General features: G+C 49.7%; 1 protein-coding gene and 2 long non-coding RNA genes across 3 annotated transcripts; 2 read left to right on the forward strand and 1 right to left on the reverse strand.

The window, feature by feature from the left end:
- The first annotated feature begins 12,961 nt into the window (after nucleotides 1-12,961).
- On the forward strand, nucleotides 12,962-41,199 carry Gclc (glutamate-cysteine ligase catalytic subunit). Its single transcript, XM_070017287.1, has 16 exons — nucleotides 12,962-13,420; nucleotides 28,104-28,216; nucleotides 29,015-29,197; nucleotides 30,758-30,871; nucleotides 31,825-31,883; nucleotides 32,002-32,132; nucleotides 35,561-35,635; nucleotides 35,975-36,091; nucleotides 36,700-36,838; nucleotides 37,215-37,327; nucleotides 37,772-37,864; nucleotides 38,083-38,187; nucleotides 38,590-38,671; nucleotides 38,743-38,846; nucleotides 38,928-39,048; nucleotides 39,748-41,199. The coding sequence occupies exons 1-16, from the start codon at nucleotides 13,271-13,273 to the stop codon at nucleotides 39,966-39,968; spliced, it is 1,920 nt and encodes a 639-aa protein (XP_069873388.1). The 5' UTR covers nucleotides 12,962-13,270; the 3' UTR covers nucleotides 39,969-41,199.
- Nucleotides 41,200-42,357: 1,158 nt separating this feature from the next.
- Nucleotides 42,358-56,882, forward strand: LOC138823738 (uncharacterized). The gene is made up of 5 exons (XR_011370895.1): nucleotides 42,358-42,558; nucleotides 51,456-51,564; nucleotides 53,673-54,325; nucleotides 54,635-55,033; nucleotides 56,635-56,882. It is a non-coding gene; the product is annotated as an uncharacterized lncRNA (long non-coding RNA).
- A 4,879-nt stretch (nucleotides 56,883-61,761) lies between these two features.
- LOC138823707 (uncharacterized) lies at nucleotides 61,762-65,697 on the reverse strand. The gene is made up of 4 exons (XR_011370885.1): nucleotides 65,496-65,697; nucleotides 64,665-64,857; nucleotides 63,699-63,935; nucleotides 61,762-62,239 (listed from the first exon to the last, which is right to left on the reverse strand). It is a non-coding gene; the product is annotated as an uncharacterized lncRNA (long non-coding RNA).
- Between the last annotated feature and the right edge of the window lie 5,129 nt (nucleotides 65,698-70,826).

Genomic DNA, 70,826 nt, shown 5'->3' on the forward strand with positions numbered 1-70,826 from the left:
GCCTGGATGGTATTGTATGAGGACTGGAGTCTCCTGTCGTTCCTGTGCATGGATGGTATCATGTGGTGTCTCCTGTCATTCCTAGGCCTGGATGGTATTGTATGAGGACTGGAGTCTCCTGTCATTCCTGTGCACAGATGGTAACATGTGAGGACTGGAGTCTCCTGTCATTCCTGTGCACAGATGGTAACATGTGGCATCTCCTGTCATTCCTATGCACAGATGGTATCATTTGAGCACTGGAGTCTCTTGTCATTCCTGTGCATGGATGGTATCATGTGGGAGGTGAGGGCAGTACCACTCACTAACCATGACTTCTGGACTAGAAAAGAACTGAAGAAATCAAGCACTCTGTCTGCTGTTGTCAGTGCTCTCAGACTCCATTCAGAGGTTAACCTCCCTGGGAAGGGAGGAGGACAGGGAAATATGATCTGTGGGACCAGGTCTAAGCTCTCAAGACCACCAGGTAACAACCCAATAGGGATGATGGATGGAGGGCAAGCATTCCTTTAGGGTAAAATGAAAATATGAAAATGAAAAATGAAAATTGTCCAGTGCAGAGGTAAGCACACTGAACAATGACAAAGGTATGATCAATGTTACACCCCGCCTGTCTTATCAAAAATCAGAGTAATGATATTTTAGTTAGCAATATTCCAATAATATGAACTTATATAATGACATTTGATTTACTCATAGATGTATTTGTGATAAAAGACAGAGATCCACTCTAAAACATAAAGAATAAAAAATTATGAAGAGGAAGTTTCTCAAACTTAAGCTTAAATACTAGCAATGCTGCAGTTAAACAGAGAAACAGGGTATCTATTTCCTGAAAACCTTGTCTGTTAATGGAAGGGATAGTGTTTGTATATTTTCTTCAATAGAACTTGGCATATTCAAAGTGGTCCATAAGTTTTAAATAATAACAATTTGCTCTCCAATCTGGACTTGTTTAGCTTCCTTTTTACTGTAAGATCTGAACTTGTCCCAGTGCTTAGTTTGTAATACAGTCCAAACAAAAATAAACAAAAGAAACACATTTAGAGATAAGTAAAATATAACAGCATCTTGAACACCACTAAAAAATAATTTATACAGCAAAACTATCTTCTCTGTTCAACAAAGTAGCTGGCCGTCCTCCTCCTCTCAACAGGTGGTACCTGGGCTCCCTCCTCCTCTCACCCAGGCCGGTACCTGGCCTTCCTCCTCCTCCTCTCACCCAGGCCAGTACCTGGGCTCCCTCCTCCTCTCACCCAGGCCAGTACCTGGGCTCCCTCCTCCTCTCACCCAAGCTGGTACCTGGCCTTCCTCCTCCTCCTCTCACCCAGGCCAGTACCTGGGCTCCCTCCTCCTCTCACCCAAGCTGGTACCTGGCCTTCCTCCTCCTCCTCTCACCCAGGCCAGTACCTGGGCTCCCTCCTCCTCTCACCCAGGCCAGTACCTGGGCTCCCTCCTCTCACCCAAGCTGGTACCTGGCCTTCCTCTCCTCCTCTCACCCAGGCCGGTACCTGGGCTCCCTCCTGCTCTCACCCAGGCCAGTACCTGGGCTTCTCCCCTTTGTTCTGCATTCTGCTGCAACACTCATTTTGTCACAGCTCAAGTCAAAGCATTCAGTCACTACCCCACCAACATCCACCACCCAGAATTCAGACAAGATTTTGACTGAATGTCTAGTATGCATGTGCTCCCATGCATGGCCTAGCTTTCTTTTAAGTAACATGGTGACTGATTAGCACTCAGAAAAAAATGGACTTTTCTTGGTGAGAGGTTAGTGGACTGTGATTCTGCAGACTGGCGTCTGGCCAGAAGCTAGAGAAAATGGAGTGGAGATCTTGGGGAGGCAACAGAGAGGCAGACTCTTCCTTAATGGATCTAGAGACCAGATCCAGCCTTGCTCAAAGCTGCTCTCTGACCAAGGGGAGGAAACATTGATTCCCCTTGCTTCTAGCCACCAAGGTCTATACACAGGAAGCACCAGCCCAGATGCCAGACGTTGCTCTGCACCTCCTCCAGTCACTGCGGGGCAGTGGGCTTGGCTGGGGACCACAGCAGAGTAGGACCCGCAATATGTTTGGTATGAGGAGCTGCACCTGGGACTTCAGAAATGCCTAACAGGACCCCTGGAAGAGGAGAGGTCAGGAGGCAAGGCTGGGGTCAAGTAACCATGTCCTGGAAAAGAACCCTAGGAAGTTATTAATATTAAACTTACTGGAAGGCCTGCATGGGGGGAAGCTCCTGGTATTACAGCACTGGGGAGGCAAACTCATAGCATTCAAAGCCAGCCTGGGCTCTGACACTCACCTCAACTAAAGAGAACTGGGTGAAAGCCAGCCTGGGCTCTGACACTCGCCTCAACTAAAGAGAACTGGGTGTGGAGACACACTTCTGCAGGAGGCATAAATTAGACTATGGTCCAGGTAGCCAGGGCATAAATGCAAGACCCTAACTTAAATAAATAAATAAATAAATAAATACCAAAGCAAATAGGCTGAGGAGTGGCACAAGTGATAGAATTCCTACCAAGCAAGTATAATGCCCAGTATGACTGAAAAAGAAAACGAAACTGGGACAGGGGCAGGTGGCTGGGTCAGAGAGAGCAGAGTCTACAGCTGGCTTCACAGGAAAACCCTACCTCAGGGCCAAGGCTGGGATAAGCTGTGAGCAGGGGACACCTGCAGACCTGAAGGGCAGATATACAGGGAGCTTCTAACACCTACCACACAGGCACACTTTCACAGCCATGTTTCAATCTTCAAGGCCATTTTTCAACTGCAAAAATGGAGAAATTGCTGCCAGCTTCATATGATTGCTGTGAGAATGAAATGAGAAGATGAGAGTTGGAACACAGTAAGGATCATACAGGTTTTGATAGTGCACAAGGACCATGCTGATCTGCCTCATACCCATAAACATTCAGAGGCTTTGCAGTGAAAAGTGGTGAGCAAGATGAATCGGTGTCCTTGATCTTTTCCTGTCTTGTAGAGCGAGCCATCTATCTTTTCCTAATTGGAACTTGTATTTAAATATGAAAAGTACTAGCTGCAGTTATAGTCCCATAGGCATTAGTCAAAGGGATGCTGCGGGGCTCCTATTCTGCTCACCTGAGCCCCCCCTGAGCAGCACCGGTACACAGAGGGTAAAGATGCTGTGTAGCTTGCTCTCTGTGCCATGGCCCTGGCCCCACTCGGCAACTGCAGGAGATGACCTGAACGGGGTTCCAGAAGACAGGAAACGGGCCTTGCCTTTTATTAGTAGCATCTGCAGATTATTTCATTCTATAGAGAATTTTCCCAGCCATGTTGTTTAAGCCTCACAGTACCTATGTAACAGAGCTAGAATTATCCTTTCCAGTTCCAGTTCTGATTTTTTGGGGTTTTGTTGTTGTTTTAGCATTTTTCCCCAGAGCTTGGCTAAGAGGTAAACTTTTTGCCACACTCTTACCAAGAACGTACTAATAGTTTGAAGTGTCAATGAGCTAGTAAGCATCTCTCCCTTTCCATTCCCTTTTCCTCTTCCTTCCACTCTTTCTCCGTGTATTGTTTTTGGTACCTTTTTCATAACCATAACACCAGATTTTTTTCACTGCTCTGCAATGCTGGAATGCAATGCTAACAAGATAGCTAAAACTAAGCCCCAGAAAAAGCAGAGCATAATAACCATTGTTTTTTTTTTTTATTACTTCAACAGGATTCTAAGCAGTTTAAAGAAACCCAGCTCTCATTAATCATGCGACAACATGTTACCTGAATTGAGCTATAAACAGACTATCAATCTTGAGATAGTATTTGCAGACCTATGTAGACATTCCTTTTTGCCTTTTAAGTAAATTACCTTATAATCATCTCAATATAAAACAGCTCTGAGCTGGATAAACTGGCTATAACTTGAAAATCAAAACTTAGAAACCTCAAAACATATTACTATAATTAAAATACAATGACACCAAATCTCCTTTTCCATCTAGAAAATACAAGAACAGATAAAAAGGAAACCAGTTTGAGGATTCCATTTTCAAGCAGAATTTATATTATTTTATGAGGAAACATATCCCCCCTATTGACAAATGTAATGCAATTAATATGTATTATTTCTTTATTAAATTTTACAGCATCAAAATTTCAAGTTAATGAAAAACAGAACTATTTGTACTACATTTTTTTAATATTCTGTACATCACATGACATGTATTCCCATCATCTTTTGCAGCATATTATAATATTGTCTACAAGATGGGGCTGGGAAGGTGGCTCAGTGGTAGAGCGCTTGCCTTGCATGCCTGAGGCCCTGGGTTCGATTCCCCAGCACCACATTAAAGAAAAAAAGCCGGAAGTGGCGCTGTGGCTCAAGTGGTAGAATGGTAGCCTTGAGCTGAAAAGTTGAGGGACAGTGCCCATGCCCTGAGTTCAGGCCCCACAACTGGACCCAAAAACAAAAACAAAAACAAAATATTGTCTACAAGATTACTACTGTTTTCATACTAAGTAATTTTTAATTTGTCATGTCAATATATCAAATATTCTTTGACATTTTGACATTATTTTGGCTTACTGAATAAATCTATACTTCTCATAATACCTTAACAATTCAGAAATTTATTAAATATACAATGTCTTAGGGACCTACAGTAACAGAATGTAGGACTACAATTTATACTGATTATCTCACTTTGCATTTAAAAATGATGGAAAATGTAAGAAAATTCCACTTCAGCTCTCATTTTCCATCCCCCTTCAAAGCAATGGAAAACATTTGAAAAACTGACACATATCTCCTATACAAAATCAGAGCTAAGCCATTATCAAAACTAATTAAAAAGACAACCCTAGCAGAACAAATTCTCACAAGAACAAACGCAAGAGCTCTCTATAATCTTCAAAATGCAATCTAAAATAACCAAACTTTGCTTATTCTAGATGGAAACCTCCACGAGAACAGAAATGTTGTCCTTCTCATTCATCTACTGTTCCAGGACTAAGAACAGGACCCAAAGAGCTAAGGACTACTGCTGGTTAAATAAACTGGGACAAATTTAATCTGGCTGGTAGAAAATTACTTTGCCTATATTAACATGATACTTCACACACTGACCAAACTTCCAAACTAAGTTTTTTGTGGACCACATCAACATAGATACTGCTTTCACATTTAATAAGGATTATTCACATTTAATGAGGATAATTTATGAGTCCAAATTGTTAAATATTTCTAAAAGCTTGCAAAAGTTTTCTTTAGGGGAACTGTTAGGGTGGGGACCAGTGAAAGGGAGGAGAGGGAATGGAAAGGGTGAGGAAGGAAGTGAAATATGAGCAAAATATATTTTAGATAGAGGAAAGCAGCAAAATGAAACCCACTAACACTGTCTAAACAGTGAAGAGGAGGGAAAAAGAAGTAGAGTGAATTTGATAGAAATACATTGGATACATGCAAACACCAAATGAAACTCCTTTGCACTGTTAATTTACACAGGAAAAATTAAATGTAAAAAAAGACAACTTCTATCTTGGGACTCTCTTATTCTATCCTGGATTGCTCACTATGGGGAAGTCAGCTGCTTTCCTGTGTCATATGTCAGCCCATAACACACAGTGCTGAGATCTGCCCCATGCATTCAGGTGTGCTGAGATCTGCCCCATGCATTCAGGTGTGCTGAGATCTGCCCCATGCACGCAGGTGTGCTGAGATCTGCCCCATGCACGCAGGTGTGCTGAGATCTGCCCCATGCACGCAGGTGTGCTGAGATCTGCCCCATGCATGCAGGTGTGCTGTGACTGGCCCCATGTACACAGGTATGTGAGATCTGCCCCATGCACGCAGGTGTGCTGAGATCTGCCCCATGCATGCAGGTGTGCTGAGATCTGCCCCATGCACGCAGGTGTGCTGTGACCGGCCCCATGCACACAGGTATGTGAGATCAGCCCCATGCATGCAGGTGTGCTGTGACTGGCCCCATGTACACAGGTATGTGAGATCAGCCCCATGCACACAGGTGTGTGAGCTCTTGTGGAGCACATGGGCAGCAAAGATGGCGCTGGGAGGGAGTTGAGTGGGCAGAGCCTAATTTACTGTAGAGCACATGGCCAGCCAAGATGGCTCTGGGAGAGAGTAGAGTGGGCAGACCCCAATTGATCTTCCGATCAGTACCTAACCAGCCCGTGAAGGCTCAGGTGAATGATAGGGTGTGACCTTGACAGTGATTGGTTCCTCTTCCTCCCTTACCATACCACCCACCCTTTTTGTCTTTAAAAGGGGCTGCTCTCTGTTAATAAACGAGTTTTTCTACCTGCTGGATTTGGCTCCCCGCTGTGTCTGATTGTCTCCTGGGCTGAGGGAGGCTAGGGAATGGGCGAGCGCGCACTTACCTTTCCTCGGACTCCGTCCGTCTTTCGTGGGATGGACGAAGACCCAACAAGCTCTGACCAATGCAGAGGTGTGCTGAGATCTGTCCCATGCACACAGGTATGCTGAGATCTGCCCCATGCATGCAGGTGTGCTGAGATCTGCCCCATGCATGCAGGTGTGCTGAGAGCTGCCCCATGCACGCAGGTATGCTGAGATCTGCCCCAGGCATGCAGGTATGTGAGCTCTGACCAATGCAAAGAGGTGTGCTGAGATCTGCCCCCATACATGCAGGTGTGCGGACATCTGTCTCATGCACGCAGGTGGGCTGAGATCTGCCCCGTGCACGCAGGTGTGCTGAGATTTGCCCCATGCATACAGGTGTGCTGAGATCTGCACAATGCACAGAGTTGTGCTGAGAGTTTCACAATACACACAGGTGTTCTAAGATTGGTACAATATACAGGCATGATGAGATCAGCCCAATATACACAGATGTAATGAGGTCTGCCCACAGCCAAGAAAAAGATTTTGAAAGCAGCGTGGTCATAGATCAGAGCCAAAGTAGACCAGTCTTGGATCCCTGGCCAATGGAAACTACAGTATCATCTATGTGGATTGTTTTTGTTTTGTTTGGTGCTATCGAGTGCACCCAAGGTCTTGTTGCGTGGAGTCACCACTCTCCTGCTGAGCTAGCATCTCCAGCCCTGTGAACAACCTGTTTGTTCTCCATAATAAAAACAAAATTATAACGGCAAATGTAGCCTCTGTCATAATGTACTTTCAAAGACAGATTCTCACATCCAAGGTTTTAGTACTGCTGGCAGCACTGCAATCCAATCATGACGCAGAAAAACTGAATTTCCTCCTGCTACATGCCTGCAATTTCAGGACTAGTACTTGCCCTGACCTTTCTAAGGAGGGTAAACAGTCTTTTCCATACTCGTTCCGAATGTGGAAATGGCTCATGAGCTCCCAGAAAACCTACATTTGCTTTTTCTAGACAGGAAACTGTGTCCTTGAAAGAGAATTTTCATGTGGCCGCCATGAAGTAGAGTGGACAGGATTATAAAAGGAGTGGTTTGTTATTCATGGAACACAACTCTTTCAGGTCATACTTAAAATTCTGATTCCCCATTAAAAGAGATTGTGACTTGCAGGTTTTTCCAGCGTGTTAACTCCCATGTTCCTTTCACCTCTCAATCCTGTACTTTGTGATTGTGATTCAGCCTTCTTTCCCTTTATCTCCCTCTATCAGCATATGCTTCAGATATCCAAAATTATAGACAAAGGGTATAGAGGGAGGTAAGAACATAAAAACAAAAAGTATCAAAGAGGTTTTCTTTTATGCCCTTTTGGCCCAGGAAACATGATTGTCTTATTTTGAAAGTTGATATTGAGTGAATTATTCCACCACCCAGTCAAAAGACAGGAGATAAAGTACAGTTTTTATCCACATTTTCTAATGAACTGAGTTTTCTACATTCTCTTCAAATTTCTCTAAAATTCTGTTCTCTTTTTTTTTGGGGGGGGGGTCCTGTCATGGTACCTGAACTCTGGGCCTGGGCACTGTCCCTCAGCAATTCAGCTCAAGGCTAACGCTCTACCACTTGAGCCACAGCGCCACTTCCAGCTTTTTTTCTTTTTTGCTTATGTGGTGCTGAGGAATCAAACCCAGGGCCTCATGCATGCAAGGCAAGCACTCTACCACTGAGCCACCTTCCCAGCCCTAAACTTCTGTTCTCTTAAGAACAGAGTAAGCTCTGAAAAGTAGTGAGGAAATTTTAAAAAAGTAAGTTAAAATAATTTTTCATTTCTTTGTTGCTTTGTATGTCCCTCCCCCACGGTATAACCCCTGCTTTCACTGTATTTGATATCGGTATAATTTGTGGAGGGGAAGGGAAAAAACAAATGGTTTAAATAGGGATACAGGTGGACCTATTGCAACAATGAGATGTACAAGTCATGTCAAAAATGAACTTTACAACTTTGGTGGGGGGGAGGGTTGGATGGGGGAATGGGGGGAGGATGGGAAGGGATGGGAAAGGGAAACAAAGGAGGCTACAATGCTTGATAAGAAATGTACTCATTATCTTGCCCATGTAATTGTAACCCCTCTGTACAGTATTTTCACAATAAAAATAAATTAATTAAAATTAAAAAAATAAAAATAATTTTCAAAGCCAAGACTTACTTTATGCCTAAAAAACTAAAACTGGTAAGGTTGGATACGTTTTTTACAAGACACATTGTAGGTATACAAGAAACGCTCATTCCTTCCCTGATTTCTCTTCTTCTAAGCAATCTGTAAGCCATGACAACATTCAAATTTCTGGTGTCACTCTTAGTATGGTTAGATTGTGCTTTTACACAATGTGAGGAAAGTGGAATGAACTTGGACTTTGAAGACAAACAGACCTCAATCAAAACCTGTTTCTGTTTACAAGGATAACCTCTTGGGCTGCCTACTACAGAGCTCCTCCTCTAAAATGAGGTCATCCCACGGCCCCTTTCCCAGCCTAATTCACAACACTGTACACCTTGAAAGAGGGAGCTCTCTCCCTCCCCTCCTCATCTCTCTGTTTTGTTTTTGTTTGTTTGGGATCCATCCTCAGTTCCTCCCTCTGGTCCCTCTCCCTTTTCTCCCTTCCTTTTGAGATCAAATTGAAGACCATCCTGGCTTAGTCCCCCTGTGCTGGGGTTATAGGCATGTGCCACCATACCCTGTGAGATCTTTTTCCTTGCAAAGCTTGGGACCAGAGGGAAGTGGGCCCAGTATGGCCCAAATCAGCAATCTTGCCAGCACATTGTTGGAGGAGGAACAGCGTTTTGGACTAGTAAGGGTTCAGAGTTCTGGGCTGCTCTTTGGGAAGCTGCTACCCCTTACTCAGGTTGTAGGAAGGAATACATAGAAAACTAAACTATCAGTAATAATTAAAGTGTAAATTGTGTATTTTATAAAATTATATAAATTATAGATTGTATAAAAGTATCAGTATACAAATTATATAAATATATTTTAATTGAGTATAATTAAACAACGAATACTTTCTTAGTCCCACCTCCTTGTCCAGATCAAAGACAAACAGAGCAGCCTGCTCACCTGGTGCCCACCCCTCACACATACACACACATACCCCAGCCACTTCCCTGAAGGCTGAGTGAAGTCACTGCCAATAAAATAGTGCTAACCAGTCTATGTTCAGCTCTCCTCAACTCATCATCTGATTACCTAAGAAATCTCTGCAAATATGGAAGGAAACACACCTATGGAGTATGAGTACATTTTCACACACACAGACCAAACATTCTCAATTTGGCACTAGCTACTGATTTTCTTACTGGCTAGATAATTGTTGTGGGGCTCTTCGATAAATCACTTTTAGTGAATTGAACTTTCTTTCTAAGGTGCCCACTACATTTAAGTCTGAACACTAAAATAAGTGACAGGAGTTATGGTGTACAAAGAAATCACTTAAGGAAGTACAATTATGCAATGGCAGTGATTTTTGCTTGCGCAATAGCTCTCATTCAGTCAAAATTGCTCAATATTCACACTTGCCACAGACATAATGATGATTCAGCTTTTTGGCCATTACTGCCTAGGTCAGATATTTGGTGTTATCTATTATAATACAACATTTACTTGTATTTATGAATATAAGTATGTAAAATGGCTTGATTAGCATGCAGATGCCCTTAGGTACAGGAGAAAGAGAGGAGAGAGTTGGGAGGGAAGGAGAAAAGGGAATAAATGAGAATGAGAATGAAGAAGATAAAAGAAAGCAATGGGGGTAGAGGGAGATAAGGAATCTTGCAAAAGGGCAAATACCTGGCTTAAAGACCTTACTTATTCATGCTTGACTCTTAGCTTACCCTTAGCTTATACAATAGTATAAACTATTGTGCAATAGTTTCATTTTTTTGTTTTGGGTTTTATTTTTAAATGCAAAGCCTCGCAACTTAGAATGGCTAGATAATTTGGAACAAATTCTAAAAATTGGATAAAAGAAACCCATTAAGATTCCCATTAAGAGATTTATCTACTCTCCAGTTCATTTCTTCCCATCTTTTTGGCCCCATAGCTATTATTAAAACCATCTTTTACCCTCCTGTCTCTTCAACCCTCAGTGCTAGGCAGGATCCTACTGCAGTAAGACCTGCTTTGTTTAAACAGGAGACAACTAAAACAAGATCAGCCACATGGTGACCCCAGAGCTGGACAATGTTCACATGAAGTGTCATTCCACTGTTCCACTGTGTTCTCTACTTTTGCTACTGAAAAATGTCCATGAAAACCATACTTGAGAGAGAATAGCGGTCTACTGTGCTCAGCCTTCACTCCCAACAACCATCCTGCCCTCAAGCTCTTCCTTACTGTCACTAGGGAAGCAGTGATGCCCTTCTGGGAGATCATCACTTACCCATCCCCATGTCCCCCGAGATAGCTTGCTTCTAAAACATCCATTTTTGCTCCTAATTCTTGCCAGGCATCCTTTAACCCCTCAAGCTTCTACTTCTTAAAAAAGAAAAAAGGTACCCTGTATTCATAAACTGCTTTGTTACATGGAAACTCCTTCAGACAACTACTTCAAAGTAATTCTTTTTTTTTTGGGGGGGGGGGGTTCAGTCATGGGGCCTGAACTCTGGGCCTGGGCGCTGTCCCTCAGTTCTTCAACTCAAAGCTAGCACTCTACCACTTGAGCCACAGCGTCACTTCCGGCTTTTTTCTTTTTGCTTATGTGGTGCTGAGGAATCGAACCTAGGGCCTCAGGCATGCAAGGCAAGCGCTCTACCACTGAGCCACCTTCCCAGCCCCTCAATGTAATTCTTCTAAGGGAAAAAAGTGGAGGGAAGGAGAGAGACTGTGTGTGTCCCCATAGCGAGGCCTGAACTCAGACCCTTGAGCTCTCCCGTGGCTTTTTCACCCGAAGCTGGCAAACTCTGCCGTCTGAGCCATAGCTCCACTTCCAGTTTTTTCCTGATTAAGTGGAGAGTCCTTCAGACTTAACTGCCCAAGCTGGCTTTGAACCTCAATCCTCAGACCGCAGAGGGATCCAGGCGTATGAACCACTGGCACCCGGATGTGGACCTTTGTCACTACGTGCAAAGAAGTGCATTCGTGGTTTTCACAACTCCATATAAATAAGCCCTGAGTGTGACGGCACAGGCTCGTCAGCTCAAGAACTCGGAACGCCGAAGCAGGTCCAGAAAAACCACCGCCAGAACTTCCTGCAAACCCAGACTCGGTTTCAGAAACACGTGCTTTTCTGGAAGCGGCAACTGCGCTTCTCGGCGTCGGAGTCACGACACCGGCGGATCTGCAGTTCCCCGCTCGCTCGGGGCAGGGCCCGAGGCGCCCGGCCAGCCCGGCGGGTGCGGGGCACGCCCCGGTGCAGGCCCCCTCCGCCTCCGCCCGGGCCCGGTCCGCGCGCGTCGGGTCCGGCGGGGCCGAGGGCGCCGGGGGCCCCGGCCGGCTGCCGCCCGCTGGACCGGGCCTCCCGGGCAGGGGCTCGGCCACCGAGCCCGGCGACTGGGCCGACGATGGTCCCGGGGAGCCCCGCGCCCGGCGTTACCAGAGGGGCCAGACGGGCTGGGCCGCCCGGGCAGGGCGCACGCGGCGCGGGCGGCCCGGGAGGGCGAGGGCCCGGCGGGGGCGCGGGACCGACGGACGCACCGAGGGCGGAGGGCGGAGGGCGGAGGGCGGAGGACGGCCCCGCGCCCCGCCCGCCGGCGCGCACGTCGTGCCGAGTCACGCTGAAACGGCACGGCGGGGCCCGGGAGCGGCTGCGCTGGCGCGGGCACCCGCCGCCCCGGTGGACCCCGGCGCACGCCGTGCTGAGTCACGGTGAGGCGGCGCGGCGGCGGGAGGCGGCACCGCCCGTCACGTGACGGGGGCTGGACCACAACAACGGCGCGGCGAGCGGCGCCCGGCTCGCGCCGCTCCCTCCCGCCAGCCCCTCGGAGCATGCGCAGCTCGGCCGCGCCGCGCGCGCGCGCGCGCGCCCCCCGCCCCGCTCCGACGCCGGGTTTTCCGGGCGGCTTGGGGGCGGGACTCGCGCGGCCTGGGCGCGGCCGGCGCGGACCGAGCCGCTGGGTCCGGCGGGCGCAGGTGCCGCGCGAGCGAGGGGAGCGCCCGCCCTGCTCTTTGGACTGGGACGAGGCGGGTCGACGTTCAACGCGCATCCTAGGAAGCTAGCAAAACCTGAGCGGAGCGGCGGGGCTGGGGAAGACGGAGGGGCGGCCTCGACCGAGGTGCGTGGCACTCATGCACGGCCGTGTCGTACCGTAACCCCCCGCACAACCCACAAAGGTAGAAGGGCGCCGCGACTGAGAGCTTCCGGCAGCACCTTGGCTCCCCGGGAGGCCGGCCCCGCCGGCCCCGCCCACCGCCGCCGCGCCCCGCCCACCGCCGCCGCGCCCCGCCCACCGCCGCCCCGCCCCGCCCACCGCCCGCCACGCCTACCTCCTCTCCCCCCCTGCCTCGCCGCCTCCAGCCTGGCCCCAATTGCACGTGCGCGCGCTCCTGCGCCGCCCTTTTCCAGCTGTCGGCCACGCCCCCATCGCCACGCCCCCTCCGCGGTCTATAAAACCCGGAGCGCGGTCTGTCCCTCCGGAGCGGCGAGCGGCGGACGCGGGTACTGGGCATGCTCCGTGGCGGCGCAGGTCTCGGTCCCAAGTAGGAAACCCGTGCACGACACCGGCGCCGAGGAGGAGCGGGAGCCGCCGCTTGGCTTCGGGGCGAGAGCCGCACCCACTTCTCCCTCGCCTCGTCCCCGGGGCGGCGGGGACCACTCACTGGGAGCCGGAACGGCCGGACGGGGCCCCCTCCTCCGCCGCCGCCGGCCGCGGCCCGAGGGCGTCCCCGGGGAGGAGCGGCCCGCGTCCGGCCCGCGCCCGCCCGCGGCCCCGAGCGGAGGGCCGGGCGGCCATGGGGCTGCTGGCCCAGGGGTCGCCGCTCAGCTGGGAGGACACCAAGCGGCACGCCGACCACGTGCGGCGGCACGGGATCCTGCAGTTCCTGCACATCTACCACGCCGTGAAGGACCGGCACAAGGACGTGCTCAAGTGGGGCGACGAGGTGAGCGCGGGCCGCCCGGCCCCCGGCCCCGGCCTGCCACCGCCGCCCCGGCCCGGGGGCTGGCTCCGTGCCCGGGACTCTCATCTTGCGGGGCGGGTGGGCCCGGGGAGGGCGTGAGCCCGGCGCCCCCGGCACCAGTGCAGTTAGAGCCTCTGCTGATCGGGGGGCCCGGACCCCGAGACCTGCCGGCTCCGCGGCGCCTTCCCGATCATCTCCAACTTCTCCCCCACGCTTCCCGCACGGAGCGGGTGGCTGACCGGGGTTCTCACCGCGAGCAGGTTTCCCTGGAGCGGGCAGGAGCCTGGCTCCGTCCTGAAGCTCTGGTTTACTGGAATCACCCCCTTTCTGCCAAAAGTTTTTGTCCACCTTCCTGTTTTGTTTTGTTTTTTAATTCATATGCAGTACGTAAAAATTAATGGCTTCTCGAGATGGCCGGTCTGGGTTGAGGGTGAGGGCATTTGTCCGAGGTGGTTCACCTCCTCTGATTGTCCCTGGGACCAACTTCTCCCTCTTGGCCTAAGTTTCAACCGTAGATGTGCTACCAGCTCAGCAATACCTTCCCACAGAACAGACTGGCTGGATAGTCCGGCCTCCTGCAGCTGGTGGAAGGAACTTTTCCACATCCAAGAAGTGTAGTAATAGTAACTTGATGTGTCTGCAGAAATAGTCTTATCATATTTTGGACCGAAAAGGAACGGACAGCAGCTGTGTATGGTGAGAGTTCTTCAGTTTTAAGTTCATTGCCCTTTACACCTTCTTTGGTGTATTACGGGTCACTCACAGGAGAGTGTCAACCCAAGAGGAGCAGGGTTGATTATTTCTTGCCCTGGGGCCTAAGCCTTGTGCTAGGTACGGCTGGCATCAGGTAATTGTGGAATTACAGTAAGAAGACTAGCCATTTTTGAGTAACTAAAGTTAAAGTTTCCTTTGTGCCACTTTCCACACTTAAGGAGAACTAAGTGGTCAATCATCATGCCAGATAGAATATCATGAACGTAAAACTTTTGAACACCCCTTCTACTTAGTCTCCCTGCTTTAAAAATCATTCCTTCCATAGGCAAGAAAATTTTCAGTGACTTGAAAGTGTTGAGTTAAAGTAAGATGAGCTGAAATAGGGCCTTGAAACATAGTATGGAGGATTTCACTTTGACAGCTTTAGTCTAGAGAAGGCTTGCTTCTCCTCCCCAAATTTAAGGGGAGTAGAAAAGAGTGGCAAATACAGTGTTTGTATTCTGCTTCTGTAAGGGGGAGAAAACTGAGCCTAGCCTTCTAGCCATCTTAAAAAGATAATGTCCTGAAATGAGATGTCAGGTATCAATGATACCATTGGGAAGTTGGACTTGTAATACTCTAGTAAGGTTTCCTGCCATTACACTAAAACATGCCAAAGCTGTTCTCTAAAAGCATGGTGACTGTTTAAATTGCATCTCCAGGTTTCTTGCTCCAAGTATTCTGTCATAAGTGAAATATGAAACTATCAGTTGATGTTTTGCTGCCTTCCAGTGATGGGAGTCCAGCTGGAAGTCGGCCGCCTGGCGGAGGATGAATTAAGATTGTGGAATTTTCAGATGGATGGGGAAATGGCACTTTGGCTGTGCCTTGGTCTCCCCCTTCATTCTCCCCCCTGGACTTACACCACAGTGGTACTTGGTATGTGCCAAGCCTCTATTCCTCAGTGTGACTCAAGTTGTCATCCCACAAAGAGGCACCATTTTCCAATCTGCAAGCCATGACACATTAGTAAGTTGATAAACAGATTCAGAAAACTCCAACCCACATCTCTGGGCTTTTGTTGTTGATGTTGTTGTTCTTAAAAAGATTGCCTACAGAGGGGTTACAGTTACATAAGTGAGGTAAAGAGTGCATTGCTTTTTGGACAATGCCACCCCTTCCCTTGCTCTCTCCAAGTTTTTCCCTCCTATCCTCACCCTCAAGTTGTCTAGTTCATTTTCAGCATGGTGTCTAGTGAGTACCACTGCTCAGTTTGTTTACCCTTTGTCCTTGTATTTCTGTGCGCCCTCCCCTTAGACATATAAAAACCCCATAGACAGATAAAGGGACAAGATGAAAGCAAAAACAAGGAAGGAAAAAAACTTAATTTTTCTTTGGCAGTACTGAATTCTCTTTTGTCTGTTCTATGAGTGGACACGCAGGGTGCTTCCACGCCGTGGCTGTTGCCAGTAGTGCCACAGTGAACAGTGGCATGCTATGTCTATTAAATACAGAATGAAACATGCATGATAAATTGGTCTTCGGTGCACACAGTAAGACGGTTGCAATAGGATTTTGCATTGAGTATGTGTGAAAAGGGATGTGTGGCAAGTCATTTGTTTCCTCCTGTGGTTCACAGTTACAGTTGTGCATGAAAGCCAGGCTTAGCTTTGTCATAGAAGGCTTCCTTGAGGGGAGCCCGGGGTCCGTCTAGGTCTTGCGCATTGTTGGGACTCGCTGTTGCACACACCCAGTGCTGGTGCAGAGGCAGAGGCATCAGCCAGCAGTGCAGGTGTCTGTGGGGAGCCCGGGAAATAGGAGGAAGTGCTGGGTAGATAAAAGCAGGGAAGGCGTGGTAAGTGGTATGCTCCCGGGAGATGATGGCCCTGCCACACGCAGTGGTGTCTGACACGCGATACGAAGCGGAGCGGGTTTCAGACCAAATTCTGCTTCTCCTGATTCGACAATGCACCCCTAGATCTGTGGTTTAAAAACACGCACCCAGTGGTCATTGGTATGGTTGGAAGGAAGTCTGTCACTGAGGAAATAGTTAGACCTGTCTACTAGGGACCACAAAGAACCATGTGTTTGGGTTCTAGTCCAAAGTCAAACTGCCTAGTGACCTTGAACTTGCATTTCCTCATTTGGAAAACTAAAGGGCTGGACTCAACTTGAGTTGCATTTGGGTAAAATTTTTAATAAAGGTATATGTCTCAAAACAGAATATACTGACCTTTCTAAGTTGATGTGGAGATGTAAGCGAGTTCTTGGGAACTCAACAGTATCTTCCTGTAAGCACCTTATAAATGAGTTGGTTCCCAGATCTACCTAGATGCCTGGTTGGCTGCTAGCATGGCAGGTTTGGACGCCATGGTGGCAGAAATGAGGGAATGTTCTTGGACACCATGTGGTGCGTACAGCCCACCAAATGGTAAGGAAAAGCATACTTCTGCATAGCACATACACCTTTCAGATAAAGGTCTTGTTTACTGGAACAACGCTGAGTGGTGTTTTGGGATGTCCTTTCAGGAGCTGCTTCCACAGTATACTAGCGTAGAATACTAGGTCCATAGACGTGCATTCAGTGTATTACCCCACATTATGCTTTGTTCTGTCTCATTAGTGAGGACACACTTGGCCTGGCCTCAAATGTTGATGGACTGCTGAGGAGGTACCTCACAGATCTTGGGGTCTTTGTTTTGCATTTGAGGCTGAGTCTCACTAGATAGATAGCCCGGGCTGGCCTCAAACTCAAGATCCTCTTGCCTCAGCCTCCTGCATTAGCCAAGTTTTCTAGATTATGTTCTTTGCCCCTATGTTATTAATGTTTTCACTAGTGTCACTTTCTGTTCTGTGACTTGAGTATGTTGAAAGTTTGCTTATATTTTATGAAAGCCCTTCTCTCAGAAGTTCTGTGATCTGAGACACAAAGCTTTGGACTACATTCTCATGTATAAGACTAATTTTTAAAAAGAAGTGGGTGAGGGGGGAGGAAAGGGGAACATAATTTGCCAGGCGTTGGTGACTCCCACCTGTAACTCTAGCTGCTCTGTAGGCTGAGATCTGGGATCTGTTTGAGGCCAGTCCCAGGCAGAAAAGTTCCCATGGCCAGAAGAATGGCTCAGGTGGTGGGATGCAGCCTTCTACGCGCGCAGTATCCTGAGTTCAAACCCCAATGCTGCAAAGACAAACAAAAGCCCCTAATTTGGCTTCCAATTATGTGCTTGCAGATACATTATCTAGAGAATTTTATAGTTTTGTTCTTTAACTGTTTTTTTGAGTACTAGATATTACACTCAAGGCCTTATTGCTAGGCAAGCGCTTTTCACAGTTTTAGCTGTTTCAGAGTGCTCTAAATTCCATTCAGTTTAGGAACATCAGGATATGCATATGAGAAATGTTAGGATTTGTTTCTCTACCCTGTTACCTGTGGAGTTTCAGCATTCTCCTGAAACAGCATGCTCCAGTGGCTTCTGGAAAGGTAATCCCACTGTACAGCCGTACGTGGTAGATTTCAGAAATGTTGTCTTTGAGCTTTACAGCTTCTCTATAACAAGATAAGATTCCTAATTGTTTACTTCAGAAAAACTGAAACTTAAGTTTCACTTGCATGTGGCAAAACATGAAAAGCTTTATTTTCATAGTGGAGTATAGCACTTTGCCATTAGGAGGCCTCTACTGCGTGCCACCTGTATATGGCAATATGAAACTGATGAGAGAGGGAGGAGAAAGGAAAGAAGCTCTCTGTTCTTGAAGAATTCAGTGGGTAGAGAAAGTGAGACCCCAGAGTGGTAAGAAGAGTCCACTTCCTGAAGCAGGTGGGACTCTGGTAAGATCTTAAGGGAAGGTAGAGAAGGCAAGGGCTTGTACACAGGAGACACTGCAGGTGCCTGAAGCTGGTGACTGTGGCTTTGGCATTTGGGAAAGCAAGAATCGGACTGGCTAGAGAATAAGGCTTGGAAGGCTAACAGAGTCCAGTGTTTAAGGAACTTTCTAGTAGGCCTGTGAGAGGTGGTGTTGGGACAAGGGTCTTTATGGAACAGGTGGGGTCACTACGGACAGATTCCGCACTGCAGGATATAGTTTAGGCTTGGAGAATAAAATAGGGTCAGCCAAGCCCCAGGACGTAGGACTGTGGGATTGCGGGTATTTGGTAGTAGATATGCTCTATCTTCCCCAGGTTCTAGCACAGAGGACTGTGTGAGTAAGCACCCTGTCAGGGGATGGCCCTTGGGGACTGGCTTGAGAGTTGAAAGCCTCTAGTTTAAGGAGTTGGGCACTCGTGAAGGAGCAGCAGCAGCCAGCAGTGGGGCGCGTGGGAGCCGCTGTGTGGTGTCTGGAAGGTGAGATCATCAGAGCAGGGAAGAGCAGGTGTGCCTCGGGGCCTGGAGACACACACTTGAGGGACAGGAGTGCAACACAACTCTGTGCAGGAGCAGGGGGGAAGTGAGGCCTGGAATGAAGCCATCCCTGGGGTCTCCCCCAGGTGGAGGGGCGGCCAGGAGCAGAGTGATGTGTGGGCTCAGTGGGGGCCACGTGGGCAGGCCTGGGAACCCTGGAGACATCTTGGATGTATAGGAATTTGGGAAAGAGCAAAACCAGTTTCGGTACATGCTTGTGACTGACTGATAGAGCCTTTGAAATCTAACCCAGCCTGAGGTCTTGCACATGCTAGGCAAAGACTCGGTCAGCCCTAAGAGCTTGTTTTTGGTACATGTTTATGGGTAACTGAAAACTTGATATATGAATTGATCTTTCCTCAGCAAGTTGGTACGGCCATAGTCCTACTCTAGTTAGAGAGCTTCCAGTATTGTGTTTTCTTGATTGTTCTGTCAGGATTTGGTGGTTGAACTAATTTTCCACAGTGAGATTGCAAAAGAACTCCCAAAACAGATGTTCCCAGTTGCATAACTGTTCATGCAGATACAGAACCATGGTTGTTTTCAGCAGAATTAAACTCCATGACCATTTCCCTGGAAACTTAAGAATCTGGAATATGGCTTAGCCATGTTTAAATCGACCACAGAGTCATGAACTGGAGTTTCCAGAGTTTCCCAAAGGTGGGACACAGCTTGAAGAACCTGTGAACGCTGGCTGTGCCTCTCTGAAGTGTTGTAGAAGAGTCTAGATTACAGCAGTGACCTTAAAGTTGAGAAAGTGAACATGGAAGGAATTCCTTGTAGACTTTATTCTCTGAGCGCTCTTTGAGTCTCAGACACAGCCCGAGAGGGTCAGTGGATGCACTTCTTCATTTCCCCTTCTGAACAGTCTTGGACTCTACCAAACCAGTGTGCGTGCCGGGGCCCTGGCCTATTATATCTAGGGCTTGTTACCTATTGACTCCGCAGCTCAATACAGCAAGAACTAGGAAGTCAACAAAAGTTCTCTGAGCACAAAGTTCATACACTTCACTCCCTGGAGCATAGCTCAAGCCCTTCCCCAGAGACGGCTTACCTTACACACAGTTCCCTCGTCCCAGCGGAGGGTACGCTGCAGGAAGTCAGGTGATTCAGAAATAGAAGGACCTGTGAAAAGCCAGCGCGGGCATCTTTAAGAGTATTAGAATTTTGTTGTAACTCCTGCTAAACAAAATGACTGATAAAGTCCAAAGCCCTGATAAGAAGTGCAAGTATGTTTGCTGTCTTTAACTACTTTTAGATTCCCACTTCCATTCATAAAAATTTGTAAGACAGCATATGTTCTAAAGGGGCACCAGTCAGTACTCTCGCAAAGAGTGAGGAGGGCAGAGGTCAGGGTGTTGTATCTGGTGCTGGGGTCCATACCAGCCAGAGGAAGAGCTCCCACCAGAGAGGAGGTGGCAGTGGGAGGAAAAGAAGGGAGAGCACACGAGGAGATGGGGTCGGCGTGGAAGCGCATCTCAGACCATCTCCTGGCGGCCTGCAGCCCCTCCGGGCGCCAGAGCTCTCGGCAGCAGGAGGCACCACCATGGGCCTGGTAAAAGTCTCAGTCCACAGGTTGAGTGCCTTCCCTTCTACGCTGCAACAGCTGCTGCTGCTGCTGCTGCTGCGGGCAGGCCAGCCTGTGGAGGAAGTCAGGACCAGCCTTTATAAGAAAGCCAGGCTGAACTCACTCGATACTTAGCGGCTAGGACCGGTGAGCCCCAAGCCAGGCATTTGACCAAGCTATTTGAGACCTTTGTCCTTCAGTATGACTTCAGACATGCAGGGACCGAGTTTAATTAGCCAGTCAGAATCTTCCACACCTTACTGAGCAGCTTAGAACGACTCTGTTGATTGGGTCCCGTGTAACATTCAGAACCGGTTCCTGCCTGATTGGGGCCCTGTACTGCCTCGCTGAGCTGAGATTAAGGAAGGCTCTGCGCTCAGATCCTCATGGTGTTGGGGTGATGGTAAATGGGGCCCTGGACCAGTGCCATCCGGTCTGTGAACACAAGCGGGCCCCGTGAGCACAGATGGCCTTGTGGGGTTACAGTCCCTTTTTTAGTGTTGGCTCAGAGGCTGTGTAGCAAGGACTTTCCATCACCATCTTTGTTGAGTGATTTCTTCCTAGGAACTAAGGCCTTGACTTTCTTCTGTTTCCCCTAGAAGTCTCTGGCACTAGGAGAACCTGATGTGTAGACATGGTACCAGAGAACCATGATTGTCTGGCTGTAGCATCCAGGTGGAGAGCCCGGGCTAAGGTGCTCTTACACTTGGTGACTGCAGAGGCTCTGATGGTTCTGACCCTTCAGGCCCAGCTCCGACTTTTTTTTTTTTTGGTCGGTCATGGGGCTTGAACCCTGGGCCTGGGTGCTGTCCCTCAGCTCTTCAGCTCAAGGCTAGCACTCTTATCACTTGATCCACTGCACCACTTCCAGTTTTCTGGTGGTTTATTAGAGATAAGACTCTCACAGACTTTCCTGCTCCGGCTGGCTTTGAACCATGATCCTCAGATCTCAGCCACCTGAGTAGCTAGGATTACAGGCGTGAGCCACCAGCACCCAGCTCCAGCTCCAACTTTTGCAGCTGGTGTCCTGGAACCAGCGCACCTTCTACCCTGTCCTCCATTTGGACAGAGGCAGGGAGGACGCCCTGGAAAAAGCCAGGGAATTCGCTGTCCTGGGAGCCCAGGGTGGTATTCAAGTGCAGGTGTTCTGTGGTAAGAACTACTTCTGTTTATAATATTGTTTTGTTTTTTTTGAAGGAAATGCTTTGTGGCTCAGGTTTCTCTGTTGCGCAGCGTCTGAATTATGCTGATGGCCAAAACAAACATCACACTGGTGACCCACGTGCTTCTCAGCTAAGTGGGGCAAGGTAGGAGAGCCTTCATGAGTGCCAGAAAATCAGAAGAACATAGGTTAGAAAAGTTAGCCAGCACAATTCAGAGGAATGCGTTGTGTGCAAAGCACGGCACGCACATCTGCAGATGTGGCACTTCGTACCTAAATGGCCACGTGTCCAGGTGCTCCACATCATGACTTCTTTGTGCCCCATCTCCCCTACACGAGAGTCAGCGGGGCTTTCCTGTGGCATCCATTTTTGTAGCCTCTCTCGTGAAGTCTCGGTTTCTCACCTGCCTCCTGGCAGTCACCAAGGCCTGGGAGAATGTCCCCCTGGGGCAGCATGATTGGAGGAAGCACCAAGTCCTGTGGGAAATCCATGAGGACCAGCAGGAGGCCAGGTCAGGGCAAGGCCCTGTTGACTTTGCTTCTAAAACTCTAGACTTACTCCGGAGTGTACCCTGTAGTTCCTGTGGTGTGAATCCATGTTGGGAGTGGAGATTGTAAGGCTCTTTTCACAAAATACGTTGAATGTTTTAGGAATTTGCTACCACTTTAAACGGCTAGAATATTTCCTTTTCGTGATATAGGGCAGTTTAATGTCACATTTTAACCGTTACCAATTTAAATTATCACTGTACAGATAAAACAACACAAAGGAAAATCACGGTCAATTTTTTACTTGGTACTTTTACTGATGCCCCAGAACTGCCCAGACATGAGCCCAAAACAATGCTGCTCTTGTTTATGATGCCGTGACCAGGTAAGTAACCAAATTCAAAGCCACGTCACGTTTTATTGCATCTGTGTTAGGCGCACACAGCTGCTCTTAGGATCTGGATGTCTCGACGCTCGCTGCCTGGCTATGGGGCACCATGGCTGGCACTGTGGGTTCTCCGAGGTTGGGCGTCTTGACGGGGTAGGAATGTGAGAGTCCTCAGAACCATTAGCCGTTCATGTTTTTCCAGGTGAGGAAACTAGGCTGGAGCAGCGTGCATCATGGCTCAGCGGCCTCTGGTGGGATAGCTGGGTAGGGTATCCTGTATTTGTGTCCAAGGGTCTGTAGGCAATCTCTAGACAGCTCCTAGTCCCCTTCCGAGAGCTTACATTAATGCACTTCCTCTGGGAAGCCCACCTGAGTTTCTAGACCAAATTAGACTACTGTGTGCGCGAATAGTGGTTTGGCCATTTTGAATATTCACCCAGATAATTTACATATCCCCTGTTTTGCCTTTCTAGTTAATACATAGCCCTGAGGACATGCCACGCTTGCCTAGCTCCTGCTTGTTGAGTGGTAGAGCCTGGGCCCCGGGGCTGTGGGCTGGTTCAGCACTTGGTATAAAGAGAAAACTGGTCTCTGAAGAGCAACGAGTGGTTCTGAGAAGTGATCAAAACTGCTGGGTAGCCGGGAGCTTGTGGCTCATGCCTGTAATCCTAGCTACTCACGAGGCTGAGATCTGAGAATCACAGTTCAAAGCCAATCCGGGAAGGAGTCTTATCTCCAATAAACCACTAGAAAACCGTAAGTGGCGCTGTGGCTCAAGCGGTAGAGTGCGTTCCTTGAGCTGAAGTGCTGAGGGACAGCGCCCAGGCCCAGAGTTCAAGCCCCACGACCAACAAAAAAAAAAAAAAAAAAAAAAACTGCTGGGTAGGCCAGCGGAAAGAGCCAGCAGTGGAATGGAGGATCAGCCCTGAACTGAGCGTGAGACCTGCCCTGCCTAACCCTTCTCCCACGCACTGCCTTGGCTTCTTCTATCTGACCCTTCCCATCCCATCGTTCATCGACCTTTCTCCATCCAGATTCTGGTGACCCAGCCAGGCACAGGACAGATGGACAAAGGACTTTCTCATAAGTGCTGAGTCTTATGTTTCAGAATTTTTTTTTTTTTTGTGAAAATACTGTATAGAGGGGTTACAATTACATGGGCAAGATAATGAGTACATTCCTTATCAAGCATTGCAGCCTCCTCCTTTGTTTCCCCTTCCCATCCTCCCTCCGCCCCCCCCACCCAACCCTCCCCCCCCCACCAAAGTTGTAAAGTTCGTTTTCAACATAACGACTTGTACATCTCATTGTTGCAATGGGTCCACCTATATCCCTATTTAAACGATTGTTTCAGAATTTTCTTGTAACCCATTTTCACCTCTAGGGGAGAGAATTAAGCAATGTTTCATAGAAATGCCTAACCATACTCCAAACTCCAAGCTCCCAGAAGCTCTTACCCTCAAGAAGGAATAGTAAGTCGCTCTCAACTTCTGGTGAATACCACTTAAATGCTTAACATGACTTAAAAAGTTTGAATGCCAGGGGCTGGGAAGGTGGCTCAGTGGTAGAGTGCTTGCCTTGCATGCCTGAGGCCCTGGGTTCGATTCCTCAGTACCAAATAAAAAGAAAAAAACCTGGAAGTGGCACTGTGGCTCAAGTGGTAGAGCACTAGCCTTGAGCTGAAGAGCTGAGGGACAGCGCCCAGGCCCAGAGTTCAGGCCCCACGATCGGACCAAAAAAAAAAAAAAAAAGTTTGAATGCCGATAGGTGCAGGTGTCTCACACCTGTGGTCACGTCCACTTGATTGGGAGGATCAAGGTTTGAGAAGCCCAGGCAAGAAAAGTCCTTGAGGAGCCATCTTCACATAGGGACACTCGACACACGCCTGCCTGTCCTTCCAGCAATGGTGGGAAGCCCAAAGTAGGGGAGTGGAAGGTCACAACCCCCTCCTCAGTGAAAAGCAGGACCGAGGCCCTGAGTTTAGTCCTTAGTACCTCAAAACCAAAGTTAGAATACTCACACTAGCTGTCATTTTAAACCACCTTTTGCTATGTGTCTACTCTTTATTCAGTGTTATACTGAGTTCTTACATCGCTCTTAATTAAGATTCTCTATTGGTCTGATTTCAGATGAACAAGATGCATCTCCCCTGTTCAAACCTGCACTGAGTGATGTAGTTGTTGAGGCAAGGTTCCTAGCAACACTGTAGAGAGCATGTGAACAGACTGGGCCTCCGTCCTGGACTCAGTGTGGGCGGCTGACTCTAGTAGGGTAAACCGACCAGCAGATGAAGGGTGTACCCCTCCCGCACACTTAAGTATGAAAGGCTTGTAAAGTGGTGGTGTCTTTTCTTGGGCCTATATAGAAGTGGCGGAGTCAAATGGGTTGTGTCAGGAGCCGTCACCTGTGTGCTGTGGAGAAAAGGTAGATCTCAGTGGTGGCTGCTGCCTCCAAGACAAAACGCAAATTACACAAAACCAACTCTGCAGCCTGTTCACAATGCCTGCCGAGCATGCGCTTTCAGAATTTGGATGTGTGCACTAGCCAGAGCTCAAAAGCTGACAAGGTAGTCCCCCCTTACTCTGGAGGGCACACCCCAAGACACCCCCACCCCACAGTTGTTGACAAATCATGTATGGTACCAAATCCTGTGTGCTCTGCTTTTCTGTAATGACGTTTAATCTAAAATTAGACACCGAGAGATCAACAGCAATAACTAGTAAGAATTGTAATAATGCTGTGCGGAGTGTGAACTCTCAAAACACTCACAAATATGAATACCTTGGGACCATAGGCAACTCAGACTACAGAATGCAAAACCTCAGGTGAGGGAACTGCTGGGTATTTTAATCCTTAGAATCGGTGGTGGGTTTTACAGGCCTTCATGTTCTTTTTTCCTCTTTGCTCCTTACTGTTTGTTGTATGAAGGAAGTTTAGGAAAAGACAGGACTCAGAAATCATAATGTAAGTCTTGTGACTTCAGGTATTTCACAGCGGGAACATTTTTTCCTGTGCCTTTTTGTTACTGCCCATTGTCTAGGTTACTGAATCAAATCTGTCTGATCCTGTTTGGTTCTAAAGGGTGCTTATATTAACTAGAATTGGAAATAAACATGGATACTGGAGTGGTGCGGCGCTAACATTAGAAAAAGTAGGAGCTCAGGGAATGACTTGGAGGATAGAGGACTGGCACTTGACAGTAGCTTTAAATCTGAGTGAAAAATGGTCAGAAGAGTCTCAGCTTCTTCAGAACTCAGCCTAACTGAAGAGCAGATCTGTTTTTCTTTCCCCTGTGGTAATGTTCCGATGTTTCTCTGTTTTGTTTGCTTAACAAGATCACGGATGATTATTCTCTAATTAAGGGGAGTGTGGCTTGTTAACATTCTAAATGTCATCCATTGGGCTGATATTAAAACTCAGAGGGAGTCTGTGCTTTTTATCTTTTTGCTGTGCTTTAAACTTAAGCTAAGAGAGATTTTTTTTTTCAGCACTGGGGTTTTAACTCAGGTCTGCATGCTTGCTAGGAAGTACTCATTATACCACTAAGCCATACCTCCAGCCCTGATTTTGTGCTTGTGGTTTTGTTTTGGTTTGGTTTTTTTGTCCGTTGTGGGGCTTGAACTCTGGGCCTGGGCACTGTACCACTAAGCTATACCTCCAGCCCTGATTTTGTGCTTATGTTTTTTGTTTTGTTTTGTTTGTTTTTTGTCCGTTGTGGGGCCTGAACTCTGGGCCTGGGCACTGTCCCTCAGCTCTTCAGCTCAAGGCTAGTGCTCTACCACTTGAGCCACAGCACCGCTTCCGGCTTTTTCTATTTATGTGGTGCTGAGGAATGGAACCCAGGGCCTCACGCATGCGAGGCAAACACTCTACCACTGAGCCACCTTCCAGCCCGTGCTTGTTATTTTTAAGGTAACATCTTAGCTATTTTGTGATTCCTGTCCTACCTGGGATCACTGCCACTCAGGACTATACCCAGTTTCTTTCCATTGAGATGCAGTCTCTGCCTGGACTGGCCTCAAACCACAAACCTCCCATTCTCAGTCCCCCACGTAGCAGGGATACAGGTCTGAGCTGCCAGTGCCTGGCTCATGGCTAAGAATGACTTGGAGAAGTAAGGATTTCCACTGACAAACAGAAATAAAGCTATATAATCACAACCAGTTCTTGCTCATCTTGGACATAGATCAGTATCAGAGACTCGTTGTTCCTCACCTTCTGTGATCTCTCAGCCCACTTTGCCCACTTACCTGGCATCGCCGGTGTTGTAATCCTCCACCACCTTCGCTCACCAACATGCCATCCTCTCAGGTCCTAGCAGCTGGTGTCCCGGCAGGCCTGGAGTGAGGCGGGGACAGGCACAGAGCCCGGCCAGCACTTGAACCTTGGGTTACTGCATTAACCTCATAGCCCCTTTGTCCCTAGAAAACGGGCAGGCAAAGCTACTTTTACGTGATGGGCTGAAAGATTAGGATCCAGTGTTGAAAAATTCATGGTGCTCCCTTTCTCATTATGTTCACCTGAAGACAGAGGTTGCTCCCGCTTGTGCGTGTGCAGGTAGCTTCCGTGCCCACCACGTGTGCTCTCATCCAGGGCCGGATCTGCAGAGGGATGCAGTCGGCAGGCAGCGGCAGCCCCCAGTGACTGGGGACAGGGGCTCCCAGATGGTTCTCGGTCCATTGGCACAGAGATTACAGGAGCTCACACCCTTCAGTGGTGACAGCATTCTTAAGATCTCTTGAACTGAATTCCAGTGGGAATCTAGACTCCTTCGTAAGTTGACTAATAAAAGGTCATTGGAGGTTTTTGTTTTGGGGTTTTTTTTTGCTCATCTCTTCAAATTTCTGTTTATGTGGTAGGACAGGCAGGCTTGTATGCCATCCAAGACTGGCCAGTCCACATACGCAAGGGGCGTGCGCAGGTGCATGGCCAGGAGAGAGCCCTGCCCAGCCTCGGGGCCAGAGTCGGGCTGCATCCAGACTGCTTGCCTTTGCACGCGTTACAGGAGTATCTGTGTATGCAGTATAGTCATGGTACTGTGTGTTCCATATTACAGTCCTACAAGCCAAACCAAATATATCAGGGCCTGCCTGGTTGGGGCGTCAGTCTGCCTTCTTTAAATCACTGTCTTGGTGCCTCGTGCTAAGGTGATGTTAGAGGGTTTGCCTTACTAATCCTGTCCCATACCTCTGCGCTCATGTGGAAAGTGGATGTGGATCTGCAGTCACGGAGGGTTTCATAACCCTCACTATTCATGCTGACGCTCGTGACTTAAAGAATGTGATTTCAGGGAAACAAAAGCAGGTCCTAATTGTTCTCTACCAGAGGAGTTCTGCTTTGGCGCGTCACTCTCAGTTGTCCCCGAATCCCACCAGGTGTTATTATTAATGCACTGTTGCTGTGAGTTGTAAAAATCACAGTTTCAGAGCTGGGAAGATAAATTATTTGTGATATATCAAAACTAAATTATCGAGAGCTCTAGTTTCTCCACATTTGTATTTCCAAGTAGAGCTCCCCAAAATTGGGACTTGTAGTAGGATTATAAAAGACTCAGGTGCCAGTAATTGTAACCTGCTTGGCCTGTGTTCCCAGATAACTGTTTCTAATAATAAGATAAATGAAGAAGTAAGCTAAAACACAACTTCTTTACCATAGCAGTTTACACCATCCTGCTTGAAATCCAACTCCTTTGAAGTAGACTTTGTCACCAGGCACCCTGATGCTTCTTTGGGGGTAGTCCTAAGATGGGGGAGAGGGTTGAGGAAGGCACTCTGGCCCTCAAACGCTGGCTTCTGCAGGTTTTCATACTATGCAAATGAGCCCTGGGGTGTTGTTGGGTAAGCAGACGTGACTCTCTCTAGTTACCGGGTTTTTCCTAGCCTTCACATCTCCCTCCCTGTGTTTCAGAAGTTGCGGTGCTGGAGTCTGGGGATGCTCATCATTCTCACCCTTATTATTTTCAATAGGTGGAATACATGTTGGTATCTTTTGATCATGAAAATAAAAAAGTGCAGTTGGTCCTGTCTGGAGAAGATGTTCTTGAAACTCTGCAAGAGAAAGGGGAAAGGACAAATCCGAAGTAAGCCTTCATTCTGAGTTTCTAGATCTTGGAGCTACGCAGAGCAGAGCTGCTTCTGAGACTTGTAGAAGGCAGGGTGTCCTAGCAGCTAAGGTTCCAGGTTGCCTGGCTTGCAAATACTGGTTACTCAGCGGTTGAGCAGCCTCAGGCTGGCTTAACCTCTCCGTGCCTCCGTTTCTCATCCGTGAAGTATAGATAATAACAGTGCAAGCCTCCAAGTTGGTGAGATTGAATGTATTACTACAGTGATACAGTACAATAAGCTAAACATCAACTCTACTTACATTTAACATAAACCATTATTAAATATTTTCTAAGTATGTTAGACCTAATACCTGCCAGTCCTTATACACTTGAAGAACCATGGAGAATCAGCAGCCTCGGAGTCCTTGGCTTCATTTATACCTCATGGCCTTACGTTTTTGTAAGCAAATTCTAGATTTGGTGGTAGTAACGATGGTGGTGGTGTTGAGGTTGAAATTTACCAGTCAGGGATGCCACCACTTGAGCCATGCCCCCAGTCCTAACGCAGACCCCAAAATGCTGTAGCAAAAGACTAAGGTGAAAAAGTGCAGCTGTGGAGCTCACTGGACGCAGATGAGAGGGAACTCTGCAACTTGTAGGTGAAGACGGGAGGGAGGGACTGGGAGAGAGAGAGGGAACAGAACACTGTATGAAAGAAAGGAGATGGACTCTTTCCCTGACTCATGTAATTGTGATCCCTCTGTACGGCACCTTTATAAGAACAATCAAGTAAACTTTAAAAAATAAGATGAAACTGCGTCTTCTCTCCCGCAGCCACCCTACCCTCTGGCGGCCGGAGTACGGTAGCTACATGATCGAGGGGACTCCGGGACAGCCCTACGGGGGGACCATGTCCGAGTTCAACACAGTCCAGGACAACATGCGGAAGCGGCGGCAGGAGGCCACTTCAGTGCTGGGAGAAAACCAGGCCTTGTGCACAATCACGTCCTTCCCCAGGTTAGTTCCATGCCAGCATGTCCTAGCAGCCATGCTGGAGAGCCAGGCACAGAGGCCACGCCACCCCTGTGTGCTAACCTGACCTGGTCCTCCAAGCCCTGGCAGGCCTGGAAGGTTGCGTGCCACAGTGTGCTGTGCAACCTAAGATCACTGTGCAGAGCAGGGACACTGTGAGTGTGTGGTGGAAGTGAAAAAAGCAAGTGAATCCTGGGGGGGGGGGGCGGGCATGGCTGCCGCTTGAGAGAAACACTGGAACAAAAAGCAAACACGAAGGCTGAAGAGTTCATTTGACTTCTAGTGAACTTGAAAATCCAATCTTTCACATTTTCCTTTTTCCATTTAACATTAAGAGCATGATATATTTCACTTAGCAACTTAAAAGAGGATAGAGGTTGTGACACAAACCAGACTGTTTTTGTATTTCATCATTTAAGAGTATATAGTACTGATACCCTGTGAACTTTCTGCCCAGAAAATAAAGTATTTGGGTTAATCTTACTATGTCACCCATCAGCTGAAAAGAGCTCTACACGGAGTACTTGCTCTTGAAAAAAATGGGCTGGCTGCCAGAGTAGTGGCTCAAATGGTAGAGCACCAACTTGGCACGTGTGAGGCCTGAGTTCAAACCCCAATACTGCATCAGTAGTGTCCCGTCTGCCATGGGTGGCAGTTGTGTTGTGTCAGAAGGATGAACTCTCTAGTGGGGAAAGCTCGGAACAAGTCGCATGACTGGTCCACTAAACTAGCCTAAGACGGGAACGCCAGTGCTCCTGGCTGGTCTGGGGCTGTGCAGGGGGTGGTGGAGGACCGAGACCCTGCCACCCTTGCCTCACAGCCATGCCAGTCTCTGCCTGGCCCCAGTCTGGCTGTTTCCTGTGGCCACAGGCCCAGGTGATGTCCCGTCTAGCTGACAGCAGCCTTCCGGACAAGGCTCCAGCTCCAGGTGTCCCCAGGCGGCAGCCAGCCAGCCAGCAGGTGCTTCCCCATGTGCAAGGCAGAGATTTGAAGTCAGGTGTGGGCGGGTGAGCGGAGCCTGCCGAGAGCCCTGGACCCCTCTCGGCAAGCCTGTTCTTGACCCCACTTGCTAACCGGGGTGGCTGAAGGAGCAAAGCCAGGAGGAATGGGAAGCGGGCATGGAGTCTGCACTCTGGGTTAGCTCCCCGCTGAGGTCAGGGGAGAGGGGGTTGGGTTCAGGGCAGGTTCTGAGGAGGCCTGCGGAGGGGATGATGAACCCTGTCCACATGCACAGGCGCCCCTCAGAAAGCGGGTCAGCAGAGACTAGAAAGCTCATAGTGGGGAAAGAGCATGCCTCAGCCATGGGGGGGCGTGGCAGGGGGTGGGGAACCAGGGACATCACTTGCAGGCAGCAGTCCTCAGAGATCCTGTGCTCTCCTGGTCAGTGAGGGCGTGGGGACTGTGTGACACCAGAGTGGTGGTCACAGAGATGACCCTCAGGACGCCACCATGCGGTGATGGTCACAGACACTCGTACACAGCAAGACCACAGGCGGCTCAAACCCAAGACGAACACCATCTGTTCAGTTCTTCGCTTTGTTGTAGATTAGGCTGCCCTGGGTTCACACTGCCTGAGTACAAACCCAACCCCGTGGAAGGCGGCGCCTCCAAGTCCCTCTTCTTCCCAGATGAAGCAATAAACAAGCACCCCCGCTTCAGGTGAGTGTGACACCCCCTCCTGACCCCCTCAGCAGACGCTCTGCTCACAGACACAGGGGCCACAGCTACTGGATGACTGCTTCTCACACCCAAACCTGCCTATTTCCCAAGTCACCTTGAAAGTCAGACTGGCATTGTCCTCCTGTGGCTGAGCAGATTCCTTAAATCTTTTCCCCTTTTGTAGCTTCTGTGATCTACTTATCTCAGTACACATACCATCACACTGCCATAGAATGTATTCGGCTCCTGGTGCATTTAGTAGGTAGTTTTTCCTCTGTTCTATTAACTACCCAAGCTGTTAGCTCAGGACCTCTCTGGCTCGAGCTTGGCTTTGTGCCTGCGTGCGCACCCATCCTGAGCAAAGGTTCCTGATCTCAGGCAGGGGTGCTGAAACTCAGCAGTGTTCATTCAGTTTCTGAGTATTTTTTGGAGGTAACACAGAGTTGTGTTGAAAGTGAAATAAACATTTTTAGCCGTAAGAAGAGAGACAGTGACAGATAGGTAACAGAAGGTGGCAGCACCAGACATCTCCTTGGAGAAAGTAGAGTGCTCTTGCCTGGCGTGAGGTGAAGCAGGCTTCTAGTGGAGGAGCTGTAGAAGCTGAGTGGACCAGAGCCCTTGCGGGAGAAGTGTATGCAAGATGCAACTGCAGAGTGCGCACTTAGATTCACCTAAAGTCATCGTGAGAGAGCCCACCGCGGCGGGCCTGAGTGCTCAAGACTTGGCTTGGTGCCGTGGACTGGGACAGGGGTGGTTCTTCCTGGGGGATCCCGGAACAGAGTCTCGCACGGCTGACGTTCCCAAGGCATCTCAGTGCCTGGAACTTGCGCACGGTCTGTGGACTGTCTCCACGTCATTTGAATAGGACTTACATCAGTTCATCTCTGTGTCGTCAAATTCTTCTGCATGGTGGTTCTTGGAGGGTATTTATGAAGTTTGGTTGTCTGTTTTAGTACCCTAACAAGAAATATCCGGCACAGGAGAGGAGAAAAGGTTGTCATCAATGTACCAAGTAAGTTACAAAGGTGAGGGGAGCTGGGGGGGGGAAGGCGGGGGACGGGGGGGGGGCTTATTGCATTGTTGAGTCCTTACTCTTAACCACATCCTTCCCTTTTATGTTCACAACGCAGTATTTAAGGACAAGAACACCCCATCTCCATTCGTGGAGGCATTTGCTGACGAGGAGGCTGCCCGGGCGGCCCAGCCCGACCACATCTACATGGATGCCATGGGGTTTGGGATGGGCAACTGCTGCCTTCAGGTACGGTGTCCGCTGTGTGGACTCTGACCGGTTCCAACCTGCTTTAAAAATTGCATTTGAATTAAGGTGATGGGGGGTAGATAGGATTCTTTCTGAAAAGAAAATGGATTTTATTTATTTATTTATTTTGTCAGTCGTGGGGCCTGAACTCTGGCCTGAGCACTGTCCCTCAGCTCTTCGGCTCAAGGCTAGCGCTCTACCACTTGAGCCACAGCACCACTTCTGGCTTTTTCTGCTTATGTGGTGCTGAGGAATTGAACCCAGGGTCTTCTGCATGTAAGGCAAGCACCCTACCACTGAGCCACCTTCCTAGCCCCACAAATTAGATTATTTTTTAAAATACTTTTGTTACTATGAAGGTGTTCAACAGAGGGGCTTGAAACAAGGTTGTTTAGTAAGTTCATCTGAAGCTGAAGCTGTCTTTTGACTTAGAACCCCAGATCACCACAGGTGGGGTCCGTAGTTTCTTCTTAGTGCTCATTAGTGGCAGGCTAGTGAAGCTGTTTGACACGGGCAGATCTTGATTTCTGTGAGCACTTACAATGGCAGCTACTGAAGTTCTTTCTTCATGGAAGTATTCCAGTGGTTTTGTGATAGAAGGGACTTCAGACTTGGCTACTCAGGCAAAGCCACCTAGTGATGGAGGAAGGATAAATGCTTCGCAGTGGCCTTGCCGGCAGGCACACACACCACACGGGGGAAGGCCAGAGCCCCGGCCAGCGAGGCCTGCCGCGCGCACCACCTCCCTCTCCCTTCACTGGGGCTCCTCATTCTTCCCATGTGGCTAACAGCAGGGCTTACAGTAGGGCCCTTCTAGGCCTGACTCTAAGCTCAGACTTACTTCATTTCCTTTATTAATAGCTGTATCTGTTACGAGCTGTCATTTGATTAAAATCATTGTGTGGAAACTGTATAATTTGTAAATTTTCAAATTGAGAATTTAAAATCAGAGAGTCTGTTCTGCCGACTTCAGCTGATTAGAAATTGTCCTTGGGGAACTAGACGCAGCACTGAAGCCTGTAGTCCTGGCTTCTCAGGAGACAGAGTCAAGGGGAATCACGATTCAAGGCCAGCCCAAGCATGAAAGTTCAAGAGACTCCGTCTCAGCCGACGGCTGGATGTGGAGCTGCACACAGCCACAGGCTGGGGACAGTGCCATGAGCGTGCCATCCCAGCACTTCAAGAGGACATCAGGGGAATCCTGTTCCCATACAGGGTCCGCAGCCTCTGCGCACGCCTGCTTGCAGAGTCCCTCCAAAAACGTAATCCAAGTGAAGGCCACGCCACCTATTTCCACACTGACTTGTTTATATGCAGTATGACAGGGTAATTTTTTTCTCTGTTTTCTTGACATGTTGGTAGTAAAAGCTGTATTGGCTTCAAAAGAAACTTAGGGCCGTAAGTTTCCTTAGGAAAAGTCACAATTCAAAACGAGAACTCTTGGCATTAGCTGCATTATTGACTTTGTTTTCATTACAAAGCTCGTTATGGCATTAGGACTGCAGGTGCATCGGAGCACCTGTCCCTCTCTTGACTGAGTGCTAAACCAGTCGCTCCGACACGCTCCTCAAGGGCAGGGCTATTCTCCCACAGACGCTCTTTGTGCAGTAACACAGTCACTCTCAAGGGGGAGGGCCTCCTTCCCTGGACACTGTAGCGCTGCAAAGAAGTGAGTTCCAGTGGCACCTGACCCACCATTTGGTGGTGAAGGTACATTTCTCTTAAGCCTTGTAAATTTAGTGCTAATTTTCCAACAACATGTCATGAACACAGACTTTTCTGTCACAAATACAGGCAATGTAAAATGCTGTAAATGCAACGAAATCTACAAATAACTACAGAACTCTGTGCTCTGTATCTCGTAGAACAATAGAAACTATAGGGGAAAGAAGTAATTTCAAAGTAATTTTTAAGTTTTACTTTAAAAATGTAAAGATTTACTATTCAAAACAAACAGTATCTTTTCACATTGTAATTCTCAACTATTAAGCCAGGTGTGATAGTGCATGCCTGTAATCCCAGTATTGGGAGAGGCTGAGGCAGGAGGATTGGGAGCTCAGGCCATCCTGGGCTGCATAACAAGACCATCTCAAAAGAGAAAAGTACAACGTACTGTTGTGGGACTGCCTAGGTCTCATCTAGTGAGCAGTCAGCTCATGGCTTGTTATCCTAAGGGCTTCAGAACGGGCCCAGCCTTTTAACGTGTGCCTCGATGCCGTTTCCCGTTGGCCCCGCCCCTTCCGCGTGTGGCGTGTCCAGGCCAGCCCACTCGTCACGCATGCCCTTCTTCCAGGGCAAGAGCTGGTTTGCTCCTTTCCCTCTAGCCACAGTGATCATCTGTTCTGTCGCCTATATCAGCTCTAGAATAAGGAAAGCAGTTACTAAATTTATTTAGAATAACAAGTTACTGTTGCAAACTGAACTATCACATTCCAGTTGCTACTTTTCTTAAGCAGTCATTTCTAGGGTTGACTTTTCCAGGATTTGCTTATAAACTGTTGTATCCTAGAACATCTAAGAGCAGCCAATCAAAGCACTGGAAAACAAAATGCTTATCGTGAAAAACTCCCCCCCACTCTCCCCACCCCACCCCACCCCCCACCCCCGCCCAATACTACAGTATCTACAGTCACAATAGGGCTGAATGAACAGAGAGGCCCTGGCCTCTCCACTTGGGCTCTGCTGCACTTGGCTTCTGCCAAACCCACCGTCAGTGCGTCTGGAGGACAGTCAGGCCTTGTGCGTGTCAGGCCTCACGAGCACCTTTGGATCAGAATTCGAGTGTCCCCACGCTCTCCCCGGTGTCCTCTTTGCTTCATGAGCTTCAGACATGGCTGGTCAGCAGCAGATGCCAGGTCTCGCCACACAGTCCTGGGGGAACCCTCGCCATGCCCACGGGCGAGTTCCTTCCCTTGAGAACTCATATTTCTTTTCCTGGGTGGTCACCCCAGACTTCTCCGGGTGCCAGCACTAAGCGCAGCCGCTCAGAGGTCTTGGTTCACAAGCCTGCGAGTCTGGCTTCTCCTGTCCCGGGCCACCCTCCCCGGCCAGCCGGCCAGCATCCACAGCCTGCTGTTTCTCAGATGGAGGTGCACTGGCCCCCCGACTCCAGGCCATCACCAGACCATCGCCAGGGTTCTTTAAAACTGTCCTCAGCAGCGCCAAATCCCTGTGGTACTGAAGTTTAAATAAGCCTCAGCTAACCAAGAAGAGGGGCACGGTTAAGGGCTGATTCTAGTTCACCTCACCAAGAACAGCTTTTAAACAAAGCCCATGCATTGAGCACAGCCATCGCTGGCCGCCCCCCTCCCCTCCCCTCCCCTCCCCTCCCCTCCCCTCCCCTCCTTTCCTCCAGCCCTCGCCCGCGGCAGGCCTGATGGCTTGGGACACATGCTAATGACCTGTCCATCATGTGCATTCTTAAACAGGTGACTTTCCAAGCCTGCAGCATATCTGAGGCCAGATACCTTTATGATCAGTTGGCCACTATCTGCCCAATTGTCGTAAGTAGAATTATACCCTATTTTAAATACATCCTAAGAAAAGGCCGCGTAGGCAGGATTTGCCAAGTGTGCTAGTGAGGATCAGCTGAGGCTTCATTCAAAAGTGAACGGATTTAAAAGGATGCAGAGTTAGAGCTAATGGAGCTCAGGAACTATGCTGTAGAGTTACCGTGCTGGTAAAATGTTCACTACGTGTCTCGTGTGGCCATTCTCCGGTCATGATGAAGGACGTGGGTGGAGTCCTAGGGTTAGGACCGTCCCCAGTGGGTGAGTCCCGGGAGCCTGCTTTAAGCGCGGGAGTGTGTGGCAGCCTGCAGAGTGGCCTTCCTGTGTCCACAGATGGCCCTGAGTGCTGCCTCTCCGTTTTACCGAGGCTACGTGTCAGATATCGACTGCCGCTGGGGGGTCATCTCTGCTTCTGTGGACGACCGGACCCGGGAGGAGCGAGGACTGGAGGTGGGGAGGACAGCGGGCCAGTGGGGGGGGGGGGAAGGTGGAGACAAGTTCCCCAAGCCCTCTGCATGCTGCAGGAACGCATCGCTGGCCATCCTGGCAGCTGTGCCCCTGGCTGGGCATATCCTCGCAGCTCCTGCTGAGATCCCCGGGCTGGAACACGGCCTTGGGTGTTTTGAAAGTGGCCACGGTGGGCTGGGAAGGTGGCTCAGTTGGTAGAGCACTTGCCTTGCATGCACCAGGCCCTGGGTTCGATTCCTCAGCACCACATAAGCAAAAAAGAAAAAAGCTGGAAGTGCTGCTATGGCTCAAGTGGTAGAGTGCTAGCCTTGAGCTGAAGAGCTGAGGGACAGTGCCCAGGCCCAGAGTTCAGGCCCCACAACCAGACCCAAAAAAAAAAATAAATAAATGAAAGTGGCCACGGTGGTTGTAACGGTCTTGGCCAAGGCTGTTCTGATCTGGTCCTTTGGCAGTTACTCAAGTGTTCACCGCTGTCTGAATAGAACTAATCACACTATTTACACTATTAGTATAAAGTGTTCTTACGTCCTTACTTGGGGTTTTAATTTCCAGATCATATTAGTGGCATTTATTGTATTTTTTATGTTTAGCCACTGAAGACCAGTAACTACAGGATCAGTAAGTCGCGGTACGATTCCATAGACAGCTACTTGTCCAAGTGTGGGGAGAAGTACAACGACATCGACCTGACCATAGACAAGGGGATCTACGAGCAGCTCCTCAAGGAAGGTGAGTCCCGGGCTCCTCCAAGAGCCACTGAAGGCTCGCTGACCCCTGGTCTGGTTTCCGTTTTCATGTAACGTCTAACTTTCCTTAGGAGGCGGCTTGTTCCTAAGGTTTCGAGTTCCCAATACCTGGGGTGTTGTTGACTTTTAGCAGCAGGAGCTGGTTCTGGAGCTCTGCATGCAGGCCGCCGTGGCCACGCAGGCGCTGTGGAGGTAGCGGGGGTCCCCTGACCCCTCCCAGCGCCTGCAGGACAGTCCTGGGCAGGCCGCGGATCCCGCACGGCCCATCTTCCCAGGCCGCTGGAGGCCTCTCCTCAGACCATGCGCCCAGAGCAGGTGGTGCCTTGGCCTCTGCCGGGAGCCCCTGGTCTGTCTTGCAGGCATCGATCACCTCCTGGCCCAGCATGTTGCCCACCTCTTCATCAGAGACCCGCTGACCCTGTTTGAAGAGAAGATACACATGGATGATGCCAACGAGTCCGACCACTTCGAGGTATCTCCTCGTCTCGAATGCGTTTCCCCTCCAGCACCAGACTGTCCCCCGGGGCCGGTGGCACTACACATCTCATGCCTTCCACCGGCTGCGCTCCCACGGTGAAGAACAGGGAATTAAAATTGGCTTCAAGTACCCTTTCTAAAAATGCTTACAGCTTGTTTCCTCAAGCCTACACATTTTTGTTCAGTATTTTACCTTGTTTGCCTGGTGAAGAAAAATTCAAACACATGCTGCATGACAAAAGGCCTAGTAGACCTCCAGGCTGCAGACACAAACACACGGGCCGCGGTCTCCTAACCCGCCAGGTCACACCCAAGAAAACCTTCAGGGGTGCCACACCACACCGTTGGCGTGTGTGGGCGCACACGCGTCGGGCATCAACACGGATGCTTTCCTAAATACACAAAGCTGTTTCATCCTCTGCGTGTTTTCTTCTCGTAGAATATTCAGTCCACAAACTGGCAGACGATGAGATTTAAGCCTCCTCCTCCAAACTCGGATATCGGCTGGAGAGTGGAATTCCGGCCCATGGAGGTGAGATGCAGTGCTGCCTGGGGAAGTGGGGGGCTGCCACCTCGCTGCTCATCTGCCCCTAAGCTCTCCCCCAGAGGCTCCGGGGGAGGGCGGAGCCAGGCCGATGGGACGATCCCTGAGCAGATCTGGCAGCAGCTTCCAGCCTGATCAGGCAGGAGGCCCAAGGGGAGGGCCGGGGCCAGCGCTGGTCCTAACGTGTCCAGTTTCTGCATGTCTAGGTGCAGTTAACAGACTTTGAGAACTCAGCTTATGTGGTGTTTGTGGTGCTGCTCACCAGGGTGATCCTGTCTTACAAGCTGGACTTCCTCATTCCTCTGTCCAAGGTGAGGCCACGCCGTGCCACGGCTCGGGAGGGCACGGTGTTGGCGTGGATGCGCGTCCTCCGCTCTTCCTCTCGCTCGGTGTGGTTATTTACCCTCTGGGGCTTCTCCCATCACCCTGGTCTTCCTCTTGAGCCTAAGCTGTATTTCCTAGAGGCCCTCAGTTCAGGATGGGGGTGGGAAGGTCCTGCTGACGGTGCCCCCAGCCATCGCCCAGTCTGTACCACAGGAGGCAGGAAGGACTAAAAGAATTCCTGGAGTTCCGTTTGGTGGTGGTGGCTCTGCTGTGCCCCGCGCCGCACCTGGCCGTGGCCCAGGCTGGCCTCCGGTGTGGGATTCGGCTCTAGATGGCACCTTTGTTTGATCAAGTGTCCTGGCTTGTTTGTGATTCTCTTTTTCTCTTAGGTTGACGAAAACATGAAAACAGCACAGAGGCGAGATGCCGTCTTACAGGGCATGTTTTATTTCCGGAAAGACATTTGCAAAGGTATGACCCGCCCCTGGCTTCCGGCGCGAGCAGGCCAGGCCGGCCTCTAATGCCTCCCCTCCGCTCAGCAGGCGGCCACGCCGTGGTGGACGGCTGTGGCAAGGCACAGAGCAGCGCGGAGCTGGCGGCCGAGGAGTACGGCCTCATGAGCATCGACACCATCATCAACGGGAAGGTAGGGAGGGAGGCAGGGAGGGCGGGCGGGGCCCCGCCTCTCCCCACGCCGGCGTGGGGCTGACACTGCCCTGTCTCCCAGGAAGGCGTGTTCCCCGGCCTCATCCCCATCCTCAACTCCTACCTGGAGAACATGGAAGTGGATGTGGACACCAGATGTAGCATTCTCAACTACCTAAAGCTAATCAAGAAGAGAGCATCGGGTACGGTAGCCCTTTTCCTTTTCCTCCCGCGTGAGTCCCTGCACCGCGGAGTTCCTTCATGATCCCATGCAGTGCGCTCGCCCCTTCTTCCCTCTGCGGCCCGTGGGCCTCCGGCACGCCCCGCCCAGGCTCGGTCAGGAGCTCTTCTGTGGCTTGTTGGCACATCGCTGTGTGTGTCCAGCCCGGGTGACTGCACGCCACGGCCTCGTGCCGGGCCTGGAGCTGTGCCCTGGGCTCCATGGCCGCCCGCTGGGCTGTCCCGTTCCCAGCGTGCCTCTGTCCCAGCCACATCCTGAAGACACCCTCACATTGACGGGGCCCGGCGGGTACCCGCCCCGGGATGCTGTCACTGTTGGTGACCCCCTGCCATCCCTTCCTGACCTCTTCCCTATCCTCACCACCCCAAGGCCCCTGCAGTCCGAGGGGTCATGACCTCCCTCTGGATATGGGGGCCCCTGCTCTTCGTGCAGGCACTGGCTTCAGGCTGTAAGAGCTGGTAGTGTGGGCATGTGTCTGGCATCCAACAGGTGCCTAGAAACTGTCCCTGTTGCCTGCCTGCAAGCTACCATTCTTTGAAGGAGGAATTCTTGACATTGAAGTGACGTCTTCCCAGCGCTGCCGTGGCTCGCCGACGGGGCGTCGTGATTGCTTTGCAGACTGGTGTGGACGTGGTTTTGAGCAGCTCTGTTTCTTTGTCAGGACAACTGATGACTGTCGCCCGATGGATGAGAGAGTTCATCGCAAACCATCCTGACTACAAGCAGGACAGCGTGGTAACGGACGCCATGAACTACAGTCTCCTCGTGAAATGTAACCAAATTGCCAACGAACAGTGCGAATGCCCAGAGCTACTGGGCTCAGCTTTCAGGAGGAGAGCGAAGGACGGCGCAAGTAAAGCCGACTCCGACTCCTCCAAGTAGCCCTCCGGGGGCCCGAGGCCAAGTGCCCTTCTGCAGCTCGGCCTGCGTTCAGGTGTCGAAGACCAAACAAGAGCCCTGCTGTGTTGCCTGGCCTGGCCCCGTGGGCCAGAGGCCTCCTTCAGTAGGCGTGTAGTTTCTACGTGTACGTGTATATAGTAAAGTATTTTTATGATTAACAATGTATTTTAATAACCCTGTCTCGGAAGTCATTGTGGACCGACCTGTGCATTTGGATCCCGTGCTCGGGAGGCGCTCCCGTCACCGCAGCTTTGTCGGCGTCCTGTGTGCTAACCGTGCAGTGCTGGCATTCCAGAGTTGAAAGTGTTTACTGTAAAAGTTCCTTCGGAGACTACCTGCACCTGATTCACTGAATGTATCGCTTTATCTCAGTAACACTTCCTGTTAGTATTGCTTTTTCTTGGTAACACTTCCTCCTGTTAGTTTATGTTGAAGACAAAGTCCTGAGGTACCCTGCAGCTCTTCTGGGGTAACCTTGGCTTCCTGGCCTCTCTGGCACGTTTTTCTTGGCCATAGACTAGCTGGCCTCTTGGTCACCCTGCCCAGGCTTTGACCTATGAAGAAAAACCCACTTCACTCTGGCCACCATACAAGGAACTTTGCTTCTTTCTTTAAATGTGCTGATTCACTTACTGTGTCTGACTCTGTAGGAAGGAAAGAGAATCTAACCCAGAGTTGCAGGGAGGGGCCGATTTTGTTTTAGTTTTGCTTTTCACCAAAAAAGGCGGGGAGATCCCTGAGACCTGCTCACAGCGGCCTGGGCGGGGAGATCACAGACCGCTGTGAGCCGCGGCCTGGGCTCTGCTCTGTGGCCCGTTCTGGTTGCTGCTGTGTAATTACAATTTCAAATCCCATGCAGCAGCCGCAGTTGGGCGACGTTACTCATTCTAGCTCCCAGAAAGCGCACCGCCCAACCAGCATGTAAGAGCTGCTGGCTCCAGACTTCTCTGGAAACACATGCTCTCTGCTTACCTTCGTGAAACTCGCCAGAAATCATGAAATGCACTAAGTTTTGTGAATCAGGACCCTAAATGTTTCACTGTAAATAATTTCGGTTCCAGATAATCCTTACAGCTTTGTGTTGACGTTTGGTTTTTTATTTTTAGTTAAATGTCCTAACTGCTTCTGAAACAGCTGTGTTATAGATTATGCATAAATATTTAACTGTGATGCTGATTTTAACAGATTGCAATAAAGCTGCTGCAGCCACGTCTGCTTTGGCTTCCTGCGTGTATTTTGGAGGACTCAGGATGGCTTTGTCTTTTACAGATTAAGTGTAAATCACGTTGTCCAGAGGCAGACAAACTGCATGTGGTGTGAGGAAACAAAAGAATGGAGTTAGTATTCAAAAGGCTCCTGAATGTGCCTAAGTTCTGCCATGAAAGGCACCCAAGTAGTTTAACTCCCCAGGCGCCGCGCAGATGGGGCGCAGATGGGGCCGAGCCCCAGAGCCGCAGGCCCTGCCGCTCGCTGTGTCCAGAAGCAAAATTTCCTTTTCCTCCAAACTAGTGCAGCGCTGCTGAGCAGTGGGCAAGGTGTGCAAGGCCCTCTTCTGTCTCAGCAACCAGCAGGACCTGCGGAGAGTTCCCACAGCTGGATTTGCATCCACAGCAGTACACATCCATCCTCCCACCACACACACACACACACACACACACACACACACACACACACGTCTACAACCCAGCCGGCCTCCTCTGGGCAGTAGGCCATGTCCAAGCAGAGACTTGTTTCTCTGAGTGACGGTGTAGTCACTCAGTTCTCCCAAACTCCGGACTCTTCTGGCTCGGAGTCAGTGGGGCCACAGCTGCATTTCTGATGGGCTCCAGGGACAGACGCCGGCCTGTCGGCTGGCCATGGGAAAGAAACATTCCTGCCACACGCTATCTGAAGTCTTCATGACTGCCTGCAGCTCTAACGGCACACCTCGCTTTGCTTCTAAATTTTTATTTTTTATTTTATTTTTTTATTTTGTGGTCAGGCGTGGGGCTTGAACTCTGGGCCTGGGCGCTGTCCCTCAGCTCTTCAGCTCAAGGTGAGCGCTCTACCACTTGGGTCACAGCGCCACTTCTGTTTTTCTGGTGGTTCATTGGAGATAAGAGTCCCACAGACTTTCCTACCCAGGCTGGCTTTGAACCATGATCCTCAGATCTCAGCCTCCTGAGTAGCTAGGATGGCAGGCATGAGCCACCAGCACCTGGCTTGTTTCTAAATTTTGAAGCAAGTGACTGCTCTCCCAGGATGAGGTAAGCCTACAGCCTTGCGGGAGCCGCACCTCCTGAGCATAGCTGAGCATCCTGCTGGGGAGCAGAACTCGCCACACAAGCAAAACCTGGGGCCTCACAGCCTCTCCCACCTAGCGCACCGACTTTCTCAACCTGCTTCTAACCCAAAGTCTGCCCTGCCACCCACCGTGTGCCGGTTCTCCACAGGTCCCGGACACCTGTGCCACTTCCACGCCTTGCCTTGGCCTAAACACTCCCTGTGATACATAAGTGAAGCGGGGCCCTACGGAACAAACACTGCTTGCTGCATGGCGCACCGAGTTCCTGCCCGAGACCTCTCCACTGAGGTAAGACTGCCACGCTCCATGAGAGTAAGCTCTGAGTCCTCCCAGTTACTCGCCATTGTGCTTCATAAATATTTCACTTGTCCTGTCGACACTTTCAAAAGTACCTGCCAAGGGGTATTTAGAAAAGTATAAGCCAAGCACAGGTGACTCACACCTGACTGGTCACTCTACCTGTCAACGGGAGGCTGCGGTTAGGAGGATTGGGGTTTCCAGGACAGCTCAAGCAAACACAAAAACCAGAAATCAGAGCTGGGCACCTATAGGTCATGCCTGTCATCCAGCTACTCAGAGCCAGGATCTGAGGGTTCAGGTTCAGAGCGAGGCCAGGCTGACAAAATCTGTGCGTTCTCATCTCCAGTGAACCAGCAAAAGTGCTGGAACTGGTGGTGAACTCAAGTGGTAGAGCACCAGCTATGCATGAAAAGGCCACATAAGAGCACAAGGTCCTACATTCAAGCCCCAGGAACCAGCCAAAAAGACCTGGAGACATGGGTCGACTTAAAGAGGAACTGCCTACCACCCCTCAAAATATATACGGTATCTCAGTGCTGGCTACTGTCACAGTACCATGGAGCCACTGACCAAACAGCCACGGGTGCCACATGATTAGCAGAAACAGAGAAGAGGCATACAGATGGAGGACTGCTGCATCGTGTCAACATCAGTGTACTGGTTGTGATACCATGCGAGAAATGACTTCCTTCCTGTGGGGAAAATGCGGAAAAGGGCACAGGCATCTCCCTGTAACATTCCACACAGCCACATGTTAATCTCAGAGTCGCAGGACCGACCAGTGTACAGGCACTAGAAGGTATGAACCCTAACCCTGCCTGTCATTCTAAGGCTTCCAGAAGGTCATGTTTCCCAAAATTAGTCGTTCTGTGATGAGTTTTTGTAAGCTACAATTTCAAAGGGAGCCGTATAATTACTTAAATAGTACAAGCTCCAGTTAACCTGCTCCTCCTTTTTTCTGTAGTTCCAACAGTGCCCTCATGGTGGCAGGATAGGACTGGTCTGTCTATCAGTGTCCGCAGCTGGCCAGTGAACCAGCCAGCCCGCACTGCTCCAATCAGCTGTGAAGTTAGAATTGTACAAAATGGGAAAGTAGGCCACGGTGAGTGGCGGAGGGGAACCGCGGGGCTCAGATACATGGTTTATTGACTCCCATAACAAAAGAAATTCACCACAGTTGTAAACCAGGGAAAACAATTTCCTATAAAAGAAGAAAAAAGCACACAAAGCACCTACTTGTTAAGGCCCACCCATCTGGTAACTGGTACTCATCCAGCAGTCCACACAATGGCTCTGTCCACAAATATTTCCCCGTTCCTTCCAGCCCCTTGATACCCAGGGACTGGAGAATAAACAGTTCATTTCTCCTGTCTTGATTTGCTGCAATGGAGGTAAACAATTGACAATGGGTGGACAGAAACATCCCATGTTTTTCTTGAGTCCATACAGTCTTGTGCACCCCTGCCCGGGAGACAAATGAGAAAGAATGACTGAGCAAAGGTTTCCAAAGTGCTCGGCAGAGACTAAGAAAAACAAACACAAGCACTTGCTCTGTGGTAGCCAAGCACAAAAGACACCCAGTACCAGATTGTTTCCTTTTGTTCTCAGGAACCCAGCGGTCTTGTTTTCACTTCATGACTTGTTTCTGGACCACTGGACCAGGGGACACACCTGACCTGGGAAGAGGCTCCCATTGGCTGGCCCGAAGCCATGACAGTTCCTTCCTTCGAGAACGGCAATTCAGAGAAAAACACAAGCTTGCTGTGGTCAGAGCGGTGGCAGTGGAAAGTTTAGCCTTGGCTGTTCAACTTGCCTTCCATTCTAGGGGGAACCCACAACTCCCCGCAAATTCACACTTGCGGTTACTCTTCCTTCCAACAAATTCACAGTTCCGGTTAAACTTATTTCCAACAAATTCACACTTGCAGTCAGTCTTATTTCCAACAAACTCAACCTGCTGGTTACACCTATTTCCACTTGGTTTCTGCTGCCTGAATTGCCTGCCAAAGACACCTTGTTCCTGTACAGCATTGCGTGCTTTGCTTTGCTTTGCTTTTTTAAAAAAAGAATGTGTGATAACCTCCCAAAAAATAAAATATTTAGAAATTAACCTAACCAAAGATGTAAAAGAACTATTTAATGAGAACTATAAAAAGTTAAAGAAAGAAATTGCAGAAGACACTAGGAAATGGAAAGACCTCCCATGCTCCTGGATAGGCCGACTTAATATAGTAAAGATGGTAATACTTCCAAAACTAATATACAAATTCAACGCAATTCCTATTAAAATCCCAATGACGTACATCACTGAAATACAGAAAACAGTCCAAAAATTCATATGGAACAACAAAAGACTTAGAATAGCCAAAACAATTCTAGGGGATAAAGACAATATGGGAGGGCTATCCATGCCGAACTTCAAACTCTACTACAGAGCTATAATAACAAAGACAGCATGGTACTGGCACAAAAACAGACCCGAAGACCAATGGAACAGAAGAGAAGATCCAGAAATAAATCCACAGGCCTACAGCCAGCTGATATTCGACAAAGGAGCCAAAGACATACAATGGAAGAAACACAGCCTCTTCAACCGCTGGTGCTGGGAAAACTGGGCAGCCACATGCAGAAAACTAAAAGTGGACCCCAGCCTATCACCATGCACCAACATCAACTCAAAATGGATTAAAGACCTTAACATTAAACCTGAATCTCTGAAACTACTGCAGGACAGAGTAGGAGAGACACTTGAACTAATAGGCACAGGAAGGAACTTCCTGAACAGAGTCCCAGGGTCACAACAAATTGGAGAGAGACTCGACAAATGGGACTACCTTAAAATAAAAAGCTTCTGCACAGATAAAGCTATCGCAACCAAGCTAGAAAGACAACCAACTAATTGGGAAAAAATATTTACCAGCAATATATCAGACAAGGGGTTAACATCCTGTATATACAGGGAACTCAAGAAACTAATCCCTCCCAAACCTAACAAACCAATTACTAAATGGGCAAGGGAACTAAAGAGGGACTTCTCAAATGAAGAAATAAAAATGGCAAAGAAACACATGAGGAAATGTTCATCATCCCTGGTGGTGAAGGAAATGCAAATAAAGACAACCCTGAGATACCACCTTACCCCAGTCAGAATGTCCCACATCCACAAATCAGCCAACGACAAATGCTGGAGGGGATGTGGAGAACGAGGAACGCTATTACACTGCTGGTGGGAATGTACACTCATACAACCACTTTGGAAAGCAGTCTGGAGGGTCCTTAGAAAGCTAAAGATTGACCTCCCTTACGACCCAGTCATACCACTTCTAGGCATCTACCCTGAACAACAGGAACCAATATACAAGGACACGTGCACCTCCATGTTTATTGCAGCACTGTTTGCAATAGCTAGGATATGGAAACAACCTAGATGCCCCACCACAGATGAATGGATCCAAAAATTGTGGTATCTATACACAATGGAATATTATGCAGCCATTAGAAATGACAAAATAATGGCATTTGCAGGGAAATGGATGGAGCTAGAAGGAATCATGTTGAGCGAGGTAAGCCAAGAACAAAGAGACAAACAGTACATGGTCTCCCTGATAAGTGGATGCTAAATCCAAAATGTTAGGTGATATGACAAAACTAACAGGACTTAAGAAACAAAGAACTCCCACTCATCTGGTTGAACCACTACCAAATATCCCCATGCTGCTGATCACATATATGGTATATAACATGTGAGCACCATTATATATTATAGACTGTGATAGACAATTTGCTCCAGGAAAGTTAGAATGAACTTGTGACTTTAAATGAGCATCATTATTCCACAATACTGTGAATTTCCGGAAATTATGTAATCACTTAATCACAATCAAAAAAAAAAAAAGAACCTCGAGGAAGGGAGGGAGGGAGGGGATGGTAGGGGGAAAACAATGGAGGGGGTAACAATGTTCAAGAGGAAGTGTACTCATTACCTCACTCATGTAACTGTAACCCTCTGTATAGTATCTTTACAATTAAAAAAAAAAAAAAAGAATGTGTAGCCGGCCTCTGGCTCCCGTAGACGGAGTGTCCTGGCTGCCGAGCAGCACCGGGTCTCTGGAGTCCACCCCAGCTTCGTGACCCTACAAATGTTCCTTTTGCTCTCTCGGAGTTTCCGCTTTGTTCTCGGTAAACACAGGGTTGATAGCATCTGCTGAGGGACATCATCCGAGCAGGAACTGGCCATCAGGCGTGGTGCCGGGCACAGGACAGATGCTGAACGAATGTCAGCCTCTGCTTCGGAGCGGCTCCGCCCGCTGCTCTCCAAGGGGGAGTTACAAAGATCGTGGGAAGTTTTCAAACTAGAGAGGACATCATTGCTCTAAAGGATTATGGCCGGACCCGGCCCTTGAGCCCGGGATCCGTTGCTCTCCCTCTCTCGAGCCTGCCAGGAGCAGTGCACTCCTTGGGGCTGCTGGGAAATGAGAATCCCCGCCGCCCTGGTGCAGAGGAAGCGCGCAGGGGAGCGGCAGGTGCATCTGGTTGCTTGTGCAGACTCCTCCAGGGCGCCGGCGGCTTCCGCCCCACCATCAGCCAGCCAGGAACTGGAAGAGCAAGACCTTAGCTCTCTCCCTCTTCCCTGGGCCCAGCGGGCAGAGGAGCAGGGAGGGAAGCAAGTGGAGTTCGTCAAGTCGAGTTCATGCTCAGTTCATGCTCGGAGCTCTTCTTGGATATGTTTCCCCCATAAGGCGTGTCTGTTTGATCTGGAGAAACTTGACTGCGTTTGGCGGAGGAGACAGGGCAAGGCTAGCACACCGCAAAGCTTAGAAACAAACAATGAAAAGTAAAAACAGAACTGGGGAGATTCTCTCCTTTTCTGGCCCCAAAGAGCAGCGGGTATGCAAATGTTACTATAAGCAACATAAATGTTTGGTATGCTAAGCATCCCTGTTGGGAAACAGTTTGAGTGCGCACCCACCACACCCAGCGGAGAACTCCCGGCGGTTCCGCGGACATTTTAAATATGTTTCTGAGTGTTCTTGTGTGTTGGCCCCTTTCAGTCACTGAGCTCAAGGACCTGTTGCTCTGGAGACCAGCTTTGTTCTGCCACTCCTAAGGACACCTTCTGCCTTTCCTCCTGTAATCCAGACCAACTACCGAAGGGGAGCATGTCTCACTGCTTCGTGGCCCCATGTTTTCTGGTCGGTCACAATCGCGTGTTAGACTCTTCACAATTGTCATAAACACCTAGCATCCAAAACGGAGGGGGGGGGGGAAGATGGCGGGGGGGGGGAGGTGGCTGGGGGAGGGAGGAGGTGGTAGGGGAGGGGGAGAAAGGTCTGTGTTCAGCTCACAGTGTCAGAGATTTCAGTCCTTGGCTGGAGGTCAGGCAGGGCATTGTGGACCATGTGGCAGGAGCCTGTGCACAAGAGGCAGGGAGAACAAAGCATGGAGGCTTAGCCCGGCCCTTCTCCAGGCTTGGTTGTCTCCTGCTTGTGAGAGTTTAGAAGTGACCAGCAGCTGCTGCGGGGTCATAAGCTGGCAGAGGCCAAGTGCGGAAGGCCAGTCCAGACAGACAGACACACAAGACCCCCTTCTTAACCAATAGCCGGGCACTGTAGCACATGACCCCCTGCTTAACCAATAGCTGGGCATAGTAGCGCATGCCTGGCATCCCAGCTAGGGTAGGACACCTAAAATAGGAAGATTTTGACCCAGGCGTGCATGAGTCTGTGAAAAAGTGAGAACTTATTTCAAACTCACGAGTGCAAAAAGGGCTGGAGGTGTACCTCAGGGGTGGAATGTCTGCCTAGCGAGTGTGAGGCGCTGAGTTCAAAGCCCAGTCCTGCCTCCCCCTCCAAAGCGCAAAAAGAACCGGGGATAATGGCGCGTGGCTGGCTTCTAAAGGCAGCGTTGCCCTTTGTTTTGCTTGTTCTTGTTCCAATACAGGGAAAGTTAGAATCAGATGCGCCTCCCGTCCTTGTTACTGTCCGCAGTGAGCGCGCTGTGGTCTCCCGCCTCACCCATGGGCCTGGTTGGAGGGTTTGTGCACCGGGCCTGCAGGGGTCCGCCACCGCCCCTCCGCCTCCCGCAGAGGCAGATGCCCAGGAGAGGGGGAGTGGGGAGCCATCCTGAGGGCTTTTCATTTCGATGTTATCACTTCATGTATTATGTAACTTTATGCAATATGTATATGTATCAAAACTCCCCACGGCATCCTGTTGACGTGCAAGACTCGTGTTTTTATCTATAAGACGGAGTAATTTTTAATAGAAAAATGAAAAAAATGCCCAAGCATGGTGGTCTACCTGAAATCCCGGTCCCCGGGAGCTGAGGTGAGTGGGTGAGGAATTCAAGACCCGCCTGGGTGTGGAGACAGGCACCAATCCCACCAAGAAGAGGGGGAGTCCGGACATGGCCATCAGCGCTTTAACGCGGGCCCCCAGCACAGCACGGGTGTGGGTTTGACCCTCAGAACAAGGAGGAAAAAGTGAGCAGAGGAAATTACAATCTTCGTGAGTTTTCCTTGTCACCGTGTCTGCATGCGGCCTAGTGAAGAACATTAGAACAAAACTGTGGAGCCCTACTTAGTTGGGAGAGCATGGATCTGTGCTCGCTCAGCCCATGGTGTTCGGAAGGCCTTCCAGACCCACGGAGAAGAACGAAAAGACACAAAACCACGAAACCTGGAAGGTCACGTAGGTTGTAAATCGAGATAAATCTACTTTTATCTACATATATATTTTTTTGCTTGTTGGGATTGAACGCAGGACCTTGCAAATGCTAATCAAGAGCTCTACCACTAGGCTACCTGGCAGTCCCTAGATATTACATGTTTAAGTTTGGAGCGATCTAGGTAAACTTTGTTTCACTGTGGCTTTTTAGGTCCAGCATGAAAAAAAAAAAAAAAACTGCTGATAAACTGGACTTCCTAAAGAAAAACTTTGCTATACAAAAGATATCCTTAAAGGAGTTAAAAAAAAAAAAAAAGCTAAATACTGAGAGAATATATTTGCAAGATGTATAGCCAATAGAAGTCTGTGCCCTAAAGAGATACCAACTATTAAAACTTGATAACAAGAAAATTGCCTAATAAAAAGGAGGCAGAAGATCAGAACAGATATCTCCCCAAAGACGATGTAAGGAGGACAAAAGAGTATATAAAGAAAAAAGAGGTGTATCATCGTATGCCATTAGGAATTGCAAATTAGAATTAACAATGGTATACCACCGTAACCCCTTAGAGTGGCTAAACTCCAGAACACTGACAGGACCAAAGGCTGGCGGGGACGTGGGATAAGAACACTTATTGTTAGCAGGGACACAAAAGGGTCCAGGTAAAGTCAGCAGTTTCCTGAGGAGCTAAAGATCGTCTGACAATCCAGAATTATGTTCCTTGGTATTTATATAAATATCTGAAAACTGTGTCCACCTGGAAATCTGCCCCGGATGCTCATAGCTGCTGCATTCATTACAGCCGGCTGGGGCACCAAGATGTCCTTTTGCGGCTGGAGAGACCAACTGCAGGGCAGCTCGAAAATCAGTGCTCTCAGCACTAAAAATAAATGTGCTGTCAAGCCATGAAAAAGATGTGGAGGAAAAATTAAGGGCACCTTGCCAAGGAAAAGGAGTCGATTGGGAAAAGACCAAACTGGCCACACTAAGAAGTTCAGAACTGGCTGAGAGTTCGGGCCAGGAGTGCAGAGAGTTTTTAGCACAGCAAAAGAAAGCATGATAAGAAAAATGGTAGACAGCCGGTCATCACCTACTTGTTAGAATGCACAGAATTGTGCAATTGTGCAGTGGGTTCTTGTTGGTATTGTTTTCCAGTCCTGGAGCTTGAACTCAGGACCTGGGCACCATCCCTGGGCCTCTTTGTGCTCAAGGTAGGATCCATCACGACCATCCCCGGGGACCACGCAGAGGCAGGCAGGCACAGGAGAAAGATGATTATTATAAGGTTTATTAGAGGAGCCGTAGCTCCCTGGGGAGAGGGAGCATATGGTGTCTGCCCCTATCCAGCTATATGGCAGGAGCCCTAGCGCAGGGAGGAGCTCAGGAGCAGAGGTTCAGAGGCGGGGATAATGCTGATGGCTAGCACTGTACTACTTGAGCCACAGCACCATTTCCAGCTTTTTCTAGGTGGTTTATTGGAGATAAGAGCCTCACAAACTTTTCTGTCTGGGCTGGCTTTGAACTGCCACCCTTAGATCTCAGCCTCCTGAGTAGCTAGGATGACAGGCATGAGCCACCAGTGCCCCGTTTGTAAAGTGGATTTTTTTCAGGACTAGCAATGAACCACAGTTGGCTCATTGGTTATAGCAAGTGCTCCCTGCTGCTACAAGGCATGAGCATTAGTATAAATGCATCTTACCTACTGGGTGCAGGAAACCTGTGTGAGTCGGGGCCCTCAACTTACAATGTTTCTTGCGATGTGACTATGTAGTTATGAGAATGCGTTCGTTTTGATTAGGATAGCATAATTTCATCATTTAACTTGCAAAACAATTTCAGCCACCAAGTTGTACGCGGTTCAAATTTTAAGCAGAAAGAAAGAAGCGTGCAGTCTGGACTGTTTGTCATTCGTTATGAATGTTTAAAACATCCTGCTCCAAATGTAGCTGAAACGGGCAGCAAGAACTCTGAAAATTTGGGCTGGGAAGGTGGCTCAGTGGTAGAGCGCTTGCCTTGCATGCATGAGGCCCTGGGTTCGATTCCTCGGCACCACATAAGCAAAAAGAAAAAAAGCCGGAAGTGGCGCTGTGGCTCAAATGGTAGAGTGCTAGCCTTGAGCTGAAGAGCTGAGGGACAGCGCCCAGGCCCAGAGTTCAGGCCCACAACTGGACCCAAAAAAAAAGAACTCTGAAAATTTGCTTTGTGTTTATGTTCACTAGATCGCATGTGTTGCACTGTGGAAGCTTAGATCCTGAAGCCAGGAGGCATTTCTGTAATGTCTGAAGGCCAACATCACCAAATGTCCAGCTGCTTGGGGAGCCAGCTCAGGTAGAGTGTATACGTGTACAAGACACACACCAACCAGCCAGGCCAGTGACTGCGTGCTCCCATGCCTTCAGCCTGACGGCCATTTTCAGATCAATTTTTACACACTCAGTTCTAAAAGTATAGTTTTTACGTGAGCAATTTCTTCCCCTGAATTATGTGAATGTGATTGATTTTTTTATTTTCTGACCAGACTCACTGGCTCCGGCATTGAAGAAGGAGCTAGAGTTCTCAAGGTGCTGGGAACATTCTCTGCGTTAGGCCATCCATCTCGATGGCATTTCAGAAAGACGTGGAAAAAGTAGGTCTCGTCCTCCAGCCCTCCTTGGAGAGCAGACACTGAAAATCCACAGACAGGGTCTCTGCAAAAGTCTGTTTGGCACTGCTGCGGCATTCTGCATCTCTTAAGATCTTGCCCCAGCACCCAGGGTTTCTGCAAAGTTTCAGTGATACTCTTAAATAAGGAAATTTACATGGATTTCCAATCAAGAGACATCTAGTCAACCAGAGTATCGAAATCCTCAGCAAACACAGACGTGTAATTTCTAATGTTAGAAAGCATACCAGAAGATCATCAGGCTTTTGTTTGTTAGCGAATCTACTGAGCAAAATGTATTAATGTATTACGTTATAGTTCCTGAAGAGATGTAGGACATCTTCCCGTCGGGTCTGGGCTCTTTGGTGGTGCTCTGTGGCTCGTCTGTGGCTCGTCTGTGGCTCGTCTGTTCTAATCCTTTGGCACCTGTCTCTGATGTCTTACCACTCACTAGTTCTTTGTTACATGTTCTGGAAAGTGTATTTCTGCCTAGTCTACTTCTTTTTTATAAAAGTTATTTTATTTTATTGTAAGGATGATGTACAGAGGGGTTACATGAGGAAGGTAATGAGTACATTTCTTGTAGACCATTTTTGCATCCCCTCCCTCATTTCCCAGTCTGCTTCTAATACAAAACAATTGTCATCTCTGATGTTCACAGAGAATCTAGTTTCTATATTATTCCCCCAGCCTGGCTTCGAGCCACAATCCTCAGAACTCAGCCTCCTGAGTAGCCAGGATTATAGACGTGGGCCACCGGCGCGTGGCAATATGTGTAATGTTTAAAGTTAGTTTTCACAGTATTAATAAACACAACCAGAGGAATTAATGATGATAGCAGATGCTGGAGATGTGTCTGGGTGGCAGAGCACTGGCCGAGCATACACAAGGCCCCGGATCCAATCCCTAGCTCTGAAGAGAAAAGAAATAATGACACATTCACTAACCTCAAAAGAGCTGTGAGGGAGGTGAGCCCTAGTTGCTGAAATGTTGAGTATTTTTCTTTCTTCTAAGCATAATGACTTGATTATTATTCTTCAGTAACTATCTATGCATTACATTTATAAGAAAAAGCCGGGCATTGGTGGCTCACACCTCTAATCCTAGCTACTCAGGAGGTTGAGATCTGAGGATCAAGGTTCATGGAATGCCCATGCAACTCTTATCTCCAATTAACTCCCAAAAAGCTAGAAGTGGTGCTGTGGTTCAAGTGGTAGAGCACTAACCTGGAGCACAAAAACTTAGCGACAAACCCAGGCCCTGAGATCAAGTCCCAGGGCTGGCACAAAAAATAAAGTAAATAAAGTATATTTATGAGAATAGTTTTATACCATGAATAATTTTCACACTGAAATATCACCACATTTTCAACACTCTATAATTTAATCACCGACTATTAATACACAAATTTATTATTGATGCTATATAAGTACGGATTTGAGATCACAGTTCATGTATGAAGGACATAAGACACTTTGAATGGAATCCTATCAAATTCATTTTTATCAGACTGTCCATTGACAAACTGCTTTATTCTACTTTCATTTTCAGAAACCTTCCATAAGAAATGCCTTGTACCCAGAACAAGAGTCTCTTTATGTGCCCAAAAGTTTTTGGCTAGCTGCCTTGCAGGCAGCATTTACCCCGCTATTTATAACTGCCCATACAAATTGACCATGAAAGGATGGCACTGGGGCTCGTTTAATCAGCTCCCTGCAGAATTCAGTAATAAACTCGCAGCTAAACTTAGACATGTTTTTATGACTTCCGTGTGGTGTTTGCTTTTCCATGGCAGGTACTTGACCTGATTTTAAAAAAAGCAACTTGAATGCAACGAACTTTTTGCTCAAGAGAGCAGCCCAAAGGAAAACTGCGTTCAGTCACAGCAGTCTAGACACTTCTGAGAATATTCCACTGCTTCCGCACCGCCTCTGTGGGGACCAGGCCAAAGCCCGGCCCGCTCTGCGCGTGTCCCCTGGAGACACCAGCCAGGGCTCGCCTGACCACTTTCTCCCCTGTCCGCCATCTTCACCGCTCTGTAGCACCCCACGCCTAGCTGTGGACAGAGCCAAAGACGTTCCTCACAGCGCCCTGCACTGGGTAACGGCGCCTCCCTGGAAAAGGTAACGTTGCCCAACGATGCTGGCATGAACGCTGCCGGGGCTGCTGGGGAGCTTCCACTCTAATGGGGTGAAGGCTTGCGGCAAATGCTCACCGGCACATCTTAGAAACCCTGGTGAGTGTTATGAGGAGAAGTTTCCAGACCAACCCCACAAGGAAAGTGCTCTTCTCTCCAGACTGGACCTGGGGGGGGGGGGTCTGTTCCAGGGAAGCAAGCTGCCAGGCAGGTCACTTCCGCGCTGACAGCCATCCCCGAAGAAGCCAGCGCGTGCCTGGAATCCCAGCTGCTTAGCAGGGTTTGCAGTTCAACACCAAGCGAGACCGAAGGTAAAAAGCAAAACCTGTTTGTTTCACATGAACAAGGCGCCAAGTCTGATCCCTAGTACTGAGAAAAGAGAAGAAAAGGAAGAGGAGAAAGAGGAGGAGGGGGAGGAGGGGGAGGGAGGGGGAGGAGGGGGAGGGAGGGGAGGTGAGTGTTCCAGGAAGAGGGAAGAGTGTGGGTCCATTTCATGACCGAGAGCCAGTGAAGAGGGGGTGAAGTCAAGCTGAGACCTGGGAACGCCGTTGGGGGCAAGATGTCTGCTAAGCCAGCCAAGAAGTTCAGGGACATCTTTTTTTTTTTTTTTTTTTTTACAGATAACAGCATGTTCTAGCCCAGTCCCTCCCTCCAAGAGCCTTTTCTAAGCAGAACTGAGTGGCCGAGCCACCATATGGTGAGCACACCATTTAGTCCAATGCAGCCCTTCGTGAGCTGCCTTACAGACTGCGGTGTCTCAACAGCAAGAGCTGGCCCAGCAGGGGCCCAGCAGGGCCCGGACCTAGTACGAGGCCAAGGCAAGAGAAGAGCTGGAGAAAAGCAGTTTCTAGCGCCGCTGTGATATGGCACCCAAACGAAATGTGAAGCGTCCTTATAGTTGATCTTAAATTTGTGAGCAACAAATAAATTGTCCTGCATTAAAATAAAAACATGTGCCTTAGAAAGAAACAGCATACAGAATGGGAGAAAATATCTACAAACCGTCTATCGAAGAAGGGGTCAGTATCTAGAATGTATGAAAAATTCTTCTAATGCAATAATAAAAAGACAGATGTCCCAAATAAAAATAGACAGAAAAGCTGGGCGCCAGTGGCTCACGCCTGTAACCCTAGCTACTCAGGTGGCTGAGATCTGAGCAGGTCAAAGCCAGCCCAGGTAGGAGAGTTCATGAGACTCTTACTTCCAATTAACTATCAAAGAACTGGAAGTGGAGACTGACTAAAGTGGAAAAGCAAAAAAGCTCAGAGAACAGCACCAACCCTGACTGATTCAAGCCCCACAACCAGCACAAAAAAAAAGTCTGTGGCTAGACCTTCAGAGAAAGTACACACATGGCCAATGAGTCCCTGAAATATTCAGCACTGTCAGAGAAGTACAAATCAAACCCACAATGAAAATCCACCGTAAACCTACTAGGATAAGTACAATTAAAAAGCCCGACAACAGCCAGTGTAGATCAAGACACAGAGAACTTAAAACCTTCATAAACTATGGCAAGTGCAGCCATTTTGAAAAACAGCTTGGCAACCACCAAATAGTTAAACATAGAGTTACTACATGACCCAACAAGGCCCCTTCTAGGTATATATCCAGGAATACACACACACACACGCACACACACACACATACACACACACGCACACACACACACACACACACACGCACACACACACACACACACAGAAACTTACTCATATTTATATCACATCATTTATAATAGTGGAGTGCATTAAAATAACCATCAGGGCTAGGAAGGTGGCTCAGTGGTAGAATGCTTGCCTTGCATGCCTGAGGCCCTGGGTTCGATTCCTCAGCATAAGCAAAAAGAAAAAAGCTGGAGGTGGCACTGTGGCTCAAGTGGTAGAGCGCTAGCCTTGAGCTGAAGAGCTGAGGGACAGCGCCCAGGCCCAGAGTTCAGGCCCCACGACCAGACCAAAAAAAAAAAAGAAAAAACCATCAATGGGAAAATGAAGAAACAAACTAACGGATCTTAGTTTAATGGAATCTTATTCAGCCTTCAAAAACAAAGTGCTGATGGATGTGCAAACATGGACAAACCTTGAAAACTTAGGTTGATGAAGGCAGCTGCCCACCATCAAGAAAACAAACAACAAATGTGGTAGAGGGTGTGTGGACATAGCAGCCCTCATGTTCTGTTGGTAGCGTTCAAAATGAATACACCCACCCTAGAAACCAGTGTGGAGGCTCCTCAAAAATCTAAAATTTCACCCATTCCACTCCTGGGCCTACATTTGAAGGAGTAATTACAAAGATACAAAAAAATAAAAACCCCTTCACACCCATGTTCCTTACAGCTCTGTTCACAGTAGTCAAACCTTAGATCCAGCTAGACTATCCAAGAGTAAAAGAATTAAGAAAATATGGGGGGGGAGGAATAACACTTTAAAAAAGAAATGCACTCATTACCTGACTTACGTAACTGTGACCCCTCCGTACATCACCTTGATAATAAAAATTTTAAAAATCATATCATAAAATTATAATGATGCTGCTTACACATGTTAAGAAAATATGGTACATAAACATTATGTGATATTTATCTAGGCCACAAGGAAACTTGAAATGATGTCATTTTCAGGGAAATGGATGAAGGTGGAGATCATCATGGGGCGTGAGAAGAGCCAGCTCACAAAGCCGGATACTCCAGGCCCCTCGTTTGTGGATCTAAAATGGTAACGGTGATGAATGAAATGTAAAAGAGGGGGTGACTGTCCAGGAGAGGAGCAGGGCGAGGAGGGGGAAGGAGAGGGTACTGAGGAATGAAGATCTATCTATCCATCGCCTGTCTGTCTGTCCACCTATCTAGCTACATGAAGTTAGTATAAAGCCCACTGAAGCTGCTTGAGAAGGAGGAGGAGGGAGGGAGGATGGGAGGATGGTGTGAGGGGAGGAGGGGAGGGAGGATGGGAGGATGGTGTGGGAGTTGCACACGAGTGGAAACGAGCTTCCCTGTGCGAGAGACATGTGCTACTTCACAAACGCAATGAAGCCAGCGGCAGGGGACTCCCCACTGTGGTGTGTCCGTCTCCAAGTCCAAGGCAGGGGACTTCGTGGCCATGCATACGGCGTGTGCCCAGGGCTGGGGAAACAGAGGGAGGAAGGTGAGGCCCAGGCGGAGACGCGGAGGGGATGGAGGCGTTTAAATAACAGGACTGTTCTAAGACTCGTGCTGGCTTTACCTATCTGTTCCAAGACTAAACATGGACGCACCACCCAGTGTACATGGGCAATGCGGGGTCTTGTTTTCGTTTTGTTTAACTCTATGAAGGTGATGATTCCGGCATCTTGTGTTCTGTGGGTTGCTTTCCTGCTCAGGAAGGCGTGTTTGTTGGTTGGTCTTTATCACCTCATACTGCCTTGCTCTTCACCTCTAAAAAATAAAAAGCAATCCCCTGGAAGGCCTGCCTTGCTCTGGAGCGCTTTTGACAGCAGCCTGAGGACTCGGTTTACCCCGGGCCAGGCCAAGTTCAGCTCCACTGTGTGGTGGGCATTGAAGGTGGCATTGGAGGCCTCGTTCCCGGCCCACCACAGGCCCCCTCTGGGCTCACAGATCGGAATGGCTCCTGGTGGCCTTTCTGAACCCAGCTCCTTCTCCTGGTGTGCGGGCCAACATGGCGCTCAGGGAGGAGTCAAAGCCTGGCCGGTGGGCTGCGCCAGACGCGAGCCCGCAGGACACAGACGCTTCCGCTCTGCCTCGGCCGCCCGCTTCACCTCACCGCGCTGCAGGGTCTCTGGGAACTGGGCTCAGCGGCTGCCGGTAACCCCAGTGCCTCCAGCTCAGCAGGGGAAGGGATGTTTGGGGGGTGGGGGGGAATCCAACACACACAGAAATTAGGACTCTGTGCCCGTAGGCTTTCTGTTGCCACCATCTCTCCTTTGGAGGAGAGTGACCTGATCCTTTAGGGCTCCACCCTAAATCCCTGCCGCCAGTCCTCCCTGCAAACGTCCCAGAGTCACTGCCAACGCAGCCGGTCTGACTGTGTCCTTCTTCTAATCACAGGACTTTCCTCTCATCTCTTCTCATTGGGAGGAAAACCCAAGGCTTTACCATCGCCGGGAAGCCCACCTGACCTCCCCGTCCCCGCGGGGCCTGTGTCTCTCCCCATGGCTGCCCTGCTCTTCCCCAAGGAGGGAAGCCAGCCTTTGCGCTGGTTGTTACTGTGAGAGGTCAGCCAGGGAAATGGCAAGGGGAGAGCCGCGGGCAGAGGCCACGGCCGAGGCCAGACACGGCAGGGCAGGAGCCCACAGTGTCTGACAATCAGACACTGCCTTGCGTGGATTTTGCAAGTGGGAACGGGGGGGAGGGCCGTGGGGGGGCAGGGGGGAGGGCAGCAGGTGGTGGGCACAGAGATGAGCTGTAAGACAAGACTCGGGCTGTGGGTTTCACCACAACACAGCGCTAGGAAGCTGCTGGCGTGTTGGAAGCTGGGGATGGGGTTGTGTGATTTCAGCCGGCGCCGGTGCCTCTGATCGACAGTCCTGCCTACTCAGGAGGCTGAGGTCTGAGGATCACAGTTTGAAGCCAGCCCAGGCAAGAAAGTCCATGAGACTCACATCTCTAATGAATCACCCAAAAGCCAGAAGTGAGCTGTGGTTCAAACAATAGAGCGCTAACTTTGAGCCAAAGAGCTCCAGGACAGGGCCCAGGCCCTGAGTTCAAGTCCAGGACCAGCACCAAATAAGTAACTAAGGTACTGTCCAGGTGATGTGTAGAAGCGGCCAGCGCCCTCCCTGCCGAGGCAGCGCTTGAGGGGGGACGCTTGCTCCCCCGCCGCACCCCTGCGCTTCTCGGGTGAGTTAGCCGCCCTCCGTGCCACTCAGCAGACACGAGCTGGCGTGGGTGAGCAGATGGACGGGTGAACATTGTCGCATCTGCACACCATGAACAAATGCTTATTCGCGCTCAGTGCCATCCGGTGAGCACTCTGGAAGGAGCCGCAGGCTCTGAGCCGTGCTGTAGATGGGGCAGGGGGAAGGTGTGCACACCCCCGGGAAAAACCCAGGCAGACACGCGAGGTGCAGTCCCACGGCACTGAGGAGCACACAGGCACTTCCAGATGACGCGGCGTGAGGGACGCAGGGCTCAGACCCGAGAAAACCCTCTGGAAGGGCACCGTGGAAGGTCTAGGCACCAAACGACCCACACCACACACACTCTGGGAGCAGAAAGAACTCCGCGAGCTCACTGGTCCAGCGGGAGTTTCCGTTCCGGCTGAGCAAGCGTGCTTTCAGCCTCGGCCGTCTGCCGCACCTCCAGCGGGGGCGGGGGGGGGGGTCCCACGGAGGTGACGCAGGACTCAGACCCTGGCCTGCACTAACATAAGCTGGGGGCTTGGGAGAAACGTGGATTTTCCATTGAGCTCTGCTCCGCTCAGCATGGTTCATCGACACTCCAGCCGCCATCCCTGGTTCTCCTCTCCCGATCTCAACTTGAATATTGCATTCATTCCCTATGATCCAAATATGTAATTTGTTTTTATGGCACTGTAGAAGGAGCGGACAAAAATCTGCCTTCTCCTACTCTCAGGAGGCTGAGACAAGTTAGCAATGAATGTGTACTTTGGAATTCTGTGTGTGTGTGTGTGTGTGTATACTGTCCTGGGGCTTGAACTCAGGCCTGGGCGCTGTCCCTGAGCTTCTTTTTGCTCAAGGCTAGCACTCTACCACTTGAGCCACACAGCACTACTTCCAGCCTTTCCTGTGTATATGGTTCTGAGGAATCAAACCCAGGGCTTCATACATGCAAGGTGAGTGCTCCCATTCCCAGCCCTATGTATTTTTTCAAAACCCCTTTTTGATTTTCCTCCCAGTTTCTCAGGACTTCATAGAGACTGTGCCACATCATCGTCACAGATCCAGGCGGTGTACATGTCCAGGGCTGAAGGGTCAAACTAAGGGTTTTGTAGAAAACTTGTTACAGTGATCTGTCCAGTCTAGGTGGTTATGAAGTCCTTGGCTTTTTTTTCCCCAGAAATATCCTCTTTGAAGACAAGGAACGGGATCAGTAGATTTTTCCAGGGGCAGTACTTCACACTGGGCACATGTCAGGAGCTGTGAGTATGAGGGGAAAGTCAAGGCTAAAGTCCTCGTGCTTAGAAAACAGCTGCATTTGTTGGGGAGAAAGGACGTGTCTATCTGTGTTTATGTAGCATATGGGAGATGAGAGGTGAGGGAGGGACATCACACAGAATATGCTCCTGTGTAGATCCAACTATCTCAACGCTAGACGTTAGAAAGGAGAAAGTTAACCAAAGAAGGCTCTGTGGATGAGGGAGGCCTTTGGACCAGTGAGATTCAGAGTCTCATTATAAACCGAGAATGTGTTCTTGGTAAAGAGAGAGACACAGCAAACACATTAAAATAGTCCCTCCTTTTGTTACGCATCTCTTCAAGAATCACTGTAACAAGCAGCATGGAGAAGGAGCTGGTGGCTTTAAGGAAGGTGAAGTCAGACTCCCTGCCTCTGTGGGAATAGTTCGGAGCATCTAGGGCCTTGAAAATCAATCACCTTATTTGTGCAAAAGAAAGAGATTTGCGGCGCTTTCAAAATGCACTCCGCTGCGCATACGCCCGTACGTTCACCCGCGCTCCTCTTCCGTGAGACTGTTTTTCACAGGCTGTTCCCACCGCCCAGTCACCAGCTGCCCCAGCAGAACACGGACAGAGGCCACCCGTGTCCCAGCCAAGATGTGTGGGAAGGTGAGCTGGCGGGAGCAGAGCCGTGCAGGGCTCTGCCACGCAGAGCAGTCAACTGCGACTGTCGCTGGACAGCTTGGACACCAAACCCCTGGGGAAAAGCAGCCCAGTGACCCCTAGACCAGGAGAGCGGTGGGTCGATTCGCCCAGGTAGAACTATTCCTCTCGCTCTGTCCCAGTTCAGGGACCATTCCAGGCCTACTTCCATCCTAAACGCGAGGCCGGCTCCAAAGAGCAGGCTGCCGTGGGGCTACTGGGCCTGACTGCTCAGTCTCCCCTTCCCTTGCTTCTTCTCCGGGCGCTCTCTGCCTCAACCCCGGGGCGCTCTCCATGGGAAGCCAGTGGACCTATTCAGACAATAGCATTCACCAGGCCCTACACTGCCATCTCCACAGACGTACAGTGAAGAACAGGGTGTGAGTCTCCCAAAGTTCAAAGCCCAGCTCCATGTACTGTAGATACTCGCGATGTGATCCTGAACAAGGCCTTTCTGGGCCCTGGGAACAATGAGATGGGTATCATGTTAGAACCAACATCCTTGGGTTATTCTGAGCTGGTAAAGCCAACGCCCACCGCAGGAATCAGAAAAAGGCGGTGTGGGCTTATTCCTTGCCCACACATGTGCCAGTGAAAAGCTTCCCCAAACAGGGAGGCCAGGGCAGATCCGGAACAAGAGAGAGAGGCGGGAAGGCTGGCGGCGGGCAGGTTGATGAAGAAGTAAGGGTTGTGCTCTGGATATACAAGTGCGAGTGTGTACATTGTGCTGGTCCTGTTCACACGGGACAGGAGCAAAGGCTTCCATACACAGAGGGTGGACCGTGTACAGTTGCTCAGCTTCTGCTGGTTAGAACCAGTTATGAGGCCGCAATGTCTCCCAAACAGCTGCTATCATAAGCACAAAACCACCCTTCTTTGTATTAATTTTCTTAGTCCACATAAATCATGGAGAACACTGGCATCCATCTCAGATTCTATCATTTGTCACAGAGATGCTCAGGACCAGGGCGCAGTCCCTGAGCTTTTTCTCTTAAGTCTTAATGCTCTGCCACGTGAGCCACAGCTCCACTTTCTCGTTTGGAGATGAGAATCTCACAGACTTTCCTGCCTGAGCTAGCTTTGAACTGCAATCCTCAGATTTCAGCCTCCTGAAATCTGGTAGCTAAGATTACAGGCATGAGCCACCAGCACCAGGCACAATAAAGTATTTTTAAATATGTACATTTGTAGACATGCACTATTGCATACTTAACAGACATGCTATACTACCATGCCTATAGCTTCCATATGCAATGAAAAGCCAAAAACATCAGTGTAAGTCGCTTTTGCAGTGGTGACAGTTGCTTTGTTACACAGTCTTGTTACTGAGCTCACACTGTCTTGTAGGTGTGGGTCTTTTTAGGCCAGCGGTCTGCCTCCGGGTCATCGTAGGGAGCGAAGATCACAGGAGGCCTGGCCATCATGGGCTTCACACTTTGGAAGTCTTTGTCCTGTTTTTATAAGACCATCCACTTAGAATGTTTCCTCCAGGTGGAGACATGTGTACTATGTCAGACTAAAACACAGTCACAGGACTAAGCACTTGAAATACCGAGAATGGGTTTTTTTTTCAATTATACCTGGAGTATCAAAATGTCCACGCCTCTTTCTAATATATCATTCAAAACGAAGAAATACCGACTCAATGTATTGAGCCAGAGAAGTGATCCGGAAGCCTTCTTTCTTCCTCTGAAGTCACGTCCCACTGTGCAACCTCCACACAGCAGCCCACGCCCTGGGCCAAAGACAGCTAGTCTTTGTTCACTCTTTCTTTTTTTTTTTTTGGGTCCGGTTGTGGGGCCTGAACTCTGGGCCTGGGTGCTGTCCCTCAGCTCTTCAGCTCAAGGCTAGCGCTCTACCACTTGAGTCACAGCGCCACTTCCGGCTTTTTTCTTTTTGCTTATGCAGTGCTGAGGAATCGAACCCAGGGCCTCATGCATGCAAGGCAAGCGCTCTACCACTGAGCCACCTTCCCAACCCTCGCTTGCTTGCTTGCTTGCTTGCTTGCTTGCTTGCTTGCTTGCTTGCTTGCTTGCTTGCTTGCTTCTTTCCTTCCTTCCTTCCTTCCTTTCTTTTTTCTTTCTTTCTTCCTTTCTTTTTTGCCTTCCTGCCTTCTTTCTTTTTTTTTTTTTTTTTTTGGGTCCGGTCGTGGGGCCTGAACTCTGGGCCTGGGTGCTGTCCCTCAGCTCTTCAGCTCAAGGCTAGCACTCTACCACTTGAGCCACAGCGCCACTTCCGGCTTTTTTCTGTTTGCTTATGTGGTGCTGAGGAATCGAACCCAGGGCCTCGAGCATGCAAGGCAAGCGTTCTACCGCTGAGCCACCTTCCCAGCCCCTGCCTTCTTTCTTTTATATTTCTTTCTTTCTTTTTTTCCTTCTTTCTTTCTTTTTTGGTCATGGGGTTTGAATTCAGGCACTGGGCTGTCCCTGAGCTCTTTTGCTTAAGGCGAATGCTCTACCACTTTACTTTGAACCACAGTTTCGCTTCATCACCATTTTTTTAAATTAGTCTTAGGCCTTCAACACAGGACTAGCACGTGAGCCACAGCACCAATTCTGGCTTTTTCTTTTTATGTGGTTCTGAGGAATTGAACCCAGGGCTTCATGCATGCTAGGCAAGCACGCTACCACTGAGCCACCTTCCCCGCCCCAACACAGGAAGCTTTTAATCACATGCTCTCGGTAAGATTTGGTACTGCCAGAAATGCTGATGTGACCAATTACACTTTATCAGTATAATTCCATTTCTCAATGGAACTGGTCTGTAACTGGACAGGCCTTCAGGGACAACACAGATATCAATCAATGCATAGCTTGAAAACACTGCAGGGTTATTTGGCAAGGATAGCTTTGATGTTGGGTTATAGTCTTAGTAGCAAATCACTGAGTGTTTGTAAAAAAGAAGCCTCACCTCTAATTTGTAGCTCAGGGGCCCCACGCTCGGCAGGTGGACAGCCAAGGTGCCTCTCTTCAGACTTTGATTTGCAGAGAAAAATGGCTCTTCAGACTCCTGGTGATATTTTTGGAGCATGAAGCTGATGGAAACTTGGGTTCACCCAGCAGGTTAATGATTGAAATCATTAAATGGGCTCCATCGGTCTTCCTTCCCATGAGAACATCAGTCATTTGACTTCTAAAAATGAACACACTAGGAAAAAAAGAAGTTGGGATGAGAGAGAGTGTAAGTAGCTTGCACACTCAGGAAACGGAAGCTCATGTTCTGACTATTTTACACAAGTTCATGCTCTAACTGCTTCACATAACGGTGCGGAGGAGTCTTCTTTGATTTAGCAATAGACCTGCTAGATTTTCCTATTTTGCACTTCCAGAAGAGAACAGGAAGCAGAAGATACAATGCAAACAGGTATTTAAAGAGAAGTTAATGACAAGAACAGAACCATTTTAGGCCAGAAACCATCACTGTCATCCTAGCAACTCAGGAGCTGAGATCTGAAGATTGTGATCCAAAGCCAGCCTGGGCAGAAAAGTCCATGAGACTCTTATCGCCAACTAAACAGCAAAAGTCCAGAAGTGAAGCTGTGGCTCAAGTGGTAGAGTATTAGCTTTGAGCACAGAAACTCAAGACAGTGTCCAGGCCCTGCGTTCAAACCCTAGGACTGGCTGAAGAAGAAGGAGAAGGAAAAGAGGAAGAAGGAGGAGGAGAAGGAGGAAGACAACAATTTTGGCAGGGTTAGGAGAAAATAATAGAGTAGGCAATGCGCTTGGGGCTAGCAACTTGGGAAAGCTACCCACGATTACACTCCTAAGCAGGAAGATAGACTGCTTGCCAGAGCCCAACAGGACTGACAATACAGGCAGGATAACCCCACTGGACTAGGGCAGCTGGTAGAAAACACACAGCCACGCCAGCTACTACCTGAGGGAGGGAGCTGCGAAGGCATGGAAGGAACTTCAGCCTCTCCTCCTTCCCCTCCTCCAGGTCCTTCCTGCTGGGTCTCCTACTGGATGAATCCCTCAGAGCCAAAAGGCAAGGGGGCGTGGCTGATAGGGTCCTCAGGGTTTGGCCTTCTGGGCCCAGGGCAGGGTGGAGAGTGGTGCAGGAACACATCCTAAGCGGGGAGGGCAGGAAAGAAAAACAAAAGAGAAGACGCCAGCCCTGGCCGGTCTGGTTGCATCTGTGCACCCACGGTTCTCCTTTACCTCCATGAGGAGCTCGTACCTCCCAACACAAGGAGACAGAACACCCATGTTCCCACACTGCCTCTTGACAGACTAATCAATACAACTCACTTCAGCTGTGACATTTAAAATAGCAGGAGGCCGGGAACGTGGCTCAGTGGTAGAGTGCTCGCTTAGCATCCATGAAGCCCTGGGTTTGATTCCTCAGTACCACATACACAGAAAAGGCCACAAGTAGCGCTGTGGCTCAAGTGGTAGAACACTAGCCTTGAGCGAAAAGAAGCTCAAGGACAGTGCCCAGGCCCTGAGTTCAAGCTCCAAGACTGGCAAAACAAAGATAAAATAAAATAGCAGGGAGATTTAGAAATTGATTACAATTCCTACCAGAGTTCCAGCTGGCTCTTTTTCCAAAAAGGAAAAGGACATAGTGATCCTCAAATTCATATGGAAACACACAGAACTCAAAGGTATGAGAAAGAGCAGGTCTTCACGTTTTAAGTCAGGACAGGATGGCACAGGAATGGCAGACGTGAAAGTCAATAGGACAGAGGTCAACGACAACACTCACATCCACTTGCTCTCCAGAAGAATGGGAAAGGCTTTCACACGACGGCTGGTCATCCACGTGAAACCAAGAATGAAGTAATGCACAGCTCTGCCTTATGGCAGCTAAGATGAACTACATGAACCAAAAGCAGGAGACTAACAGCAACAATCACAGGAGTCTTAGGAGAGAACGTAGTTGTAAATCTTTGTGACTGCAGATTCTTGGCTCTGACCCTGCAAATACAGCAACCAAAGGAAAAGCAGGTAAATTGGCTTGGATTTCATCAGGAGCTCTGTATGTCAAAGTCACCAAAGACTACTCAAGAAAGGGGAGACGATACTTTCAGATCCTTGTCAAGCGTTTCAATTCTAGCAAGGGTTTAGTATACAAAACACATAAAGAACTCCAAAGGTACAGCAATAAACAGGAACCCCAATCACAAAGGGGCAACGGATTTAAGTAGGCAGGGATCTTAGAAGAGGCGCTATGGCAGGGGCCACAGCTGGTAAGCTATGGTCTCCTCTCCTGCACACAGGCCACCCCGTCCCTCTAGCGGGAGCCAGAATGACGGAGCGGCAGGTGGATGACACGCACAGTGTGAACCAAGCTGTACACCACCTTCCTGTGCAGCTCCTCAGTGAACAATCTCCCCGTCTGCGCCAGCTCCACACCTCTCCTCGAGACCAGCTTTTTCCTCCTTAATCTCCCATTATTCCTCTGTTTCTGTAAGAAGCCGATCGATGCATTAGCCACCACCATGAGCAAGTTCGGCTTCCTGCATCCTGCCAACTGGTCCCCCCTGCAGACTGGACACCACGCACAGGGGCGTCCCTTGACTCTGCCTGAGGCCGCAGCCGTCTGCCTCTCCTGCACACCAGAAAGGGCCCCGGGGGTCCCGGGGGCGTCTTTATGCCGTTTGTTTACTGGGGTCCAAGAGCGGCTTTAGGTGGAAGTCGAGAGAGAGAGGCCGCAGCCTGCCCAGCCCATCCAGGGAGCGCCTGTGTTACCTGACCAGGTGCTTACCGCGGGGCTTTCCAGACCTCCTGCTCTTCCGTGTCACTTAACATTGGAATGCTTCCGCACCTGTCCATCACGTGAACATGAGGCATGAATACCATCTGGGTGGGTGATTCAGGACAGGAAGGTCATTAGTACCCTATGCCATAGGGAGAGAGTCGCTTGGTGTTTAATGGAGCTGGGTAGGAAGCCAAGTTCTCCAAGCAGGCAAGGAGTCAGGAGAGGGGAGCCGGCCTTGGGAAGCCCCCAAGATCCCACAGGGGCTTCCTGGCAGCGGCGGCGGCCGCAGCTTCACGCCGTCTCCTGTCTGTCACAGATCGTTCAGGAACGCCAGCTGTGCCGGGGCAGTCGTAGCCCCAGTGGCGGGTATGGGAAACCTTGCAGTCACTGGGCCCAGGCAGAGCTGAGTGATCCCAGCAGCACACCTCAATGTGTCCTCAACCAGAGGAGGCCCACGAGTCCCAGGCCTCCTCGTTCATGACACGAGGTACCAGGGAAGCACTTACCGCGCACCTCTGAGGACCTCTGACTGCCCAGATGCTAGCTGTCCACAGAAGCTGCACTTGGCAGGTCTCCCCGCATCCGGGGAACTGCTGTCACCAAGGCCACCCAACCACGTGACCACCACTGTCCTGACCACGAGGGCCCAGGGGAACACCTCCTAGTTGCCTGTGGATCTGATCACGGAGGCCAGAAGCTCGATGGCCGGGTGGACTTGTCCTCTTCGCTGCGCACTGTGCACACACCTGTAATCCCAGCTACTCAATGATCTCAGATTGAAGTCAGCCTGCAGAAATGAGGCTCTTATCTTCAATTGACCAACAAAAAGCTAGAAGTGGAGGCATGACACAAGTGGTAGAGCACCAGCCTTGAGCAAAAAAAGCCAAGAGAGAGTGTGCAGCTCTGAGTTCAAGTCCTTCCCACCACACACACACACACACACACACACACACACACACACACACACACACACACACACACACACACACACACACACACACACACACACACACCAACCACAAGAGGTAGCCTTCCAGGAAACAAAATAAGTCAAAGACAGTTCACAGTGAACCTAAAGGAGAAACTAAAATACCCAACACACATTTCAATCTATTTAAAAATGCCCTTGTCTCTCACAGCTGCGTAGAAGTTCGTCATATGGACATACTTGACTCGAATGAACACACTTGACTGTGTTTGCAGCACACAGTTCAAGGACAGCTAGCTCATCCACCTTTACCACCACCAATTCCAAGCTCTACCATTACCCCAAAGAGAAGTTCTGCACCCACCAACCAGTATCTCCCTGTTCTCCCTCCCCTAATCCCTAAAGTACGCCATCCTACTTTGTGTCCATGAATTTGATTATTCTAGGCACTTCCTCAGCGTGGAAGGACACGTCTGAGCTTGTGTGAAGCGTCTGCGCATCGCCACTTCTTGACAAGCTATTTGTGGCTTATTTCACCCGCTCACTCAATCAAAGCCTGGCCTTGTCGGAGCATGTAGCAGAATTCTGTTCCTTTTTAAAGGATTATGGATTCGGGACCTTTTGCACCAGTGTTCACATACTGGACCATAGAAGTGCGATTACTGGGTGAAGGTCGTCTGCGTTAGAAGTTTACGTCCACTCTGAATGACACACACATTGTCCACCCATTGACGGGTGTCGGCCCGTGGCACCACACGGCGGTGAATGGGAATCCCTCCTAAGCCCTTCCTCTCCTCCTAAGTCCTACCTCTCCTCTGGCTTTTCACTGCTCACCAGTCTGACAGATTTTTGCTAATATGGGTCTCATGAGTGAGCCTCCAGCTGACAGTTAAGACTGCGAACAGGAGGTGTTTCCAGCATTACATGTCTACTAAACACCATAGAATATTTAAAGCGAATTAAAAGTGTTCAATGAAATCCCCCCTCGTGAACTCAGACCATAAATCTCTCATGAATGGCTGGTGCTCCTCTGGGTCCTGCCTTCCTATTTCTGAACTCTACCGCAGGGTCTTCGCTTGGCTGCTGACCTTGTCCCTGGGGAATCTGTCAACAGGTGTCAGTGCCATCTTGGTGGCCACCACCAAGATCTCTCTTCCAGATGACCAGCCACCCTCAGGGAGAAGCTTCTGCTCCTTCCTTCCTAGGGTCCCTCACGCCCATTTCAGTTTCTGACCTGCAAACAGGGTGCACCAGTTAACCGGTGCCAGAGCTGACAACAGCTCAGGAGAGAGGAGGGACTGGGCAGCAGCTCCCCTAATCTCCTCCATCACCGGCGTAGACACTGCTGGTCTGACCAGGGGTTTACCCTCTCTTATCCATAAACTGGATAAGAGACTAGATTAGCAAACGAGCTCACAACTCGTTCCAAACCTGGGTGTGAACTGAGTTGCCAGCACTGGTCACAGGTCACACGTTTGCATGTCTACACCGCAGGGACAGGCAGCCCTGGCACGCTGCACACTCGCAGTTCACACGGAACTTCCTCATAGCCTGCCTGAGAAGCTGTGCTCAGGAAATCACGCAGAGCAAGCCCAGGTGCAGGCAGCCCAGGGCCGGCTGAATCCAGACCCCAGCTCCCGACCCCGCTGACTGCCTAGCTGCATGTGGGGAAGTTGCTGAAAAACGCCCGCTGCCATTTCCAGGGGCTCTGAGGGAAACCACGTCTCACACACACAATGATCACAACGCTGTCGATTTGCTCAGAATTCTCCGGAAGCGCAGGAGGCATGCCCGCCGCAGCGCGGACATGTGGACAGGCCTGTGAACACCGGACCGTTCCAGCCAGGTGGATGTTTTTTCCCAACAATTGATTAATGTATTTATGTGACCCAAAGCAATTCCTGCCTGCATGGAGTTTACACTCTCCTGGAAGGACAAACAGCAAACACAGAGAGAAGAAAGAAACAACTTCAGGCTCTGAGAAGGAGCACGAAACCACTCCACCACTCAAGCCAGGCTCCTCTTCTGGCCTTGTTAATCTGGTTTCTGAGGTAAACTTTGGAGATGCCATCAGCCCCTTGAAGTTAAATCCAACACAGGCACCAGAGATGAAAGACGGAATGGATTGGTCCGGGGCTGTCCCTCCCCAAGCTCCCAGGAAAGCACTACGACCTTGTGCTGATGACACCAAGACTGTGGCTGGAATTTCCTAAGTCCTAACCATTCCCACAGAAAACACTGCCGCCCGCTACCTCCTACGGCTTGGGTCTCGGCCCGCGGATCACCCAGCAGGCGATTCCTCCCACCTGGACGCTGATCAGGGAAGAGAGGATTGCAGGGAAAGATAGGAGTAAAGCCTCCAGGGGCCGCCCACACGCCGTGGCACCCGGGCCTGAGATTTTCTCTGTGTTTCCACACCAGGGCGGGCGGTGTGTGGATGGTCTCGATGGCCGGTGAGCGTTAAATTCCACGACTGAACTTTTCCTGGGGGAATTCTGTACTGGAAGATCTGACCGCCCGTTACACTGGACGGACGCAGTGAGCCGGGCATCGGAGCGGATAGCTGCTGGAAGGCAATCAACTGGACAGAGATCAAAGTCCCACGAGGAGAGGGACAGATCTCCCGGGGGCTGGAAGGACCAGCGATCAGGACAGATGACTACAGATCACCACACTGCTCCTCTGAGACCCCGCGTCCTCCGCAGAGGCGCGGTGGGGGGGGAGGTCCTGGGGTGGGGTGGGGTTGTCACTAATGGCCTGGCCACTTCAGCCCCCTGTCACCCGGGTAACGGGACAACCTTCATGTGGCCACTAAGGAAGGTTCCACTACCCAAGCCAGGGCGGTGACGTGCTCAGAGCGGCCCTTCTGTATCTTCTGAGCCGAAAAGGAATCATTCGTGACAGCAGTCACCTTTCTGTGGGAGAGAATTCCAGAACACGTTGCTCCTCATCCTAGCTGGGTGGCCACAGATCTGTGCAGTGGCCCCGCGTCAGTGACAAGGGCCGTCGGTGTGTCCTCGGCCTGGGGAGCCTCTAACATGGAGGCTGGTCCCGCCACGTTAGGACGGAATACTCACACGGGCACAGCCGGGCAGCACAGCCTGACTTGGTATTTCTCACAGATCCATGGTTCCGTGCCCCCCTTTTCTGTTTGTCTTCTTCTGTTTTCCTGGAGCAGGAAAGACGGCCTTGAGCAGGATCAGCAAGCACTCTTTGCACTGATCCACATGGCCAGTGCACCTTCTTAATCACACACACACACACACACACACACACACACACACACACACACACACACACACAGATAAAGTCTACTCCTGAGGGATGACTCACACAGACGAGGTGGGAAAATTCTAGACTCCTCTCCTGCTCTAGACCTGGGTGGCCATTTCTCCCAGGGCTTCTGG

The sequence above is a fragment of the Dipodomys merriami genome, unplaced genomic scaffold, assembly GCF_024711535.1.
Source record: "Dipodomys merriami isolate MVZ:Mamm:240054 unplaced genomic scaffold, mDipMer1.0.p SCAF_122, whole genome shotgun sequence".
NCBI classification, from domain to species: Eukaryota; Metazoa; Chordata; class Mammalia; order Rodentia; family Heteromyidae; genus Dipodomys; species Dipodomys merriami.

Excerpts from the sequence above, each read along its gene's own strand:
- Gclc (XM_070017287.1), top strand. The coding sequence starts at position 13,271 with ATGGGGCTGCTGGCCCAGGGGTCGCCGCTCAGCTGGGAGGACACCAAG. Across the intron at positions 31,884-32,001 it reads GGTTGTCATCAATGTACCAA|TATTTAAGGACAAGAACACC; the intron begins GTAAGTTACAAA and ends TTCACAACGCAG. Across the intron at positions 32,133-35,560 it reads TGGGCAACTGCTGCCTTCAG|GTGACTTTCCAAGCCTGCAG; the intron begins GTACGGTGTCCG and ends ATTCTTAAACAG.